Here is a 72,089-nt window from a genome sequence, read left to right on the forward strand (position 1 = left end):
AATTAATTATATCATTTAGATGTTTAAAATAAACATTTATCTGAAGCTCTGCTCTTCCATGTTTCCCTTCAATTTATTTTCTTCTATTTTTCGTTTTCATAAAAATAAATGCATTACCTTGCAATTCTAAAAAAGCATATATAGGGACACCAGGTTGATTCAGTCCATTAAGCATCCAACTCTTAGCTTCAGCTCAAGTCACGATCTCACAGTTCATGGGTTCAAGTCCCATGTTGGGCTCTGTGCTGACAACGTGAAGCCTGCTTAGGATTCTCTTTCTCCCTCTCTCTTTGTGCCTCCCCTACTCACGCTCTCTCTCTCTCTCAAAATAAATAAACTTAAGAAAAAAAAAGAGCACATATAGAGTACTGAGTAATATACAGATCTATTGAATCACGATATTATACACCTGAAACTAAAATAACACTTCATGTTAATTATACTGAAATTAAAAAATAAATATTTTAAAAAGAATACATGTAGTATGATTCTATTTTTCTAAAATTGTCAGAACTTGGGGCGCCTGGGTGTCTCAGTTGGTTAAGCGTCCGACTTGGGCTCAGGACATGATCTCATGGCTCGTGAGTTCAAGCCCCGTGTTGGGCTCTGTGCTGACAGCTCAGAGCCTGGGGCCTGCTTCAGATTCTGTGTCTCCCTCTCTTTCTCTCTGCCCCTCCCCCACTCACACTCTGTGTCTCTCTCTCTCTCAAAAATAAAATAAAAACATTAAAAAATTTTTGAATTGTCAGAACTTTTTAGTATAATTTACCATTGAACAATGCAGATTTAAAACACTTGGGTGCACTTATATGTAAATTGTTTTCAATATATACAATATAGTACCTTAAGTTTCTCTTATGATTTTCTTAACGACATTTTCTTTAGTTTATTATAAGAATATAGTACATAATATGTAACGCATAAAAAATGTGTTAATTTGGGGCACCTGAGTGGCTCAATAGGTTAAGCGTCTGACTTCAGCTCAGGTCATGATCTCAAAGTTCATGAGTATGAGTCTTGCATTGGGATCTGTGTTGACAGCTCAGCTCAGAGCCTGGAGCCTGCTAAGGATTCTGTGTCTCCCTCTCTCTCTGGCCCTCCCCTGTTCATGCTCATGTTTGCACACTCTCTCTCTTTCTCTTTCTCTCTCAAAAATCAATAAAAACATTAAAAAAATAATTTAAAAAACTACATGTGTTAATCGACTGATTATGTTATCAGTAAAGTTTCCAGTCATAAGTAGGCTATTAGCAGTCAAGTTTTTGTGGAGTCAAAAGTTACACATGAATTTTTGACCACGCAGGGGGTCTGTGCCCCTAACTCTTTTGTTGTTCAAGGATCAACTGCAGTTGAACTTTTATAAATGAGTGTGTTTCAATTTTTAACAAACAATAATATCATTACCTTTTGTTAAAAATAACTAAAACACTTGCATTTGGAGGTGTCTTATATGTACCATACACCAACACACAAATAAAAGCAACAGGGTTGGACATAGCTAATCATTGTGAATCATTTTTTTTATTAAAATTTTTTTTTGTTTTGTTTTTTTCTTTTAATTTTATTTTTGAGAGAGAGACAGAGTGCGAGTGAGGGAGGGACAGAGAGAGAGGGAGACAGAATCCAAAGCCAGCTCTAGGCTCTGAACTGTCAGCGCAGATCCTGACATGGGACTTGAACTCACGAGCCATGAGATCATGTCCTGAGCCGAAGTCGGACACCCAACCTACTGAGCCAGCCGGGCACCCCCATTGTGCATCATTTGTACTCTAGAAGCCTGCACTAGAAATCACACTGCATTTGCAGAGACATCTCCCATCTTCCTCATTCTTTCATGCTGTATTCATAGAGATCAGACCTAAGCGATTCTTAAGGAACAAGTGAGCAGTTGTGCTCTGCAACTGACAAACTTCCCATTAAGGAAGTCCAATTAAAAGCTCATTTCTGTAATTGAGCAGAGATGTAATCAAGCTTAAAGAGAAGCAGAAGAACAAGATACATGCAGTTTGTTTAGGGGAACAGGCATAGCAATTCTGAACATTAATAATTTTAAAATAATGTCTGTGGTTCCATAAAGTACTTTAAATTTCTCCTCTATTCTCTTCAAGATCAGTGGCTAGAATAGAGCCACCATGTCAATATATTGAGAACAACTAAAATCCTAAATATGAATGAGGTTTGAAAGCATGCAGGTTTACAGCCAAAGGCAATCCTTTAAGTTCCTTGTTTTAAAAATGGTTATAAAGCATTCACGCACAGGAAAGGTATATGCTATCTTCATGCTTCACAGATTAAGAAATCTAAGCCTTGAGCAATTGTAGAATTTTCTAGAACTCTATAGTGAAATTATATCAAAGTGAAATCACTGTTATTGTTTAATTTCAGTGAATTTTACATCTATGACTAAACTTAACTTTCAATTTTTTTCAAAAAACTGGTCTGAAGTTGATAGAAATTATACATTGCTGAATTTACTGAAAAGGCTGTACTTCATAATAACACAAATGAAATCAATATCATGGGGTCAGTAATATTCACTTAGTCACAAAAGCTTTGAGAACTAAACTAAGCTAAAAATATCTAGCATATTTATATACCAAGTAATATTCTGCATATTATTCTGCTTCTCATAAACTTTTCAATGCAAATATTTCATATCGACTTTCTAGTAAGAATTCCAACATTTATCCAAACTAAAATAATCAACAAATAGACTCTATTAAGTTTATTTTGCTTTACAATATTATTGTACTACCTTATACAACTAAGAATAAAAAATAAAAATTACATATTATAACTTTTTTTAAAAGTTTATTTATTTATTTTGGGAGAGAGAGAGAGAGGGAGAAAGTGCAAGCAGAGCAGGGGCAGAGAGAGAGAAGGAGAGAGAGAGAATCCCAAGCAGGTACCTTGCCCAGCATGGAGCCCGATACGGGGCTTGATCTCACAAATGTGAGATCATGACCATGAGACCACGACCTGAACCAAACCAAGAGTAAGACACTTAAGTGACTGACCCACTCAGGCATCCCAATATTATAACTCATAAATGCAAACTGACTCCTTAAGGAAGTATTTTAAGTTATTGCACGTTAATTTACAAAAGGGCATTTTTCAAAAGCTGATGTATATAATTAATCAAAATACTTCAATCCTTTTTTTCTTGGGGAAAGGAGTTCAAAAACTGGGGGGAAAATATATTCATTCTTTCTTTTCCCTAAATCCTAAAGGTAGCTATTTGCATATCCAGTTCACTTAGAAAAATCAGTAGTGCTGGTTTAGAACTTCATAAAAAGTCTCAAAGTACAAGTCACATTCTCTGTCATCTAACATCATGTCGTTACAATTAATCTTCAACTTTGTGGTGCCTGGGTGGCTCACTGGGTTGAGCATCTGACTTCGACTCAGGTCATGATCTTACAGTGTCTGAGTCTGGGCCCGCATCGGGCTCTGTGCTGACAGCCTGGAGCCTGCTTCAGATTCTGTGTCTCCCTCTCTCTCTGCCCCTCCCCAACTTGTGCTCTGTCTCTCTCTGTCTCTCAAAAATAAATACGTGTAAAAAAAATATTTTTAATTTAATCTTCACCTTCAACCCAAGGCATGAGAAGATTATATACACATTTGTTCTATTTTCTTTCTCTAGTGCTATAAAATATTTTTAAATTACATCTCTTATTTGTCATATTTCCATTGTGAAACACTTAATTACATTTCCACAGATGAACTTAAATTACTTCACTGACATTATAGACTAATGAGAATTAGTAAAGTGCAACACAGAAATAGTTTTGCTGCTCTTTCACTAAAACCTCTAGGGTTTGGTGTTGAAAGCTTTATGAATGGAGCACCTGGGTGGCTCAGTTGGTTAAGCATCCAGCTTTGGCTCAGGTCATGATCTCCTAGTTCCTAAGTTTGAGTCCCGTATTGGGGTCTTTGCTGACAGCTCAGAGCCTGGAGCCTGCTTCAGGTTCTGTGTCTTCTCTCTTGGCCCCTCCCCTGCTCATTCTCTCTCTCTCTCTCTCTCTCTCTCTCTCTCTAAAATAAATAAACATTAAAAAGCTTTATAAATTTATCCTCTTGAAAAGAGAAAATTCAGAAAAGATATTGTGGAATTGTAAATAATTTCTATTCTTAATTGCTTGTTACATCATCAAACAGTAAAGACATGATACAATATAACATAACACAATATGTAATCAAATGGTTGATGAAAGATCATTTTTTGAACATTCAGATAGCACTCATCTCATTTTGATTATAAAAGCAATAGCACATATAATACATTTTAGCAAGACGTCATTAAATAAAAATTATAGTAATTTTCAATTTTACTAAAATAAAGAGTACCACTCTAAAAGAACAGGTTTCCCAGGGCTACTATGCTCCATATTTGGTTTTTAATTTTTGATATATTTGCTTGTTTGTAATGCATTCCTTGGAACAGGAATATCTGCTTTGTATGTTAGCTATTCTTACATAAATGTGAATAGCTGTTTAGTTAAGAAAGTAAAGGTCTCTCAATTCCTTGACTGTTGTTTAATTACAAATGATAGTTAAAGTAGCTAATAAAATGTGTTTTTTATCCAACTATCATGTTGTGATGAACAGAGAGAAGAACTATACAGTTTCACTTCCAGGAAGGACCTGTTGCCCCAGTTCATCCCAGACTGTTCAGATATTGTTTTGATGCAGTTTTGGAGTGGTGGGGGTCCAGAGCCGAAGGCCGAGAAAGAATTCTTGATACAAAATGCATTTGGTGCAAAAGGGTGATTTTATCAAACCACAGGGACAGGACCTGTGGTCAGAAAGAGCTGCACTGGGGTTGTGAGGAGTGACAGATTATATATTATAGAGTTGGGAGAGGTGAAGTGAGTTTTCCAAAAGGACTTTCATATGCTAAAGAGGACTCATAAGATACTGGAGGCCTAGCCATTGTCTTGCTATGGTTGTTTTTCCTCTACTAAGGCATTAACATTAAGACAGTAGGGAGTTGCTGGAGAAATGTTATACTCTATCTCAAGTATTTGTCAATGGGATTCAGGTTATAAGAAAATTTACTCTTACCTACCATTTCCTTCTTGCCTTTGTTCCCCACATCACTATGGTGAGGAGAGTGATGTTGGGGCTCCAGGAAACTGCATCTATAGACTTCTGGAGATTAGGCTTTTGATGAGATTGCCTTTTTCTTGTAATATACTAAGACATTTATAAACTGATGGAGACTCATGTCTTGTGTGACTGCGATCTCTATCAGTTAACCATTGGAAACCCTTTCCTTTGTTCTTGGGAAGCCAGGAGTGCCTAAGACATGTCACATAAACCCAATTTGGCAGGGGGTGGGGTGGGGGTTGCTAGCTTGGGCTTTGCCCTCAGCTTGCCTTATGTTCCCTCATCAGACCTAATTCAAGAACATCCCCCATGGGATGGGCTGAGACTCTTGATGAGCTTACCTCAAGATTGTGGACTTCTTCTTCTTTCCACTTCTGCTTTCTTCTCCTCCCTTTCACAAGTTTGATCCCAAGGGTACTCTAGCATAAAAGTCCTGCAAACTAAATGTTGTCTCAGAGTTGGCTTCCCAGGAAACCCAACCTATGATCCATCTCTTCACAAATTGCTATTGCAGGTGGGCAAATCTTGCCACCCCAAGATATGGCTTCCTGGCAGGTTGATTATTTTAGGCTGATTATTAAATATAAAACTGCAGACACAAGAGAAGCTCTGAAAACCAAGTAGGAGTTACCCTTTGGGGAGACATTTACAAGGATAAGGGAAATCTCCATTTGTAAAGGTTTCTCCTTACACCTCTCAGGAAGAAGGGGTTGACTCTAAATCTCTGCAAACTGTTATCAATGGAGAAGGTAAGGACTTAAATCTGCATAATAACCTTACTCCTACTTACTAGGCTTTCCCTAATAACCTCCAAATAACTGAATCCCCAGCCTCAACATTCTCTTTTATTTCTAGTTGAAGACTATATTTAAGGTGATAGCTTCAGCCACTTCAAGAAGTTAACTCAGTTTTCCTGTGTATCTCCCATGTTTATAGGAGGTATACATGTTTTCCAGATTTTTATTTTCTCCTATTAATCTGCCTCAGGTCAATTTAATTCTTAGACAAGTCAAAAGAATCTTCAAGAGTAAAGAAAAATTTTTCCTCCTCAATACTGTACAAGTAAATAACTTTAAAAATCCATCACACTATAGTGGAGTACCTGTAAATAATTGTATAGGGATTTTTAAAAGTCATAGAAGTTCTCTACACTCAACAGGGCACATATTTCCTAAAACTATCATGAGCAAAGACCTCAACTAATGTATTATATGCAAAGTTGTCAGAGTGCTCTGATTAGGGTACTATGTAATAATGTAGTAGAAATGTTTTTAAAAAACTAGTACACTAACCTATAATAAATGAAGAATTAAGGAATATCTGATCTGTAGTCCACACAAGTGACTCAGAGATAAAAATGGAGGGATTTTAGGTTATGTGAATTGAAATGAAGATTTTGAAATACATGACGCAAGCAACTATCATGTATTTAATTATTGTTGTGTTTACTCTTTACAAAGTTGGTTATTAAGAAATTTTACATAGGGCACCTCATTGGCTCAGTCTGTTAAGTGTTTGACTTTAGCTCAGGTCATGATCTCATGGTTCATGAGTTCAAGCCCCACATCAGGCTGGCTGCTGTCAGCACGGAGCCCACTTCGGATACTCTGTCCCCCTCTCTTTCTGGCCCTCCCCTTCTCTCTCTCTCTCTCAAAATAAATACATGAACTAAAGAAAAAAAAGAAATTATATATATTTATTTTTTTCAAGACAAATTTCTTGCAAAAATATTTAGAAATCCTTGCTACACAGTAGAAAACTTTTAAAGGAAATAGACTTTTACAGTAAGATCTTCCCATAAACTAAGGTAACTTCTGGTTACCAGTCTGACATATAAAGAACTTGAAGTCAGAAACTGCTATTCCAACAAAGAGATGAACAAACTAAAAGTCAACAACTTATCTGAGATCCATTACAGAAATGAGGGCACAAGGCAATCCGCTGGTCCAAAAACTAGAGAGAGAGAGATGAACAAAAAGAATCAGTGCTGACCATGAGCAGAAGCTACAGCTAGAGATTGGTACAAACACATAAAAGCAAATGATTGTTGTAGACTGAGTGTGAACTAATTTGAGATAAAATGTCCTGCAGCCCATCCTTAGGGAGGCTCCACACTTTTACCACCAGGTATTAAATTTTACCACCAGATTTTCTGGATGAAAATCAGAGAAAAATCTCCTGTATTCGTCAGTGGGAAGGGAAGAGTTACCATATTGTAATACACCTAGAGGACCTTTCTCATTAACAAGAGTGCCCGTGATGGAAATTATTCTACCAGAACCTGACCAATGTGGATTTTAACAGAGCCTAACTGAGATGGGCAAAGAGCAATATCCAACTCTAGGCCTCTCTAGCCTTCCATGTGAGGGAAGGGAAATACCCAAATCCAGCCCATTCTAGCCATCTTGTATCATATGGAAATGCCAAGAAGCACTTGTGAAGGTCACAGCCCAGTGCCACAGAACTACTAACATACTGAGACCTAATCACAGGAATACAGAACACTTCCCCTCTTCTCCCTACTTAGCACCACTTCAGTAGGGCTCCTGAATAACAGCAGAGCATTGCAGCAGAAAAGAATTCCAAGGCTCAGATTTTATTAAAGGAGTCTCTAGGAAAACCCAAACACACCAAGAGTGACAGAAACAAGAACACTAGAAGAAATTTTAGCCTCTGACACCAACACTACAGGAAACGGTAAATACAGCTTAACATATATTTAGATTAACCTAAAGCCTCACACAAAAGACCTATTTACCTTGATCCCTCTTACCTACCGCACCATAAAAGGTACTAAGCAGGGCAAAAGGCAAAAAACAGTCTGAAGAAACAAACCAAGCACCAGAACCTGACTCAGATATACCAGACATGTTGGAATTATCAGACTGGGAATTTAAAATAACTAAGATAAATATACTAAGGGCTCTAATGAAAAATTGGACAACATGTAAGAACAGACAGGTAATGTAAACAGAGAGTTGGAAACTCTAAGAAAGAATCAAAAGGAAATACTGGAAATGCAACTGGACATGGTGAAGAAAGAAACAATGAACTTGAGGATATGTCAATAAAATCATCCAAAACTGAAAAGCAAAGAGAAAAAGAATGAAAAAAAACAACAACAAAAAAGAAGGGATATCCAAGAACTGCAGGACAGCTACAAAAAGGTGAAATATATCTGGAATGGGAATACCAAAGGAGGTGAAAGAGAAAAGAACAGAGCATCTGTTTGGGATGATGAAAAAAAAAAATTGAAATAGATAAGAGTAATGTCATTAATGTCATCAAATTACACACATAATATGGTTAAAATAGCCAATTTTACATTTTTCATGTTTTTCCACAATTATGAAAAAGAGTGAAGGAGAAATAAAGGCTTTCGCACACAAGCATAAATTGAGACAGATTTTTTTGCCAGTAGACCTGCATTGCAAGAAATGTTTAAAGAAGTACATCAGAGGGACTGAAAATCATATAGGTCAGAGACTTACACCTATATGATGATGGGACGAGCAGTAGAGAATGATTAAATGGAAATAAACTTTTTTTGCTTTTCTTATTCTTAATTGACCTAACAGATAACAGTTGACTCAAAACAAAGAATAGCAACAATGTACCCAATGCCTATATATTACAGATAAGTGGAATAAATGATAACAATTTTATAAGGTTGACAGAAGAAATGGAAATATTTTAATATAACAGTTATAATATATAATATTAGAATAGTCCCCACACTATCTGTGAAGTATTATAGTTATTCGTAAATAGATTAGTAGTCATAAGTATAGTAATCATAAATATGTACCGCCAAACACTAAATTTAAAAATATATGCTAAAGAGAGAAATCGAAATCCGACAAAATGCTCAATTAAAGCCAGAGAAGGCAGAAAAAGAGAGGAAAGCAAATAAACAAACAAAAAACAAACAAACCCACAAAGAAAAACAGAAAAAAAAAAGGCAACAAATATAAACCAGTTAAAATGTGGTCAATGTTAATCAAAGTATATCCATAATTAGTTTAAAATATGAATGGTCTGATTACACCAATTAAATGACAGAGATTGTCCGAACAGTTAAAAATACAAGACTCAACTATATATTGTTCACAAGAAAACTAATTTAATTGTAAAGAGATTAAAAGTAAAAGGGTGGAGAAATACATACCAGGATGACACTAATCAAAAGACAGTTGGAGTGGGGCGCCTGGGTGGCTCACTCTGTTAAGTGTCCAACTCTTGATTTTGGCTCGGGTCATGACCTCATGGGTCCTGGGAATGAGTCCCACTTTGGGCTCTGTGCTGAAAAGCAATGGAGCCTGCTTAGGATTCTCTCTCCCTTTCTTTCTCTGTCTCTCCCCCAATCTCTCTCTCTCTCTCTCTCTCTCTCAAAATAAATAAACATTAAAAAAAAAAGGTGGAGTAGCTATGTCATTTTCAAATAAAGCAGACTTTACAACAAGGAAAGTTATATGGAATAAAGAGGGGTATCACATAACAATAAAACAGGATAATTCTCTAAGAACACATAACAATCCCACAAACTCTCATTAGGACACTAGTCTTATACCTCTGTGTTACTTCACCATTAACTCTCAGAATCTGCTTAATGATACAGAGTGTGTCATTAATCAGGCTATATTAAAAATATATTCTTTTAGGTATAGACATAAGATTATTAATGATGAACTTTCAGAATTCTCATGACCCTGAGATCAAGAGTCACATGCTCTACTGACTGAGCCAGCCAGGAGCTCCTGGCGTAATACTTTTACCAAACATTTTTGACCCACACCTCCATGACTGACAGAATACCTTATATTAACAACTAGGCAGGTAGCCAGGGTTATGTAACACTATTCGGCCTACTTCAGGAAATGCAGTTAATTTAAAGTCAGTGCCACTGAGAGGCCCCTGGCGGGGCTCAGTCAGTTAAGTATCCGACTTCAGCTCAGGTCACGATCTTGTGGTTCATGCGTTTAAGTCCTGCATCTGGTTCTGTGCCGACAGCTAAGAGCTTGGAGCCTGCTTCAGACTCTGTGTCTCCCTCCCTCTCTCTCTGCCCCTCCTCTGCTCGTGCTCTGTCTCTCTCCCTCAAAAATAAATAAACATTAAAATAAAAATTTAAAACAATGCAATGCCGCTGTTTGCTTTTGTACCTACATTTAGAATACATTGCAATTAATCAAGCTGCTTCAAATCTCTTTTCCTATGTTAACATCTTCTTAATCTAAGAAAATAAAAATTAAATAGGTTCTGGTACTAGTTCCGGTGGTGGGAGCTTCCACAGCAAGAAGCAATTCTTGGGACACCAGGGGAACGTTCTGCACTTCACCTCAATTCCAGCACTACACAGAGATAGCATCAGATTCCATAGCTTAAGGGTTCAGTCCTACATGACTGCCTCCCAACCTGCACCACCACCATCCCCCCCTCAACTTCAGACACACGTCCTGTTGCAAACCCAGGTTATTACTTGTGCTTCTGATTGACTGACTATAAATCAGAGGTTCCCATGGGTTCGATTCATTTCCCAGTGCAGCTCACAGAACTCAGAGAAGCATTTTACTTATTACATTAGTGGTGTAGTAGAAAAGGAGATAACTCAAAAATAGCCAGACAAGACAGATGCATAGAAGAAAGCCTAAGGAAAGGGTGCCAAACTTATGCTCTCTGAACATGCCACTTCCTCCACGCCTCTACATGTTTACCAATCTGTACATTCTCCAAACCCAGTCCTTTTGAGTGTTTGTGGAGGCATCATTACATAGCCATGATTGATTAGATCACTGGCCATTGATGATTGGTTCAATGTTCAGCCTCTCTCCCTTCCCTTCCATAGAGGTAGGGGATGGGAGGGAAAGTTCCAACCTTCTACCCACGTGGTTGGGTCCCCTGGCAACCAACTCTCCAGGCTTAGTCACCTTATTAACATAACAAAAGACACCTTTATCACTCTCACAGCTCAGGAAAGAGACTTTAGGAGCTCAGGACCAGAAAGAAACAGGTGAAAACCAAATATACATTGCTTACTGTAAATCAGAATTTCACAAAGCTCTCTTGTCTAAGTTTATTGTGATCGACATTTCACACCTAAGAATGATATTCACAAGCTAAAAATAATCAAAAACACCACCACGTAACAAAGCTCAGTGGAATCAGATTGCCTACCTTATGTGATCTGGGGCAAGGGATGTAATCTTGAGGATCCTTGTTTTCCTAGTGGGAAAAATGGGGGAAAAAATGGTTTGTTATAAGGATTAAGAATAAAGGGCATCCAGGTGCTTGGAGTATATACAATTAGTTTTGAAAAAAGATTAACTCTATGCAATGCAAATCTAAAGCAGATACATTGTGTGGCTATCAAAGTATATTAATTTTGTTCAAGTTTTTTTTTTAATTTTATGTAAACGTTTTCTGATTTAAAAAAAATTAATTCTAATATAGTTATATACAGTGTTGACATAGTGTTACATTAGTGTCAAGTGTACGATATAGCGATTCAACACTTCCATATATTACTCAGGGCTCCTCAAGATAAGTTTACTCTTGGGGTACCTTGGGTGGCTTATTTGGTTAAGCGTCAAACTCTTACCTCATGGTTCGTGAGTTCAAGCCCCGCATCTGGCTCTGTGCTGACAGCTCAGAGCCTGGAGCCTGCTTCAGATTCTGTGTCTCCCTCTCTCTCTTCCTCTCCCTCTCTCACGCTCTGGTCATGATGTCTGGGTTCATGAGATTGAGCCCCGCACTGGGCTCTGCGCTGACAGTGCACAGAGCCTGCCGGGGATTGTCTCTCTCCGTCTCTTTCTGACCAGCACACTCATTCTCTCAAAATAAATTAACTTTAAAAAAAAAAAAAGATAAGTGTATTCTTAATTCCCTTCACCTATTTCACCCACCCACTCCAGCCCCCACACTGGTAACCATCTGTTTGTTCTGTATAATTAAAAGTCTGCTTTGGCACCTGGCTGGCTTAGTCAGTAGAGCATGCAACTCTTGGGCTTGGGGTCATGAGTTGCAGCCCCACGTTGGAGGTAGAATTTACTTAAAAAAATAAAGGGGGGCATTTATTTTTATTTATTTATTTAAATCCAAGTTAGTTAAGATACAGTGTAATAATGATTTCAGGAGTAGAATTCAGTGATTCATCACTTACCTATAACACCCAGTGTTCATCCCAACAAGTGCCCTTTTTTTTTAATGTTTTATTATATTTTTGAGAGAGAGAGAGAGAGACAGAGACAGAGACAGAGACAGACAGAGTGTGAGGGGGGAGAGGAAGAGAGAGAAGGAGACACAAAATCTGAAGCAGGCTCCAGGCTATGAGCTGTCAGCACAGAGTCAGATGTGGGGTTTGAACTCATGAACCGTGAGGCAATGACCTGAGCTGAAGTCGGATGCTTAACCGACTGAGCCACCCAGGTACCACCACCAAGTGCCCTCCTTAATACTCATCACCCATTTAGCCCATCCCCCCACCATCACCCCTCCAGCAACCCTCAATATGTTCTCTGTATTTAAGAGTCTCTCATGGTTTCCCTCCCTCTCAGTTTTTATCTTAAAAAATGAAGGGGTTATTTAAAAAATAATTAAAAACTATCACAACAAAAGAATACATATGTTTACAAAAAAAGTCTTTTGGGGGGTATTATCTCTTTTCTTCTTTTTCCCTTTTTCTCCTTTTTTTTTAATGTTTATTTAGTTTTGAGAGAGAGACAATGAGAGAGCGTGCAAGTGGGGAAGAGGGAGAGTGAGAGAGTGAGACAGAGAATCCCAAGCAGGCTCCACACTGTCAGCACAGAGCCCGACGTGGGGTTTCAAACCCACAAATCATCAGATCATGACTTGAGCCGAAATCAAGAGTTGGATGCTCAACCAACTAAGCCACCCAGGCACCCCTGTTTTGTTTCTTAAATTCCACAAATGAGTGAGATCGTATGTTATTGTCTTTTGCTTACTGGCTAATTTCACTTAACATTATACTCTCTAGAGCCATCAGTGTTGTTGTAAATGGCAAGATTTCATTATTTTCCATGGCTGAATAAAATTCCTATATATATATATATATATATATATATATATATATATATATATATATATATATACACACACACACACACCACAAGAACACTAATTCAAAGGGCTATATGCACCCCTATGTTTATTGCAGCATTATTTACAACAGCCAAAATACGGAAGCAGCCCAAGGGTCCACTGATAGATGAATGGATAAAGAAGATGTGGGATATGTCTGATATATGAATACATATCTGAAAGTATATGAATATTATTCAGCCATTAAAAAAAGAATGAGATCAAGTTCTTTTTTTAAATATGAAATTTATTGTCAAGTTGGTTTCCATTCAACACCCAGTGCTCATCCCAAAAGGTGCCCTCCTCAATACCCATCACCCACCCCCCATCAACCCTCAGTTTGTTCTCAGTTGATCAAGTTCTATTTAATGCAGACTGAAAGTTCAGCACACATCTATTAATGGCAAGTATCTGTCAGACATTAGGCTGGGTTGGAAAAAAAAAATATGTGGCAGAGTTTGGCACGTTGTTCAACAATAACTATGTTCTCTTTTTCCACAAACCCCTGTAGTAAAGTTTGGGTCACATGATGAAGTTCTGGCCTATAGCATGTAGGCAGAATTTATAAATGGCACTTCCAATCTCACTGAACTCCCAGACTACTAAACACACTTGCTAAGCCCATGTCTGTTATCTTTCCATTGTCTCTATGCTTGCTGCAGAAGGTTCAGAAGAGATCCCTGAGGCCCTAAAAGTGGTGGATCCACTGAATTAAAGGAATATCTCATTCTGAATCCTTTGAAAAGCTTCGCACCAAATAGCCAAATTATCTATAACATAAAAGGAGATATATCTCCATTTTGTTAAGCCGCTAAGATCTACTGCAAATAAGACACAAAAATAAGACATGACCCCTTTACTTGAGGTCCTTACTTTTTTAATAGCAGAGAGCACATATACATATATTTTATCATTGCCTAATATTGTCTTCCTCCGCCATACGACAATTTCTTACTTCCGGAGGCAAACTCTTCTGCTTGGCTTTTTAAAAACGAAATTATCTGTTGGTTTCCTCCTCGGAATATTGTAACAGATTTAAGCCATATCTTGTATCCCCAGTAACCTAGTAAAAGTCTTGGTGCCTAAGAGGCACTTAATAAATACTTGATGAATAAATGAATTTCATGTGGACTCTAAATCCATCAAACAAATAAGCACTTAATAAATTGTCTTTAGAATGACAGTAATGCAGTAACACATAAGATATTTCATCTTGTAAAATTTCTAAATTCTTTTTTTTTAATTGCTTTAACTTTTTTAATGTTTATTTATTTATTTTGAGAGAGAGCAAGTGAGCAGGGGACGGGAAGAGAGGGAGACAGAATCCTAAGCAGGCTCTGTGCTGTCAGCATATAGCCTGATGCGGGGCTCGAGCTCATGAACTGTGAGATTATGACCTGAGCTGAGATCGAGTGCTTAACTGACTGAGCCACCCAGGGGCCCCAAAATTCCTAAATACTTATGTGTTGTAAGTATGCTTATTTCCTTAAAAGTTAACACGCACAACGATATATAATTCAGTTCTATTTCCTGTTGCCATTGCTACTTTCATCTCATTAAAACATAATATTCGAAAATATGCCTTTTAAATTCTACACACAGGGGAAGGTAATAAAAAAATAATGAGTTATTTTAGAAGGAACAAAATATATATTTAAATACAGAACATATAACTATTCCTTGATTATTCCTAGAGGTACAAATTAAATAACTAATTTTATATTCTAGGTATACATCCCAACAATTTATCAAAAGGCAAAATAAATAGCTCAATACACAATGATATTTCTAAATGTATGTTTCTGCCATTACTTATTCTAAAACTTTATTTTAGTCACTAACACCAAATTATGTGCAATCACCTTTTTTTAAAAAGTAAACTAATGGTGGAATTATTTACTTAGGTATTGTAGGAAATTTCCCTCTATTTCCTTCTAATATTTACTAAATATTAGCAAGCATAAAAGAAAAAAATTTATATACTTGTGTTCTTCGTAATTTGATCCATTCCTAAGAAATAGAAATCTGAGAGAAAAACTTAACAGGACTTAATATGAAGTGTAAAAGTGCTGACCACGCTGAATCCATGTCTGGCCCTTCATTTTGTTCACATCTGCATGATGACCTCCCTTGGGGCTACATGTTGCAGGCCCATTGGGAGTATATGTATGCCCTTGACTGGAACATGGAAAGGTTTATTGGGGTATTCCGTAAAGTTGTTTAGATAACTAGCAAAGATCACAGTTTCCCTTTCCACTTCTGGCACACAGGTGGCACAAGGCCTGTTAAGTGTTAGAACCTCACCACAATGCCCTCTACACATCACCTCACTCCATAAAATCTGTGGACTAAGGTCTGGACTTTGTAGAGAAGAGCTGCACAGCTCTGGGTCATCAATTGCCCCATCCCTGGTATGAGTTACCCTGAGTAAAACACTGTGTAAACCGTATAGAGTCACTTGCTTTGTTCTCTGGTCTAAAAGTGCCTTCTCAGTTTAGAGGATACTTTACTGTCTCTTCCTCACCTTCTAATAATCAAGTATCTTATCTGTTCACATAATAAACTTGATTGTTTAGAGAGCAACTAATGGAACATGGATTTATAGAGGAAAATATAAAAAATGCCATTACAAACCAAGGACAGAAGTGATGCGTCATGATCACAACCCAAGGTCAAGTGATTTTACTAATGTCTGAAAATCTATAATGTACATAAAGGACTATTTTTCATTATAAATAGTTTCCTGTAATTCATATGAGGAATTAAATTATTAATGAAGCTATTTTAGTTATCTCTTACTCTTGATTTCATATTGGGCTTGGGGTTGCATAGGTTTATTTAAGAGGAGTTTCCATGCAATTCATTTACTGTGTTTCTATATATTTTCACATTTTTGTTGAATTTAACTTTGCAATTTCTAAACAGGGTCTTTTAAAAGATGTTTTAAAGTGTATTTATTTTGAGAGAGAGAGAGACAGAAAGAATCCCAAGCAGGCTCCACACTGTCAGTGCAGAGCCCAATGCAGGGCTTGAACTCATGAATCATGAACTGCAAGATCAAGACCTGAGCTGAAATCAAGAGTCAGATGTTTAGCTGATGGAGCCACTCAGGCACCCCTCTGACTAGTGTTCTTAAATATTATGTGTATATCTTCTCAGTTTTACTTTGAGTTAAATGCATGAAATTGAATAAACACAAAATAATACATTTTCTTATAAGTAGATATAAGTGTATGAAAGTCTTTATATGCCTCAGTTTCCTTATATGTGAAATGGGGACATTATTGATTCATAAATTGATTGTGGGAAGTCAATAAAAATGTAAAAAGAAATTAATGCAATATCTGACATATGTAAGTGTTTAATAAAACTTTAGTAATTATAATTTAGTTTGGGTTCCAACTACAAATTAAGGAAAATTGAAATAAAGTACTGTAAGATTAAAACAAAAACAATGCTATATAATGAGTTAAAGGAGATTCACATGCTAGATGCTTTAAGCTCTAAATGGTACTGTCTCCAGGAGGAGCCAAGATGGCAGAACAGCATGGGAGTTTTTTGCGTGTCTCTCGTCCCTGAAATACAGCCAGACCAACACTAAACCATCCTGCACACCTAGAAAATCAATCTGAGGATTAACACAACAATCTGCACAACCTGAACCACAGAACTCAGCAGGTACATAGCGCGGAGAGCTGAACTGGGGGAGAGAGAAGCCACAAAGGGCAGGGAGGTGTTTTGTGTGCGGAGAGAGGATGGAGACGAGGGGGGTGGGTGGGGGGAGAAAAGCACCCCCCCCCAAAGCAGCTGGAGAGAAAGTGGAAAAGTGGAAACAGCTGCAGGGACTGAACTAAACTGTATCGTCTCTCATTCCTCAAGTTTGGAATAGAGTTATCACTAGTTTCAAACTAAGGATCATCAAAAATTGACTATCCTACTCTCATGTGAATGTAAATCTTTGAAAACCTTAATTTTGCTCTGTAACTGTTTAAGAAATTGATATAGGGGCACCTGGGTGACTCAGTCGGTTAAGTGTCCAACGCTTGATATCACCTCAGTTCATGATCTCATGGTTCTTGAGATTGAGTCCCATGTTGGGATCTGCGCTGACAGTGCAGAGCCTGCCTGGGATTCTCCCTCTCCTTCTCTCTCTCTGTCCCTCCCCCGCCCTCTCTCAAAATAAATAAACATTAAAAACAAAAAAGAATTTGATTTAAACTGTAGATGATACAAAGGAGGGACTTTTCAAATTACATGTGGAATTGTTATACAAAATATTACTGTTAGAGTTTGTACAGAGTTTTAGAGAGGATTTTCCCTGCAACAATATGAGAGAAGGGTAAAGTAGTTGGGGCCAAGAAAAGCTTCCCTGCACATATATGCATTTCCCACTGGGAGGAAGCTAAATTGGTAGAATACTGTAGCTCAGGTGCTGCCTCCGATTTGAAGAGGGTGTTGTCAAAGCGAATGTGAAACCCAATTTAGAGTTTGATTGTTTTTCCTTTTCCATTACATATTTACAAATACAGCACTCTGGGCAACAAATCAGACTGCTAGTGTGCAGATCTTTTGAGGTTGATTTCTGGTGGTGGATTGGGAACTACCAATAATGCAATATGTATAAATCTATTCCACCATAATTGTGGAGAAATAACTTTTTATCTCTACTTTAAAACCCAACTGTGTTGTTTAATTGTGTTTTTTAGAGTTACGTCCTGCAGAAAGAGACTAAGTTACAGAGGAACAGAAGTCAGAGTTACAGAAAATACTGAATTGTATCAAAGGACAAAGAGGCAAGCAGAGAGAAAAATTAATCTTCTAATCTAAAAGAGGATAACCAGGAGGTGAATATGCTGGCATGGGAAATAAATAAGTAGGTTTGAAATTTCTTTTTGCTTTTGGTTATGAATTCTTTTCAAAAGAAGGAGGAGAAACAGAACTTCCAAACGGCCAAATTTGAAGTCCATAAAAGATGAATTTTAACGATTTCTGGTTTGTCTCCTACATTCTGAACCATTATTCTCCAAGCTGTATAAATAATTTAAAAATATATATTTATGTTATTTCATCTCAAGTGCTAAATTGAGACAATCTACATACTGACAGTTTGCAAAACTGTCAAAGGAAGCACATCTCCATTACTATGTTTTAAGTTCAATGAAACTCAAGGAAGTAGGTAGTATTGTACAAAAAGTTTACTGATGACTTCTGATAAACAATTTTGAGATAGGGAAACTGATGTGACTCCGCTTTTACAAAGGATCCATCTCTGCTGTTTTTCTGCTAGGCCCCATTTACTCATGTTCTGTGTTTTGTATCTGAGTAAACCAAAGAAGCGACGTTCCCTCTCCAAGGGGTGAGCAATAAATAAAGTGAATCATTCTCTGAGTTTCACCCTAGGCCCTCAAACAGCTGGTGACATCTGAGAAGAACTAGATCCCAAACATGTTCAAGGACATTAGCTTCAAATGAGCCTCTGCTGATGCTGGCATCAACATCGCCTACCTTTTGCGACTGATGAAATAGCACATTTTATTCACCTAACACTCACCTTTGATCTGACCCTACCCTGGATTCCTGAAGGAACACATGCCCTGCACCCCTTTCCAATATAAATCCCTAACCCTGAATGACAGATACTCCTTCTCCTTTCATTTCTGAGTCTCCCAGACACTACATCTGCTATACTCTGTCACTTTCACTATCCAATAAAACTGTTTTCACTTCTTTCTGCTACATGTTTGATTTCTATCCTGTTTTAAGCCAAGGATCTTCCTGGCTGGTCAGGAGGCTGCCTGTGTCGGTTTGATCATTTCTAACAAAAGCAAGACTGTGCATACCCTACAACCCACCATTTTTACTCCTTGGTGCATTAGACAGGGGAATATTTTTTACTAAATTTTTTTAACATTTATTTATTTTTGAGACAGAGAGAGAGCATGAACAGGGAGGGTCAGAGAAAGAGGGAGACACAGAATCTGAAACAGGCTCCAGGCTCTGAGCTGTCAGCACAGAGCCCTACGCGGGGCTCGAACCCACGGACCATGGTGAGATCATGACCTGAGCCGAAGTCAGACGCTTAACCGACTGGGCCACCCAGGTGCCCCAAGACAGGGGAATATTTATAGCAACATTGCTTGTACTACAAACAACAGGAAACAAACTCCGAATAAATCAAGTGATTCAAAGAGAGTAAACTGTATCAATATAGAGGGATCTCTAAATCTGATGTTGCACAAAGAGACAATTTGCTGATGGACAATTGTAGTAAAATGTCATTTGTATGAAGATTAAATTTGCATAAGAATAATCTATAATACTTGACATATATGTAGAAAACATATAGGACATTATTAAGAATAATAAGCAGCATTGCAAGATAGTGGTTATTTCATAAGAGGAGGTTGCACCAAGAGTTGTTATTACCTTTTGTAATTTTCATTTCTTAAACCGGGTAATTAACATATGAGTGCTATTTTAATCTTTATAAATGTTCTGTATGTCTTAAAGTTAATTAAAAAAAAAGTCTGTAGAATACTAAACCATTAAAAATGTTTGTGCTTAGGAGGGAAAAAGTAGCTGCTAATAAATATCCTCCTATTGTTTTAGTTATCTATTGTTGCATATCTAACTACCTCAAAAACTTAGAGGTTTAAACCACCACTTTATTTGCTCATGAAACCATACTCAGGAATTCAAAGCTCAGGTAGGTTGTTGTTCTGTGCGAGTAACTCAGCTGCAATCACCTGGTGACTGGGCTAGGCTCAAAGTCTATGCCTGCTTCCCTCAGAGGTCTGGCACCTTCGTTCTCTTCCCTGTGGCCTTCCTCTCTCCTCATGGTGCTTACTTGAGCTTTTTCACAGCAAGGTTGCCTTAGGGTAGTTGTTATGTCTTATCTGTTGATTTTTTCCTAGGAGGAAGCATTTCAAGGGGTACAGTGTGTAGTCACAGATTTCTTAATGTCTACTATGAATATGACAAGTTACCCTCTGTCTCTTATTCCACATTCTATTGCAGAGTCCAGATTCAACCGGAAGGAAAACAGACCCCACTTCTAGATGGGACATGGCAGGATCATATTGCAAAAGACCATAATGTGGTTTCTAACCTTCTAAACAATAAAATACGAAAATCAAAACATACAAACATACAAACCAAACCTCTCCTTTGGCTCCTTATCCTGTCAAACTATTGTGCCACCCCCCCCCCCCCCAGGTTTTTTTTTTTTTCCTCTAGCTTTTAAAGACAATCTTCTAAAATGATTGGATCTCCAATCATTGGATCTCTCTAAAATCATTGCATCTCCATTCTCTGACCTTTCATTCAATTTTTAACCCATTCTAATTTGCTTTCCACCTCATCACTATAAAAAATTGTCCTGTTTGAAGGTCACCAAACATTTAAGTAAAGCCAATACTGGGAATGACAAAATAGCAACTCAAGAAATAGAAGGTACACGCAGAGAAAAAATTTTAATGTAACTACAAGCGCAGGAAATTAAAATCAGTTTAGTTAGTGTCAAAATTACATGCATGGAGCAGGGAAAGGAAGTTATTTTAAAACATGGCATTATTATGTATAAGATATAACTAGAGATGATGACTCAGTGGCAGAATGGACAGAAGACAAACAGATTAGAGAACTGGAAATTATGCCCAATTAATGAGGTTTTTTTCCCAAATGGCAATATAAAGCAAACTGAAAATTTTTTTCAAAGAGAACTTGAAAGGTAAAGAAGATTTAGTTAGAAGTCCCAACATCTATTTAAAAGATGATTCAGCAGGAGAAAATAGTGAGACTAGAAAAAAGACAATAGCTTAATTTATCATGTTCCAAAGGTAATCAGTCATCACTGTCAGCTTGTACATGTCATACATTTATGCTAAGTGTCTAAATAAATAAATATATTTTCCATGCATTTATAAATTATAAAAATATCTGTGTATTAGGGGCACATTTCAGGCCGCACCAACATAGGCCACTTTGGCATGAACACTGTTTTCAGTTAAAAGCACTCAAAACCTAGCAGATTCAGGAAAACTCTTCACCTCCCCCTGAACTGCCTGCTGGGACCAGGAAGAGAGCTATTTACAGAAATTCCTCTCTACCTAAGAAATTTATTTACATAATAGAGCAACCTTTGATTTCCAAACATCTCTTTTCACCTTTCTAATAATGGTCTATACTCAGACCTTCAGACCCCCTACCCCTCTCCTGAGCTCATAGAAGCAACTTGTTGCCTCACTTTCTTTGCAATTTCCGTGTCTGTGTGGATTCCCTGTTTGTACAATGTTAAATTTCATTTTCTCTTGTTGGTCTTTTTCAAGTCAATTGGGTTCTTCGTTCAGGTAGAAGTACCTTGAAGGATAGAGGAAATTCTTCCTCTTCAACATACACATTGTGCAAACATAAATATAAACACATTTTATTTATTTACATTTTAAATATTGATACCAAAGCTTATGTAGTTTTATCTACATATTAACCATTTTATTTTCATTCTAATTCTTCTTTCATCTTTGTCCTTACATTCAGGATTATTTCCTTCTCTCTGAAGGACATTCTTTGTAATTTCCTTCACTGTGGGTCCTCTGACTGCCAAACACTCAGTATTGGTTTAGGGGCCAAGGGCAGGCCACCCCAAGATGGGCCACTTTGGCATGAATGTTGAGTTAAAAGCAATCAAAACCCAGCACATTCAGGAAAAGCTCTTCGCTTCTCCCTCAATAGCCTGCCTGTATCAGGAAGAGAGCTATTAACAGAGCTTCCTCTTTACTTAAGAAACTTATCGGGACAACTTTTGTTTTCCAGACATCGCTCACCTTCCTGCTAATGGTCTTCCTCACCTTTGTAATCTTAGACCATGGACTCCCACTTTCGTCCATTTAAACTTGCAAGGCTGCCAAAAAGAATATATCCAGCTCTCAGCCATTTCTTTTTAAATTTTTTTTAATGTTTATTTATTTTTGAGAGAGAGAGAGAGAGAGAGAGAGAGAGCGAGAGCGCGTGCATGAGTGGGGTAGGGGCAGAGAGAGAGAGGGAGACACAGAATCCGAAGCAGGTTCCAGGCTCTGAGCTGTCAGCACAGAGTTCAATGCGGGGCTCGAACCCACGAACCGCGAGATCATGACCTGAACCGAAGTCAGGTGCTCAACTGACTGGGCCACCCGGGTGCCCCTCAGCCATTTCTTTTTGATTGGTATATACGCTCAGTACCACTAGTTGCATCTCTCAGTGTCTCCATCCTCTCCTAGATCTTAATTTTTCACAATTGTTACCCCTTTGATCCCTTTAAGATAAAAAAAATTAAAAGGAATCCAACTTGTCTTAGGTTGAATAATCATATATGAATTATGTAGTGTACTATAGGTGTGTGAAACTGACTGGGTGGGTTGTAGAGGTATGGCTATACAATAGTAACCCTTGATATAATTCACTCCTACTAATTTTGCCCAGAGAGTATATTCAACCAAGATGAGGCAAAGAGTAACAATATCAAAACTCAGATCTCCTAACTGCCTCTCTGAATGTTTTTTCCAAACTGTCAGAGTAATGTGTATCATATTTTAGATGTTCAATAAATATTTATTGAAGAATCAATATATTTATGTAATGTGCATTCATATAAAATTCCATAATGTGAATAATGCTGAAGTGCATTTGCAGTTACTGCTTATACACTGCTTAAAAAAGTAATGTGAAATCCTCTTCTGAGTGGCATTCACTGGTTTCATACTTAGGGAAAACAGTCAGCAGGATTGATTTACGTAACTTCATATTCTAATGTGCTTTTCATTTACTCTGCCAAAAATCCTACAATTATCCCTTGGCTTCTTAATTTTCAACCTAGAGGGAGAGTTTCCTTAAATGCAAATATAATTATTATCCAAGTCCTAGGTTCTAACATGGGACTAGATGCTCTACAGAGCAGAATTTAAAATTTGCCTTGCCTATGCTGAATCTGAGCCCAAAGTGACACCATAGTTACATTTTGCCATTCAAGCAAAAGTTATATTTAAAGTTTTCCGGGGAAAGAACATTCCCATATCATTTTATTGATAGAGGTAAGTCGTTTTCTTTCTTTTTTTTTTTTTTAAATCAAAAGGAGTACCATCTTCTCCCTAGAATTTAGACAGCTGGAAAGGCTGTCATTTCCACACTAACAATGAGTAAAAAGCAGTGCAAACTATAAAATCATGCATTTTGTTTAACCCATCAGCCTTTTTGTATGATCAACAACAAGGCTGAAATCTTTGAAAAGATAGGCACTTCCAAGATGAGATGTGGCACAACCATGGACTCACCTCTGGCAGAACACAGGAGGAAGAAGGGGCTAGCATAGAAGTGGCTAAAAAGGTTTCAACTAAAATATTTGACCATTTGCAAAAGGCTGAGTATTGCATAGCATGAGATGGTAGAGTTCGCGAGAGCTACAAACACAAAGTGAGACTGTGTACACTTGAGGGCTCTTCTCCAGAGATTTCACCAGGTGGTGAAGAGAAAGACTGTGAGCAGGAATATTGGAGAAAGCATCCCTTGGTAGTTTAGAATGATCAATGCGATACACCATCTCAACAGACTGAAGAAGCAAAACAATACAATTGTTTCAATAAACGCAGAAAAAGATTACACACCAAATTCAATATACATTTATGATAAAAATTCTCAGAAAACTAGAGAAATGAACTTTCTCTATCTGATAAAGGGTATCTACAAAGAAAAACCTCTACAAACAGTATAGTACTTTTTGATGAAAGACAGAATACTTTGCTCACAGTTACAGGAGAAAGGCAAGGATGTCTATTCTCATTAGTCCTATTGAACATGGTATCTTAAGTCCTAGCCAATGCAATGAGACAATACATACAAATATACATACATACATATGTTCATGCATATATAAATGACATACGGATTGGATATGAAAAAATAAAACAGTAACTATTTGCAGATGACATGATTTTCTACATTGGATATCCAATATAATCTACAAAAAGCTAAAAGAACTAACAAGTGAGTTTAGCGAGATCACAGGATAAAAGGTCAATACAGAAAAATCAATTGTATTTCTATGTACTAACAGTGAAAAACAGGAAACAACTTTGAAAATACCATTTAAAAATCAGCTTTGCAGTGGAGAACTGTGGCAAACTTAATTATGCCAAATGATCAAAGTTAACATCAACAGTCATAAGTCATGCCAATAGCATGTACTCCTAATATGATGTGATGAGAAAGGCACTTGATCTCTGTAGCCTTCTTCCCAAACTCCCAACTCCAGTCTAAACATAAGAAAAAGATCAGATGAATCTCAACTGAAAAGAATTCTACAAGATATCTGACTAATACTCCTCAAAATTGTTAAGATCACCACCAACAAGGAAAGTTTGAGAAAGTGTAGCAGATCAGAGGACCTAAGGAGACATGACAACTAAATACACGTAAGGTGGTATTTGGAATAGGATCTAGGAACAGAAAAAGGACAATAAGGAAGTACTAACAAAGAGTGAAGTTTTATTAATAACAAACGAACAGTGTTGGTTTCTTAGTTGTTAACAATGGGTGAGGGCTATACTGGAACTCTGTACTTTGAAAATTTTGTTAACCTAACTCTATTCTAAAATTTTTAAAGGTTTACAAAAAAAATTTAAATTTGCACCTAAACATGAAACACTTAGCTATGAATCTGACAAAATATAGGCAAGATCTGTGTGCTGGAAAGTATAAATTACTGATAATGGTAATCAAAAAAAGAAATAAGTAGAGTTCATACATTGGAAGACTCAATAGTGTTAACATGGCAAGTCTAACAAAACTGATCTAAAGATTCAACTAATACAGCAAGAATCAAAATCCCAGCAAGAATTTTCCTCAAAATAAACAAGTTGATTCTAAAAATTTATATGAAAATACTAAGGTACTAGAAGAGCAAAAGGGCATTTTTGAAAAAGAATGAAATTGAAAGATACACTTTACTCGATGTTAGTAATTGTTATAAAGTTAGATTAGTTAAGAAAATGTGGTATTGGAGAAAGGATAGAAACATAAATCCATGGTGCAAAATAAACATCTTAATATAAACCTATACATTTGGTTAATTAATGTTTTTAAAGACTTAATTATTTAGAGAAGTTTTCCGTTCACAAAACTGAGAAGAAAGCACAGACATTTCCCACATGTTCCTTTCCCCATCATCATCATCACTCACTGGAAGGGTACATTTATTGCAAAAGAGGAACCTACAGTGACACATCATAATCACTCCAAGTTCATAGTTCACCTTAGGGTTCACCCTTGGTGTTATACATTCCATGGGGCTGGAAAAATACATAATGATATCCATCATTAGGGTATTATAGAGAGTATATTCACTGTCCTAGAAATCCTGGAAAGTATAAATTACTGATAATGGTAATCAAAAAAAGAACTTAATAAGTTCTATTTTATGCTCTGCCTATGCTCTGCCTATTCATCCTTTTCTTTCTCCCTCCAACCCTGGCAATCACTGATCTTTTTCTTTTTCTTATCCCCATAGTTCTGTCTTTTCCAGAATATCATTCACTTATTAATGTACATTGAAGTATCCTCCATGTCTTTTTATGGCTTGCTATTTCACTTCTTTTTAGCACTGAATAATATTCCATTGTCTGGATGTACCACCATTTATCCATTCACCTACTGAAGGACACCTTGGTTGCTTCCAAGTTTTGGCGATTAAGAATGGAGCTATTATAAACACCTGTACCTAGGGTTTTGTGTGAACCTAAGTTTCCAGCTCCTTTGGGTGAATACCAGGGAGCACAATTGCTGGACTCTATGGTAAGAGGCGGTCTAGTTTTGTAAGAAATTGCCAAATTGTCTTCCAAAGTGTGCCATTTTGCATTTTCACCAGAAATGATAAGAGTTTCTCTTGCTCTGCATCCTCACCAGCACTTGATGTCAGTATTCTGGGTGATGGTCATTCTAATAGACACACAGTGGTCTCTCATTGCTGTTTTAATTTGCATTTCTCTGATGACATATGATATGGAGCACTTCTTCATATGTTTATTTGCCAGCTCTATATCTTTGGTGTGGTATTTGCTAATGCCTTTGACCCATTTTTAGTTGTTTTTCTTTTCCTTATTAAGAGTTTTTTGTTTTCTATATTCTGAATAGTAGTCCTTTATCAGATGTGTCCTTTGTAAATTTTTTCCTCAGTTTTAAGATTGTCTTCTCATTCTCTTGACACTGTCTTAGAGCAGAAGTTTTTAATTTTAATAAAGTCCAGTTGATTAATAATTTTTTTCATGGATCATGTCTTTGGTGTTGTATCTAAAAAGTTATCCCCATCTTCAAGGCCATCTCGAATTTCTCTTATGTTACCTTCCAATTTTGTAATATTGCATTTTACTTTTAGGTCTACAGTTCATTTTGAGTTAATTTTTGTCAAGGGTATATGATATTTGTCTAGCTTATTAATATCATTTTTTTTGCATGCTGATTTCTACTTGTTCCACCACCACTTGTTGAAAAGGTGATCTTGGCCTTTGCTGCTCTTATCAAAATTCAGTTGACTATATTCATGGGAATCTATTTCCAGATTCTCTTCTGTTCCATCGATCTATTTATCTACTCTTTTGCCAATAACACACTGTCTTGATTGCTATAACTTTACAATAAGTCTTGAAGTAGAATGGGAGTCAGTCTTCCAACTTTGTTCTTCTCCTGTAATATTGTGTCACCGATTCTATGTCTTTTGCCTCTCCATGTAAATATTAGAATCAGTTTGTGTATATCCATAAAATAACTTTAGGAAATTTGACCAGTATTATGTGGAATCTATAGATCAAGTTGGGAAGCATTGACATCTAGACAATATTAATGAACATTACCTCATATAGATCTTGTACATATTTTGCTAGATTTATACTTCAGTATTTCATTTTGGGCAATGCTAATATGAATGGTATTATGTTTTTTATTTCAAGTTGCACTTGATCTTTATATAGGAAAGCAATGGACTTTTTTTGTCAATTTTTTCAGATTTTCTGGATAGATTATCAGGTCATCTGCAAAGACAGTTTTATTAGTCCTTTCCAATCTGTACACCTTCTACTTCCTTTTCTAAACTTATTGCATTAGCAAGGATTTCTAACACCATGTTGAAAAGGAGTGGTGAGAGGGTCGTCAATTGATTTTAAGAAAAGTGCAAAGGTAATACATTGGAGAAAGAATAGCATTTTCAACAAATGATCCTGCAAGTGTTAGATATCCATAAGGAAATATGAATATAAATACTGACAACAAACTGAGGGGTGATGGGAGGTGGGGGAGAGGGGAAAGTGGGTGATGGGCATGAAGGAGGGCACCTGTTGGGATGAGCACTGGGTGTTGTATGGAAACCAATTTGACAATAAATTATATTTAATATAAAAAATAACTTGTATTTTAAATAACATAAAAAAATGAAATCAACTTGAATCATAGACCTACATGTAAACCTGAAACCATAAAACTCATTGAAGAAACATAGAAAAGCATCTTTGTAAATCTGAGGTAGTAACATCTCTTTTACTTTTTTTTTAAATGTTTATTTATTTTTGAGAAAGAGAAAGCAAGAGTGGGGGAGGCAGACAGAGGATCCGAAGTGGGCTCCACATTGACAGCAGAGAGCTTGATGCGGGGCTTGAAGTCAAGACACCACGAGATCATGACCTGAGCCAAGATCAGATGTTTAACTGACTGAGCCGCCCAGGGGCCTGAGGTAGTAACATTTCCTAAACACAACGTCAAAACTGATTTGTAATAAATTTATAATGGATATTATATATGTGTAAAATTTCTGCTCTTCTAAAGATGTTAAAAGAATGAAAGGAAACACCACAGACTGTGGTAAACATTTACAAACATAGCTGGTAAGGGACTTGCATCTAAGATACATAGAGGAATCTCAAAACTCAATTACTAATAAGAAAACAAACATCCGAAGTACAAATGGATAAAGGATTTAAACAAACACATCAATGAGGAAAAGATGTCTGACATTAACCACAAGAAAGAGAGATCCTCAATATCATTATGCCACTATGAGATACCACTACCCACCAATTAGAAATGCCAAAACACAAATAAAATAAAAAGCAAAGTAGAAGGCTCAGATAAACAATCTGACAATCTCAAAGGCTAGAAAGGATGTTGAGCAACTGGAATGCTCACACATGGCTGCTTAAAATTCACAATATTATAGCAAGTCTGGAAAACAGTCTGGCCCTTGTGTTCAGGTTAAATATTTATTTTACCTGAGGGGGAAGAAATTTATCTTCACACAAGAAACGTATACATGAATATTTATGCATATGAGTATTTATGGTGGCTTTATTCATAATTGCCCCAAACTAGAAGCAAACCAAATGGCCTTCAGGGGGAGAATGGATAATCTGTGATATATCCTACAGTGGAGTATTGCTCAGCAATAAAAGATAATCTAATAAATACTTACCTGATAGGGGTGATAACATGATGATGAAGTTGGTTTTCCCAGAGCAAGGCTTGCCTGTCGCACTCTGGATGTGCAGACCCCCGTGATTTTCCCACATATGTGGAAAGTTTAACTGCAGAATTTGTGATAGTGGAGTTAAAAACTAAAACAAATGTAAAACTTATAAAAACATGAATGAATCATAAGTGCATTATGCTAGTGATAGGAAGCCAGGCTCAAAAGGTCACACAATTTATTATTCCTTTTATATCAAATTGTGGAAAAGTCACATCTATAGGGATTAGAAAATAGATCATTGGTTGCCAGAAACTGGAGGTGAGGGTTTGGGATTAAATACAAAGGGGCACAAAGGGCTGGAGTCATGGAATTGATCTATCAGGTAACTGTGGTGTTGCTTAGACCGCATACATTCGTCAAAACTCACAGAACCGCACTCTGAAAAAGATGGATTTTCCTACGCATTAATTATATTTTAATAAAGCTGACCAAATAAAAGAAAATGTTTTTAAGGCAAATGCCAAATGTTACTCTATTCTCTCAAGTTCGATTAAATATCACCTTTTGCCTTGAAAATAAGAGCACAAAACAGTTTCTGTCTAAAGCTGAGGTTTACTTCAATTCTACCTGCTACTATATTCTTGGTCCTCTCTTTGCCATCAAATGACCCATTTCTCCAATCCTGCTGCCCAGGCTGTTGCATGACATAACTATCCTCCTGCCCAAATTGCTGGTCTGAATTCCTGAACTGTTTGCAGCTGACCTTTTGTCTTGGTTTCTATGTCCTTGCCTACTATTATTAGTTTCTGATTCCTCTGAGTTATTTAGGCTCTATAATAAGCAGCTGATGAAAGCTTAATGAATAACCTCCTTTCTTCAGCCTTCCATTTTGATTTAAATCAATAGATGCACTTACTATATGAAACACGCACTGTGCTAGGAATTAGACATGTAATAATGAACAAGAGGGATACTGGTACTGGAATTATCTCCTGCCTTTACAGAACTTAAGAGGCTTATGGTAGAGAGCATAACTTGAGTTACAATCCAATGTGACCAACTCTGGGTTGAGATATGAGAACATGGAAAGGATACATAGGTCTGATGGAGTCAGCCAAGCCTTTGCAAAGTGATTTCCCAGTTGGGTTACAGAGGGTGAACAAGAATTACCCAAGGAAGTGAGAACGAGGGAGGGAAGAAGTCTTCCAGACAGGAAGAGCACAGTCTGAAAAGATCCAAAATTGAGAGACAACGAGGAAGTTAAATAATCTGAAAGGAGTTACTTTTTACAAAAACACATACAGTGAATTGGGTGCTGACTGAAACAGACATGGGTTAAGTCATGTAGAGCCTAATACACTACATTAAAGGCTTTTTATCCTTCCCGTTTCTGCACAGATACAATTATATTACAAATTGTTATTAATTATACACTAGTTTTGTGTGCATGATGATAATTTGAAAATGTTACACAGCTTTCAATCTGGATAGACCTTGGAATTAATCTTTTAGGGGCTCCCAAAGGCCTAGTCCTTTTATACTTTCTGCTCTGCTCTCCCAAACATGCCTTATATTTTAGAGAATTCATTATCCCTCCTCCTCATCCTTGACTCACACCAGACTGTCTCACAAACAAGTGGCTAATCCTAGAACTCATACTGGTGAAGGCTCATACTTTAATCCTAAAACGCCATTGTCATTTATCCTATTCTGATAATTGTTTTGACACTTTGTTTCTTTCTTTCCCATTGAGAAGCACGAGTTACTGTTATAATTGTGTTTATTTAACTTCTGAAATTCAGAGAATAAAATAAATAGCTATAAAGTTAGAATACTGCAGAGCTCAAAATAAAAACTCATTTTTATGTAGTAATTTTTTTTTAAGTATTCCAAGTGCTACATTTTTTTGATAAAGCTTTTCTCTGAGAGTCATAATCATCAGAGACCTTGACATTTCAGTCAATGTGATAAACAAAAGCTTTGGGGATATTTTTGCAAAAAAGAATCAGATGATAGACAATAGACAGAGAAGGTCAGTCTTAATTATGATGTCTGAATTTTCTATCATGATGTACATAGGTTTTGCTTCACAACCAATATTGAGTCAGAGAACAATTAAATTGGGTGGATAGCTGGGATTTTCAAAGCAACGGCTTTTACTCTTCTATTTATATTCCAATATTCCACTTGAGCAGATACTAGTCACGGTGCTTTTATTAACTACTAATAACAACATTGGGAATCTTACTAAAAGTGTTGTTATTCACAGTGAAATGAAATTAATGAGTTAGCAGTATTCATAGAATAATTTACTCATTCATTATCATCATCACTCGGTTGATATTTATTTAGTGAATACTTACCCTGTGCTAAGTACTGAGGATTTGAAAGTAAGGAAGAGAAAATTCTTTAATTCATGGTCTCAATCCACAACAAGGTTAAGAGACAATCATAGTAGCTAAACAATAAATGTAAAAAAAAAGAGGAATGTGATAAAAAAAAAAAAGCTTTTTCAAATTTTCAGGAAGTGATTCAATTAGTATTAGGACTGTGTACCGCTCCACATTCTGGTAGTCAGTCTAGAGTGGAAACAAAGACAATAAATGCACAATGATTGCTACCTACCTGGTGAGTCATCTAAACTACAGCTGGCATCTTGTTGAACCACTGAGAGCATTGCAACTCTGCTAAACACACAACACATCTTCGACATTTAACAGATACTATTGTTACAAGAAAGAATTTTTAGTTTTGTGGCAGAAAGAAGAAAAATCATTTCCCAAGTCAAAAAGATTTTACGAGTCGGTTCCAGGGGCTTAAAATGCTGCTGAAGAGGACAGCCAAAATGGGATTCTGGAATGACCCTGTATTATCAACAAACTTCTCAATGCTTTTCTCTTGTACCACCTTGTAGGGGTGTTGACCGAACCAAATCCGAGAGCATCCATGCCAAAAATTGGCATTTCTGCCTTTATATAGGTGCCTTACACGAAAAGGGAATATTCTACCTGTTCAATTCTGGCAATAAACACTTTCCTCTTGTAAAACGTATATGGTTTAAGTAAATTTTGATATTTCTGTTATTTTTAAGCACTTACTCACATCATAAATATTTTCTGTGATTTTTTAAATTATTTAGACCAGTATCATTTTCTATAATTTTGGTTAAATCCTAATGTCACAGATTGATTCAGTTGTGTGTATAGTTGCCTTATAGACCCAGCATATTAAACAGTCTCAAAAAGGGTTTTAATTCTACAAAGGAAAAGGCATTTAATTGCGATGCAGCTGTACTTTGCATTTGTCATCTGTTATACAAATGGGAGGGGAGACAGAACTACAAAATATCCAGGACGTATCATTTATTCCTAATCATCATAATCACAATTAATCATTATTCATCAGCTCCTCACACATATTCTCCATCCCTTTGGACATATGATTTGGCATCACCAAATATGTCATGTTTGTTCTCAAGTACTGGCTAAAAATGTATTGGTTTACAAAATAAAAAAAAAAAAAACTTAAAGGGGAACAGATCAGAGGGCACACGAATGCATTTATTTCCTTTAGTATAATTAAATATTTATGTTTAGATTTGTACATATGGAAAGTCATTATCCTCAAAAATAAAAATAATTTTTCTGGGAAAGTGATAATATACTGCAAAATTTTAGGATTTTGTGTACACGGAATTCTGGAAAGGGCATAGGTAATTTGTGACTGTTAGAAATGAATTTTTTTGACACATAATAAAACCCATAAAACTCGTAGACTCCCGGAAGATTTTTTTCACAAACTACAGAGGGAACTGTAAAGCTCCAAATTCTTCCCGAAGAATACTGGACGAGACAACTAAGCAAGTAAGCCATGTCTGACAGTAGATACATTTCATCACTGCTTGGTTTGCTTTCAGGGCCTAGTATGAATTCATACTGATTGTCCCTTACCTTTCCTCTTGATAGGATTGAAGACATCACACTGCAACTGTTTCAAGGACTAGCGAGATGAGAATTAGAGGAAAGAGCACCAGTCGCCTAAATTAACCCAAAATACACCTGCAAGTAATTGGATCCATGCTTAACTCTTTACTAGATAATTGGAGAAAGGTTTTTTTTTTTTTTTTCCCCTCCACAATGCTAAATTATTCCCTAAAGAAGGCATCAGGCTCTTCTTAGCTTTGGTAGGCCATAATTTAATCATTTGAAGCAGATCAGTGAATCAAATCATCACTGAAGTCTCTGGCAGCTCTAAAATGTTATGATATTACATAGAAGGAGAGATTTCTCCCTGGAGCTTTTTACTCTATTTTTTGCCATGGAGCCAGGTTTATAACAATGAAGTATTTTAGCTTGTATTAAATATGATAAATCTCCCACAGGGAACTCGGAGCATTTCCACATATATAGTGTTCAATATTAGTGCTGAAGCAAACAACGCTTGCAAGGATCGAGAAACTCAACAATTAAAGTATTTAGGTCTCTAATAACTTTAGAGTTTATTTTGAAGCAAAAGTATATTTTGAAAGAAAGGATAAAGGAGGTTATATAAGCTGTATATATTATGGACAGGTTTAATATCAAATCAGAGCAGTTGAACTGGAATAACAGAACTGGTCCTTGGTCGTTATCTTAGATGGACAAGCTTGACTCTCTCCTGTTTGTTCTCTGACCCTCTAGCTCCGTAATTTCCAGTGTATTCCTTAACGTCCCCTGATCTCTACATGCCTCAAAGAGACTAGAAGTAAAACAAACACAAAAACAGGTAATGTCTTACCATTATTATGAAAATATTTTTGAGTCTGTAAACCCTTGAAAGGGTCTCAGTGAGGCCAAGCATTTCCTGGAACACATTTTTAAAACTCTTGTAATGAAATCCTTGACTTACTTATCATTTAATAATTCAGTTATTCAGTAAGCATTTACTGAGCGTCTTCTGTGTGATGGAGACCATGATAGTTACTAGGAATGTAATGCTCAAAAGATAAAATCCTTGGCTGGTAAGGCTATATAGATTAGTGGAGAATACTGAGGAGTAAATAGGTGAGCACAGTGCTATCTAGCTAGAATGTCTGCAGGATGCTACTAGAGAATATAAAGCTAAAACCAAAATCATAAGAAATCAGAAAATAATAAAATCTTAGGTATGGGTGGGTGACTTAGATATCATCATGTCCAAACCTGTAGCCATTAGATGAACTAAATGACTCTTTCAGAAGACTTTATGTTTTATTGATTAGGATCCTGTATGCAGATCTTCTGACTTCTTGAGAAATACTCTGATATATCTATTCTTCTGGATTCTGGAACATACCCGGCATAAAAATTAATAGTGAGAAAAAAAAGATGTCTTTACCTCTAATAGTAGCTATAGTAACTTTTTCAAGCAATATTATTCCATTATCTAAAAATCTCTTGACCCTTCGTTTATGGCAGTATTCCAAACCTAGCTAAGATCAACCAATAACTTTCTTGGCACCTGATTCTAGATTATAGAATCAGCTGTAGAAACATATGCAACTGAGTTTTAGCCCATGGTCATGCTAAGAAAGGGCATACATTCACTGATTGTCGAGTGCAGGATTTTATACAAAGAAATTGTTGAGATCAACTTAGTATGTTGTACAAATATTCTATATTCTTAGTGTTATATCTGTTCAACATATAAATTTCTAAGGGAGATAAGTTAAAATCCTTCAGTATGATTGTGAAGTTGACCATTTCTTTCACTCACTCACTCTCTCACTCATTCATTCAGCTTTTATATGTTTTGATTCCATGTTATTAGGCACACAAAGTTTCAGGAATGTTTTTCTTTCTGGAATTAAACAGGAAGTAAATACAAATACATTTTAATGTGTTGTCCCTCTATTTGCTGAATCATAACTTTTTAAAAAAAATTTTTTTTAACGTTTATTTATTTTTGAGACAGAGAGAGACAGAGCATGAACAGGGGAGGGGCAAGAGAGAGAGGGAGACACAGAATCTGAAACAGGCTCCAGGCTCTGAGCTGTCAGCACAGAGCCTGACGCGGGGCTCGAACTCACGGACCGTGAGATCATGACCTGAGCTGAAGTTGGACGCTTAACCGACCAAGCCACCCAGGCGCCCCAGCTGAATCATAACTTTAAAAGCCACTTTTACTTTCAGTTTTAGCAATCAACTTGATCTTTTTTAGATTTGTTTTTAGCTAAGTCTTTTATTAAATTTTGCATTAGTAACTTTTCATGCTTCTTGAATTAGAAACAATTTATTTTCAATCTTAACTTGTTTTTTAATCCATGCATTTAAAACCAAAGCCTTTGCAATTTAATAAGTGCTTTTTATTTCTTTCCTGATTATGACTATACCATCTCACTTTTGCCTCCTCTTTTTTCCTTCTCCTTGGAGTAAATTCTCTAATAATTCTTTCAGAAAGGATCTGTGAGTGGGGCACCTGGGTGGCTCAGTCAGTTAAGCCTGTGACTTCGACTCAGGTCATGATCTTGTGGTTCGTGAGTTTGATCCCTGCATCAGGCTCAGTGCTGACAGCTAAGATCCTGGAGCCTGCTTCGGATTCTGTGTCTCCCTCCCTCTCTCTCTGCCTTTCCCTCTCTCTCTCTCTTTCTCAAAAACAAACATCAAAAAAATAAAATAAAAAAAAAGAATGGATCTGTGAGACACTTTCTGAAACCTTGTATAATTCAAATTGTTTTTATCTTTCTCAGTTGGTGATAGTTTACCTAAGCGTAAGATTCTAAGGCAAAGGTTACTCTCCTTCAGACCTTTGAAAACTAATGTATGTTATTTTAACATTCAGTATTAATAAGATGTTTTGCTGGTTATGTGACATGTACTCCCGTACGGATGGATATAAGCTACTCATTTCCCTTTCTAAAAGTTCTTAGGAATTCTCTCTTTATTCTTGCTTTTCTGAATTTATGTTATATCTAGGTTTGAGAACTAGTTGTTATTTTTCATATATTTATTATAGTTATTTAGTCTGTTCTGCATTCAGGGGATCTTTTCAATTTTGAGATACCTACCAGTTTTGTTTTTGTTTTTTTCCTGCTAATTTGAGACCTGTACTATCATTGCTTTATCATTTCTCTTTTTAAAATCCACTTTGGGTTGTCTGAGTGGCTCAGTCAGTTAAGCTTCTGACTCTTTGGTTTTGGTTGAGGTCATGATTTCACAGTTCGTGGGTTCGAGCCCCACAATGGGCTCCGTGCAGACAGCACAGAACCTGCTTGGGATTCTCTGTCTTCTTCTCTCTCTGCCCCTTCCCCGCTCGCAGGCTCTCTCTCTCAAAAATAAATGAATAAACATTAACAATATCATAAAAAATAACATAAAATCCACTTTGATTGGGCTGTCTGGCTGGCTCAGTCAGTAGATTATCTGACTCCTGGCCTCAGGGTTGTGAGTTCAAGCCCCATGTTGGGTGTGGAGCTTACTTACAAAAAATTTAAATCTACTTTATTAATTTTTCTTAAAATCTTTCTGCTTCATGCAATCATGTGAAACATTCAGTTTACCACCTATAATCAATAATTCCACCATCTGAATAACTCATAGCTCTCATTCTGCTGTTTGCTAATTCTGTTGACGTTTGCTTACAGTGATGAGTCCTACTGTTTTTTCTAATTTTAGACGGTGAGCTTCTGTTCAGCAGGAGTTTAATAGGGAGAATCCTTTGAGGTTTGGTTCGAAAGTACATTTTCCTGAGGATTTTTATATTTGCTACTCTTAGACGCACCCAGGGTCATTAGCAGTTCTGTACCAGTTTTTCTTACATTTTTAGCTTCCAGGTATTTAGTCAACGCAAGCAGTATAAATTAAATTTCCAAACCTTCATCAAGGCAAGTATGTGATTCAAATATTAATGTATGCTTTCTTCCCCAAAGTCCAGGTTAGTAAATACAAATTTTGGTTTCATCTCCCTTTGTTTTCCAACCGTTTAATCTCCTCCTTTCCCCCTTATATTCCATTGGAGGTACAGTCTTCCTGGACAACCTTATCAGAGGCTTCATGAATGCCTTTATTCTGAATTATATATCTGTGTGGCCATCGTGGCCCGAGACTTTGGTTAATGAAGCCAGCAAATTATTTTGGAAGACTCAAAGATTCTGCACCCATCGACCACTGTTCAAGTATTTAAGCAAGGACTCAATTAGACTGAGTGGCCCTACTGTGTTGGTAGCCTAAGTAAGCAAACCAACACCTAGCTCAGAGTCAACACATTTGAATCGTAGAAAATGAAACTTAAGAACAACCAATCACACACAGGCAACTAGGCTTTCCCAAATAAGGCAACTGCTTAAACTAAGGCCAAAGATTTTTCTTGTTTAGCTTACATGTTCTCTCTATGAAAAACCTGTCCCCTAGCTCTTGTCGGTGGAGCACGCCTAACCACTTTCGATGTGGTGCTGCTCCAGTCAAATCAATGAAGACTCAAACACATTCTTGTAAATTTTTAAAATGCCTCAGTTTATCTTTAACACCACCGAGGCTCTCATTACCTATGCCTTTTTTTTTTAAATCTGTGGGGATGCCCTCTTAATTTATTGTAAATTCTGTTCTATACTTAAGACTTGGTTGAATATTTTACTCAAAACTGCTAGATATTTTTCAGCAGAAGTTCCTTCAGGTTAATCTAGTCTTCATGGTATGTGAAATATTCCTTTCTGCTTTTCATTGTTATTTTCATTTGCTTTTCATTTGTTGTATCTTTTTCATATTTTGTCTTGGCTATGATTTATAAAATACATAACTTTTCCGTTATTCCTGTGAGTTTGAAGTAGGAGAGAGCAGTATATTCTTATATGACATCTTAAATTAGAGCTTCTAATTAGTACTTTATAGTAGAGTTAGAATTATATTTTATTGTAGGGCAAAATCAATCATGTCATGCCTATATTTAAAATTCTTCAAAGACTACCTATTGAGGTTGTAGAACAAGATACAAAGCCTTCAAAGTGCTTACCAGCTTTTTCGAAATTTGGTACCCAGCCAGAGGGATCATTAGTTAAAACTCTCCTGAATGTAATGATGATCAAGGGCTTCTCTTTGCCATAACTTTCTCCCACTAAAAAAAGTTTGCTAAGTAATTATATTCTTGGAGGTAGTTGTAAACTTTGGTGGTGGGAGACCCATGGGTTTTGGAAGAGGAAAAGTCCCTGGAGTTCAAATTCAGAGCAGTGGGAATATCTCCCAGGGAGTGAAGCCTCTACTTACCTTGCTTTTTTGGTACAGGGAGGACTTTATGACATCTAGCAGCCCCTGAGTACCAGAGAAGGCATAACTTGAGTACATGATGCTGCTTGACCCCTCTCCATGCAGTCCTGCTGACCTGTGGTAGGCAGGAGAGGAAGCATGCTCCTACCAAGAGTGCATGCCACCAAGAGTGGCCTCCTATAAAGAGGGGTCATGGTGCGACTTGAATGTATTGGAAGCCCCTCCTTCGAATAGCCAACTTAGGCATCAAGGTTTCGTCAGTGAAAACATCACCGTGCAAGGTCCTCAGGCAGCCCTGATGTAATATGTAATCTGTTTTGGCTTAGCTTTACCACTCTCCTGCCTACCTCTTCAGCCTCATCGTGGGCACCTCGCCTACATTGGGCAATCTGTTTGATATCTTCTAACCTCTATCTGGATACCTTTTAGTATCCTAAAGGCAACACACCTGCCATGCTCTGGTAGAAACACACACTTAACCATGCTGTACTGCCTCCCTCCCTCCCTCCTTCCCTCCCTCTTCCTCCCTCCTCTGGATCTGTGTCACAAATATTGTACAGTAGTTTCACTTGGCCTTAGTATTCCCAGGCTCTAGCATAGGTTGGGGTTAGTTCCTCCTGGAAAATATTCTTCTAGTGTGTGCTCTTCACACACTTGCACTATATCAAGTTTCAATGAACACACTTATATGATAATTGTGTTCCTACACATGCGCACATACACACAGACACTCATCAGTAAAGTCTATGAAGACGTTGGTCATTTTATTTTGTTGATGTAAGTAAGCTCAAAGCCGACACAAGCCGTAACCATAGGGTAATTGAATTAAAATTGTTACCTGCTATCCATTTTTCTGTGTGAGTATATTCCTATGTGAGCATATTTAATGTTTTGCATATTTCTTTGTTCTCATGCATATCATATGTTGACTCTTAAAATATTTGAATACCCTTTAGAACAAGACCAATGGTATTTTTTCATATAGGCCCCAGCATGACCATAATATTGAGATATGGTTTATTATCAAAAACATTTGCTGAATAGAATAGACACAATTAACAAATTAAGTACACAATTTAAGTTATGAATATAATTTTATGAATTCTGAAATGTTATGAATTAGAAACCACATGAAAAAATATCACTCTAAAAAATTTATTCTGATGCCTCAGGAAATCATGCAAAATCTCCTAAGAATATTATGATTGTGTAGAATAATAACGTACAACATCCTGAGTCACAGATATTAAAGGAACATCTAAAAGTATAATGTACAATTAATGAAGGAAAATTAAACATGCAATTGAGTTACTCTTTCTGCTGGAAGGAGAAATCAAATATACAGGAAGCATTAGTTTCCATTTATCTTCAAATTCTAATCTGTATTCACATACATGTATTTGCATTCGCAAGTTCAGATTTAATAAGCAGAAATGATTATTTTAGGCTGTAATTGATTATAGAAAGCCTGTGAGGATCAGACTTAAAATGTAACTCTCACAATTCCATGAAGTCAATCAAAACACAAATCACGGAGCTTGTGATTTAGCACTTCTCTGTCTTCATTAATTGTACTATTGCCCTGGGCAAATCCCAACTTTAGCTGAAGCTACTTGTAAGATGCCAACCTTTCCTGAATAAATACCATTTACCAACACCCTCTCAGGCTGTGTGCCTAAATGAAGATCCAGAATTACATTTTAATAGGCGAACCTTCTGTTTAGTTTCTGTTCTACATTTAAAATGATAACTTTCTTCAAAAAGGAAAAAAAAACCACAGATATTTCCATTTGCTTTGCATGCCACAGTTTGCAGAGATATAGTAGCTTTTATGAAAGAATTCTCATCTCTTGTTATGAGGGCAAGTCACGTGACTTCCCTTAAATTAGCGATTCTCAAACTTGCTGCACATACGAATCAACCTGGGGAGTATTTGTAAGGACTGATGCCTGGGTCGCACCCCCAGAGATTCTGAGGTAATTGGTTTGGAGTTCAGCTTCCTGGGCATGAGATTTTTAAAAGCTCCCCAAGTGATTCTAATGTGCAGCCAAGGTTAAAAATCACTACACTAATTAATAGAATAATAATGAATTGCCTAATCACAGAGAAGACCACACTGATAAAACTATGGTTATAATTGGGAACCTATTATTTTTCTGAAAGAATATTCTTGAAAGATTGAAAAAAATAATAACTTTGAGGTTTGTACAATTGTATGCAGCCTTTATTTCATAAAAGACTTGATAAATATCATGGTGGAGTATAATCAGGTGACTCACTACTAATTTTGTGTTTATTTTTTTATATAAGCAAAAAGTGAACCAATCAAGATTCATGTATTGATTAATTAAACAGATATGTATTAAGCCCTTAGACTATGTTACTCTTTCTGATTTGCTGGCTCTTGCTATAAAATAATTAGGAGGAACTTTGTTATTTCCAACATGGATCAACCCTAAATTGAGGAGAAGGGAAGAAGTCTTAAAGGAAAGAACTTTGCAAACACTGAGCTCACCATCAGCTTCCACAACTCAGATTGTTCTTTCTGTCAAAGGCATTACACTACTTGCTACACATAAAAATTAAGTGAAAAAATAAGATGCTATATGTAAAAGTCAAGCACAGGAGGTAGTGGGAACTCAATGAATATTGATTTCCCTTTATCTTCCTTGAAGCTTGGACCAGTATGGGATAATAACAATCTAAGTCACTGAAACATTCTTTCTACTCCTGTTACTATATTACTGCCAGATTAGTTTACAAAATTACTCTTGTGCAAATAACACAGAGATAGATAAAATAAAAAAGTTATAAATCTTACTTCCACAATCAAATCTCACTTTTCTTACTAGGAGTAATTATTGTTAAAAATGTGGTATATAACTCCTATAAATTTCAAGCGCAAATGCATAAAACCTTAAACGTGTGTACAAACGGAAGCATGTGGGGGGTGGTGTGAATTTCCATTTCAGCACTCATAGAACTATTTCATTTTAAGTATCTTACAAGTAACTTATGTATAAATTTATTTTATTTTCCCATATAACATATATATTTTAAATGGTTATTTTTTTTTGAGAGAGAGAGAGAGAGAGAGAGAGAGAGAGAGAGAGAGAGAGAACCAGCAGGGGAGGGGCAGAGAGAGAGGGAGACACAGAATCCGAAGCAGGCTCCAGGCTCTGAGCTATCAGCACAGAGCCCAACGCGGGGCTTGAACTCACAAACCGCAAGATCATGCCTGAGCTGAAGTCAGATGCTTAATTGACTTAGCCACCCAGGTGCCCCTTATTTTCTCATTTAAAAACTAAACTTGTTTTAAATTTTTAGCTAATTGAGAAATGTTTCTTTGAGAAGAATGTATTTGTATGCTAATGAGAATGATCCAGTAGAGTGAGATAAATTGATGATATCAGAGAGAATGTGATAACATAGAAATGAAGTCTTTAAGATGCTGAGAGAGGGCAGGACCCAGAGGAACTGGCTTTGATGCATGCATTTTATTTCATTTACAACATGAGAAGAGGCAGTGAATACATACAGATACAAATAATTTGGTCATATTGTTGAGACATGAGGACATTACTGGCCTACTTTTTTCTATATATTTTTTTCTTACAATACAGTTTTAGGAGGAAGACATACACAGAGTCTGGAAGATAAGTACACTGTGTGAAATAATCTGGAAGAATGAAAATGCATATATAGCAGAGACATGTTGAGGAAATTCTGACCAGCAGAGGGCGCCGTTTTAATATTAATAGTCATTCATTTAATGGTAAATAGATCCACTTATAATGTGCACTAATCTCCAATCAGCCTTCATCTGTTTAGGTAAACCCACTGGGCAGAAAAATACCTAGTTATAGCCGATATTGATCCTTTGCCAGTTGTGTACTATGCTGGGAGAGAAGGACGATGGTATTGAAATGAGCCACGCCAGTTTTGGAACACAAAGTCCAAGCTGGATAACAAAGGAAGGAGCTGTGTGTGAAGCTGTGGGGTTAATATGTAATAGTAATAAATAATACAACAAACTGGAAGTCTCAGTGAGCTTGAAAAATTACGGAAGACAAAATTCCAGACTAGATAAACTGAAAGGATAGGGAATCTTAGAGTGTAGGATGACGGCAGTGGAGATTTTAGAGCTGCGCAACTATTGGTAATAATAGCGGCACGAGAGCCAGAGATTGAGGTTGACGGAGGAAATGAAAATCGCAGCAGGTTGTTCAGGAACTGTGAAGACAAAGTATGAGAGAGATCATTCTTACAGATGCTGAGCTGTCCAAGTACATTATGACATGAGAAATGGTAGACAGCATAGCTACTGAACACAATGGTAAATGGGAAATGACGTAGCTAGCTGGCAGATCAAAGCATTAAGAGGAGCATCGGCTAATGAAGACTCACAGCACAAATTTCAGAAGACTTGGGGTTTTGAAGGAGAAGGAAGAAAAACAGTTTAAAAACCAGGAGTGAGAGCAAAGACGACACTTCTCCAATCCCTCAATATTTGTGTGGTTTAGACGGTTTCCATATATTTACAGGCCATTGGGGTTTTACCTTGTGTGAAATGCTTGTTCCAATCCGGTATCCAATTTTCTCTTGAATTGTTTGCTTGTGTCTTATTTGCAACAGTTTGTTATATATCCTGAGCTCTGATACTGTGTTTGATATATGTTCAAATAACTTTCCCCAGGCTTTGTCTTTTAACTTTTTATGTCATCTTTTTCTTTAACAGCATATTTAATTTTGAGGTAGTTACATTTGTCAATTTTCCCATTATAGTTTTTTTTCCCCTTTGTCACAAGCAATATACTGGTTTCTGGGATTCACACAGGGAGACGGGCTTCTTTACATTCCACTGTTCAGTCTTTTGGATCCCAACTCACCAAAAGTAGTTTAATACCCATCCTCACTACCAATTTCTGGTCTTTAAAAACCTGGGCTTCAAGAGTTTAGCTTCCATTCACTATTAGGGTTCCTATATGATACCGGATGGAGATATATATATATATATATATATATATATACACACATATAGTGGATATATATATGGATATATACATATATATGGATATATATATATATATAGTGGATATATATATAATGTGGATATACATATATGTATATATAATGTGGATATATATAATGTGTATATACATATATGTATATATAATGTGTATATACATATATGTATATATAGGTTTATATACATATATGTATATATAATGTGTATATACATGTATGTACATATGTACATATCTCCATATTCCTAGGCACACCTACATACATTTTTATATAAGTATTTTCTCAATAATTTCTACATGTTTAGATCAGAAGGTATACAAGTACAGTTGCTCTATAATGATGAGAAGTTAAGAACTTTTAATCCAAAGAAAAATACCTCAACCTTTGTAGATGCCAGACTCTCTCTCTAAAGAGACCATGTCAAATTTCCGTATAAGTACACTTGATTTAATAGCCCAGTTAACTGAACAGGCCAAAAGAAAAAAACAAAACAAAACAAAACAAAACCAGACACATACTTCATACACTATTCAAAATGCCTAAATGACCAATAATCATATATAAACATCCAATGAATGCATATTGAATTAAGAATGAAATACAATACGTCAACTATGAAAATGGTCACTAAAACCAATACTATTATCCTTAGAGAGTCCAGTTTATTGGCACATGGTTCCTTTTGGACACAACTCTAAGAGAGCACATTGATACAAATTTGCTTGAGACAAATAGTCAAAAATTTTAAAGTGTACAGACCCCTGGATTATTACTAATATTTTGAAGAAAATTATCATGCTTGTGTGCAAAGATTCATACAGAAGGAATTTCATGACTAAGGTATTTAAAATGATAAATGTTGGGAAAATATTAATAATCAAAAGGTGACTGGTAATCTAATGCAGTAATATATGACCATTAAAACTAAGATGTAGAGAATGATGCTAATGATAATGTGAAATGACTGCACTATTAAGAGGCAGGGGACAAAGAAGAAAGCTGCAGGGCAGTGAGGTCTCACGGTAAACTTACATGCCTATGTGTGTGTATGTTTATGTTTGTTTATGTGACTATGGATAAAAGAGCATACCTCCACACGTTAAGGACCTTAAATGTAATTCAGATAGTTTATTTTTTAGGTGGGGGGCGGGGGGAGATGATGCTATTTTCCATATAGATTACATGTGAAATAAACTTCTTCTTGTAAATAGATTTAAAAGGCTTTTTATAATTTCTTTTCTTTTTTATTTCAAGTTTTAATTTAAATTCTAGTTAGTCAGCATCTATGAGGGGCACCTGATTGGGTCAGTCTCTTAAGTGTCCGACTCTTGATTTCAGCTCCAGTCCTGATCTCACAAGCTGTGAGCTCGAGCCCTGCATCGGGCTGACAGCATGGAGACTGCTTGGGATTCTCTCTCTTTCCCTCTCTCTGCACCTCCTCACTCATGCACGCACTCTCTCTCTCTAAAAATAAATAAAACCTTAAAAAAATATATATGAAAAAGGGTGTTATCATTTCTTTAAAATTCTGTTGTTGTTGACAAACCTACACAGACATATCATAATCACCCAAAGTCCTCAGTTTACTTTAGGATTCACTCCTGGTGTTATATATTCTACAGGTTTCGATAAATGTAAAATGACATGTATCCAGCATTATAATGCTTTAGAGTATTTTCACTACCTTAAAAATCAACTGCACTCCACTTACTCATCCCTTTCCCAGCCACACTGTTAACAACTCATCTTTTTACTGTCTCCATAGTTTTGCCTTTTCCAGAATGTCATATACTTGGAATCATACAATATACAGATTGGCCTCTTTTATTTTGTAAAATGCATTTAAATTTCCTCCATATATTTTCATGGCTTGCAAGCTCATTTCTTTTTAACATTGAATATAATATTTCATCATTGAATGTACCATGGTTTATTTATCCATTCACTTACTGAAGGACATCTTGGTTGCTTCCAAGTTTTGGTGATCATAAATTAAGCTGTTATAGGGGCGCCTGGCTGGCTCAGTCGGTAGAGTATGCAACTCTTGATCTCAGGGTCGTGAGTTCGAGCCCCACGTTGGGTATAGAGATTACTTACAAAGAAAATCTTAAAAAAAAATAATTAAGCTGCTATAGACATCTGTGTGCAGGTTTTTGCATGAACAGAGTTTTCAGGTCCTTTGGGCAAATACCAAGGAAGGTGATTGCTGGATCATGTGGTAAGAGTATGTATAGTCTTTTAGGACACTAACAAACTTGTTGTTAGGATGGACTGGTGACTTCGAAGTTTCTTACATGCCAAACTAAAAACTAGCGGTCTTATCACCCTTTAATACTCATATAAGCAAAGGAGCTGATAAAGATCATACACTCCAACAGCTGTTTACTAGAATTCTGAAGAAAATGCTTCAGTTCTTATAACCTTACTTTCCTTCAATAACTTTAGGGCTATCGTCTCATTTGGATGTAATGTTTAAAATTATTTAAAAGTCAATTGCTTATTGTATTCGGAATATAGGCCCATATAATTCTTGCACATTCCTTCCAAACTCTATGTACAATTTCCTCAGGGAAGCCTGGGTTTATTTGATGCATATTCTACATGAAGGACAGAAAAAGTTTAGGCATTTCTCCTCCTCACCGTTTCCTAACAACTTAGAGGAAAATTTCAGAAGCAATAGGAAGTTGTTTATACCTTCTGCTGAATTTCCTTTGATCCTGAGCGGACACTAGGATGGGTTAAAGAGAGGTCAACATCAGTACCTGGATAATGCTGTGTGAGGACGTCCTAAGGAACAGATTTGAGTTTCTCTCCTCTTGGGAAATGGGAGAGCAATACTAAATTGATTGTAGATATTCATGTATTTAAGGTAGATATTTAAGTATCGAAAATGATGAGTCCAGCAATTACTTTTTATGAGTAAGCGTGTGTGTGTGTGTGTGTGTGTGTGTGTGTGTCCGTCTACAACACAAGTTTTACGTTATAGCAAATTTTGTATTTTCCTTCTCACTGCCCGCCGTAATATGTGAGCTTTTGTATGGTCTTGATTTTCACGTTGAGGTTGCAAAATCTTCCATGTAACATTTGCTATTTCACTGTGCAAGAAGCTCAAGACTGTGCATTTAATTTTGGTACATGGAAGGGAACTATTTAGTTTCAGGTTGTTGCAATTTTGTACTTAACTCCAAAATGAAACAGACCAATAACTTTTATAAGAAAAAAAAAGTATTGTTCTGAGTAAATGGATTAGATATTCTTTTGTTCACTATAATTGCAGAATATTTCTTTTAGTGTTTTGTAAATTAGATTTACTAAGAAAGTAATATAATTGGGCAAATTAGAAATAAGCCCTAACTGTAATGAGCGCTGACCATTAAGAATAACAAAGCTATTAGGAATGAACCCAAAGAGGGTTCTGGGAATATGGCAGAGTAGGATGTGTGAGGAATCTGTCTCCCCATCTAGATAACAACCACAGGGCAGAATCTGTTTGATACAACTATAATCTGTTGCAGGCTTGCAACTTCCAGGGGAAGACTTGAATGATAAATTGCTAATTTCCATTTCCGCCCTTAGCTCATGAGCAGGCACCCAGCCCCAGCCCTTAGCCACGTGGCAGGCAGCTATGCACATGTTCACCGAGCAGCTTTCACACAGCTTGCAGGAGCCAGGGTGGGAAAAAAGGACCCGGTTTTTTAAATCAAAAGGCACTATCCACAGAGTAAAAATACAACCCGCAGAATGGGAGAAAATATATGCAAATCAAATATTCGATAATGGACTCATATCCAGAAAAAATAGAGAATTCTTAAAACCCAACAACAAAATCTACAAACTACCCAGTTCAAAAATGGGCAAAGGACTTGAATAGATGTTTCTCCAAAGATATATGAATGGCCAGTACACACATGAAAACATGTTCAACATCACTTATCATTAGGGAAAGGCAAATCAAAATCGCAATGAGATACGACCTCACACACATTAGAAAAACCGCTATCAAACACAAACACAAACAAAAAACAAACAGAAAAGAACAGGTGATGAGAATGTGGAGAAATTAGAATCCTTGTGCACTGTTGGTGGCAATGTAAAATGGTGTGGCCACTGTGGTAAACAGTACGGCACTTCTTCAAAACATTAAAAATCGAATTACCATACAATCTAGCAATTCCACCTCCAAATATATACCTACAAGAATTGAAGGCAGGGACTCAAAGAGTTATTTGTACACCCTTGTTCATAGTAGCATTATTCATAACAGCTAAAACCTAGAAACAACCCGAATGTCCATCGACGGATGAATGGATAAACATATTATGGAGTATACATACAATGGGATATTATTTAGCCTTAAAAAGGATGAAAATTCAAAATATGTTATGACATGGATGAACCTTGAGGACCTCAAACTAAGTGAAATAAGCCAGTCACAAAAGGACAAAAAAAGGTACGATTCCCCTTACAGGAGATAGTGGTCAAAATCATAAAGACAGAAAGTATAATGGTGGTTTCCAGGGGTAGTAGGGAAGGGAGCATGAGGAGTTACTCTTTCATCAGTATAGAGTTTTGGTTTTACAAGCTGAGAAGAGTTCATGGGGATGGATGGTAATGATAGTTGCACAACAACGTGGATGTATTTAATACCACTGGACTGTATACTTAAAAACTGTTACATGTATTTCACCACCATTTTTTGAAAGTGGAAAAAAAACATGAACCCAAACTTCTAACATGGCAAGGATGAGCAAGATATATCACTATGAATCAGGTGCTAACTTCCAGTGACGGAAACTAATTATGACAAGCAACTTCACAGCTAACATTTGCATAGCTCTTTGCACCAAGCACTATTCTAAGTGTTTTCTATGTGGTAATTCTTATAACAACTCTATGCAATAGGTATTGTTATTATTATACTCGGAGATAAGCAAATTGAAGGATAGAGAGGTTAAGTAACTTGTCCAAGGGCACACTGGTAGGGTACATCATCAAGTATTAAAGCAGTTTGAGTTCCAGAGATTTTTTTTTTTTTAAGTAAGCTCTAGGCCCAACATGGGGCTTGAACTGACAACTCTGAGATCAATAGTCCCATGCTCTACCAACTGAGCCAGCCAGGTGCCCCCAAAGATCATATTTGAAGACAATACCGGTTGCTGTATCGAATCCCATTTATTCAGATAATGACTCGTAAGACCTAATGCTTATGTACTGGCATTTTCGCCAACAAAAAGTTCTAGCAGAGACTTGAAGAAAACAGAAGTTGAAAGGAGTCTACCCTGGAAGAGGACGTCTAAGCCATGAGAGTAACCTGCTCTGAGGCTAAGAATACTAAAAAGGCAATAGAGTCAGGTTCTGCTTCCTATTTTGACTATTAAATATGTCCAAAACTACCCTCAGCTCTTATTAGAACCTGGGTATAGAAGGCATTGCTTGGTTAGTCCATAATGATAGTGCGGACTATCACATGCAATTTTTCTCTCTGTATCAAGTATTTGTATTTTTATCTTTTTCACAAACGCTAATCACACAACACAGAGATACAGTCTCCCTGTAAAATAGTTTTTAAATTGCACATAAAAATAAGCTGCCTTTGGAAGAATAAGCCTGTATGAATTATTTTCTCACTATTCTGTGGGTCGGTAATTTCAGCTGGACTCAATTGTTCAGTGTGGTTTCTGCACTACTTGGTATCAGTTGGGTGCACTCACATGCATGTACCTCAGGTGGGGATGGCGGGGATGGAGGGGAAGGAAAAGAGGGCTGGGCCCCTCTCTGCAGATGACCTTTCAGTTGTCAGGTAGATAGTCTCAGGGTTCCAAGAGAGCGAGAACAGAAGGGCAAGGCCTTTTGAAACCTAGCCTTAGAATTTGAATGATTTGAGAACACAGGTGCCAAGGCCAATCCAGATTCCATGAGTAAAGAAATATACTCTACTTCTTAATCAGAGAAGTTGCAAAGAATTTGTGGCCATTTGCAATCTATCGCATTCCTGAATCCACCGATGTTCCCTTTCTGGACGTTATGCTCACAGAAACTGTCTATACATTGATGCGCATCCAAATAGAAAAGCATAGTGATATTTCGCAATTTATTTGCATAAACTGTAGCATAATATATGTGCCATTTTGCGGCTTGCTTTTTTTCCTTAACCGCCTATTGAACTGCACACTGGAGATTTTTTTCCAAATCAGCATGTATGCATCTTTATCATCAACTTTAATTGATGCATAGCATTCAAAATGAGGATACATTATGAGTTTGTATCTTGTTTAATTTTCTTAGTGGTGAACATTAGATCATAACCATTTTCTTTTTCACTGCTACAGATTTTACTGCAACGAAAAGACTTAGCCCTGCTATCATACGCACATATTTAAGTTTCTCTAATGTTGATATAAAGAAGGACCAATATAACAAGTGAGTAAAGTTGATTTAATATGCCTTCTACTTTGTGTTTTATCTCTTGATTGGTGGAGATCTTGGAAAAGAGCAGTGTGAATTACTGGGTGACTCTTCCAGCTCCAGGAGGGGATAAGTTACAAAGACTGTTTTTAGGATGGGAGTTACTAGGTTATCATTGAATGCATATGGAAATGATGTAGTTTTTTACCACAAGGTGTTTTCTAGAAGCACGCTGAAGATACAGGACAGAGAAGAGGTCATTGTAAGACCAGAGTTCCGGCAAGGCAAGGGTCACAGGGGACAAATGGAGGGCTTTACCTTTCTCCTATATAGATACCTATTTTCCATTATAAAATGAAAGAAAATGAGTCCCATGGGTAAGGATGCAAGTAGGTTTGTAGATTTTGTGATGGAAAGAGGATGTTATTTGGACTTCATATAAAGTGAATTTTCAGAATTACCTCATATATTAGACCATTAAAGTTTATAATAAGCTATCAAAATGGAACTGCTGGTTGAGGTATATTACAGAAAGAAATGCGAGGTCACTGACACTGAAGGTACAAAATTGTTGGGAGTAGGTGATTAGGAAAGACTTCTGTGAACAGGACCAAGTGTGTGCTGTAACAGAATATTGTGTTGTCAAAAGAAGGTGTTTGCTCCTTAGTCTCAATTCAAGAGAGAGGAGCTTTTAAAGAGTCCACTTAGAGGACCGAGTATGTGTCTTTCTTTTTGTTTTAGGATGGAAAAGGGAGCAATATCTGGGGTCTGGCCCATTGCATAGAAACATAAAAGACAAGAGGCAGGCTGAAGTGGTCTTCCATAACAGAACTGAGGATTGTGTTTTAGTACATAATTGCACTTCTCAAAGTGCTTCTGAGAGATTTGAACATGTGAACGTTCCCCTTGGGGCTATGTGTAAAAGAACACTTGTGGGCTTAGATACATCCCATCTAAAGGTTCTCTTAGAGAAGCAAGTAAGACTCCATGAATAATAAGCTAGAAAGTGCCAGATGCCTAGGTTATAAGGAAGTGATAGTAATTAGCTGGACTAGAAAAGAATTTTTCTTTGTCAAGGAAAAGATGGGCGAGGAAACCCTGGGGCTATTCCCAGGTTGGGAATGAAGGAAAGAATCTGAAGAACCTCTGGAAGCACTCCCTGAAAGAAATGGCCAACTCTAAACACTTTTCACCTGCACCGAAGCACCCCCAGAAGCACTAATGAAATAAGAACATCCCTGCGCTCTCTCTTTAAGTCATCTCACTTTCTCTAATACTTACCACTTCATCTGCTCCACCTGGAAAAGGACATAAAACATAGTAAGAAAGATGTAGAAGGACGGGTTGAAGTGAAAGTCTGGGAAAAAAATAAATAAATAAAGACCTTACATTGTCATTTTAAGACTGAGTTAAAAAAAAAACTTTTTTGATCGTTACATTGGAATAAATATCTTACCGACTAGCTAGATAAAACCAACATTATGATACTTTCCATAAATTTCATCCAGAGGCATGGGAAATGTAATCCTAGCAAGGAGTATTTAGGAGCATTAGGAGACAAAAATAAATTTTTCTGATTAAATCATTTAAGATCTGTATGTTCAGTGTAATATTGATTATTTACATGAAGCATGCCATAAAAAAACTGGCCATTTACTTTTTAACCTACCGTTGAACAGCTATTGAAGATATCATGTAATTGCAGTAAAACCTTGGCTTGCGAGCATAATTTGTTCTGGAAACATGCCTGCCATCGAAAGCACTTGTATATCAAAGGGTATTTCAAGAACCATTGTCTCAGTTGTGATCATGAGACATTCGATGTCACATACTACTCGTGCTGCAAGACATGGCTCATTCATCAAGTTAAAATTTATTAGCAATGTTTGCTCGTCTTACAGAACACACAATAAGTTACTCACAATCCAAGGCTTTACTGTATTGTACAAACCTGACTCTATGTGTACCTATGATAATGCATTTGCTATAAACTTCTCTTTAGAAAGAAAGATTTATGCATTTACTAAAATAGATTTTTAAATTGTTATTGTTTTGAATCTGATAAACATTGCATACCTTGATTTTTCTCTAGATTATTCCTTCCTTTTGGAAGCCGAGGTTGTATCAACTGACGTCTCAAAGGAAAATAAATGTCATGCTCAGTATAGAAAATGTCAAAGTCTAATGAAGAGACTATTTGCAAACGGATAACCAGTCTGTAGTGATGCCTTTAGGAATTGTACAGGGATCCTGTGATTGTAACAGCAAAGATTTTACCAGTTGTAGGCATGGAGTTATGAGGAACAAAATGGTGATCAGAACTCAAAATCTATTGTACATAGAGAGGAGGGCTTCCTTCAAAGAAACGGTAACTTACATGTGAGGAACACAGCCAGGCTGAGGTGATCCCACAGGTAAGAGCAAAAGAAATGAATACCCTGACCTCATTCCCTTGCTTCTCTACAACCTCCTACTGGGTACACCCATTGTGGAACTCAAGGAAACTGGAGGGCTAAGAAGCTTGTGGAAGTAGTCCATGGAAGAGGTAGATTCCAGAGTATAAAAGGATACAGAATTGCACTGCATGACTGAATAGAAGTTATTCAGCAAAGGGTTCTTAGCAACACATCTGGAATCTTCCATAAAATCTATGGTCATCTGCATTTATAGATTTCCTAGTATCCTAATTTTACTTTTGACTCTATTCTTTCTCTGTAGTTCTTTTTCCTTTAACCTAATATCTGAAATATACATTTTTAAAACTTTTCTCAACATAGGTATTTTTATCAGGCATCATTCTTGGAACAAAGCAAAATATAAACAAATATTTGAAAACATAAAGATATTATCAATTATTAATTACTTGATGCATTTATTGTATATTTTGTGCTTCCTATGAACTAAAAGCACTCAAGTACCCCAATACAGTCCTAATACATTTATTTATCCAAACATTTTACAAAAAGCATAATTACATAGACACTGAAAAAAATATTTTAAGAGAAGGAATATAAAAACCTATCTTCCATACTAAACAATAAAATATCAGTTTTCAGTTATACTTCAAGTGGTTTAAGATATAGTTACCTACAATTTCTATAAATGAACGAAGACTCATTTTTATACCACAAGGATACATTAAAAAACTGCATTTTCTGTCCCTGAAGAAAATGTCTCAAATCTGCCTTACCACTAACCCCCCAAAATGGCAGTATTTGCTCCAATAAGTTCTCTTCTTTTACTCTAATCATTTCTATATAGTTTGATATGTCAAGTATTGATAAAAGAAAGTTATGTGCTTGTGATTGACATTAGTTCTTTTTTTTAAATTTTTTAAAAGTTTATTTATTTATTTTGAGAGAGAGAGAGAGCACGTGCGCACACAAGCACGGGAGGGGCAGAGAGGAGAGACAGAATCCCAAGCAGGCTCTGTGCCCTCAGCGCACAGTCCTATGTGGGGCTCAAACTCTCAAACCGTGAGATCACGATCTGTGCCGAGATCAAGAATTGGACGTTTAACCAACTGTACCACCCGGTCACCCCTCATTAGTTCTATTCTAAATAATAATCTAGTAAAGTACATGCTTATCATTCCATTACGTATGCTTTTGATTGTAAGAATTAGGTCTTGAAATTTGATATCTTTAATTTTCACTTTCCATGGAAATTTCTACATAAGGATTCAAACATCAAGTTACTTATATGGCTGAATAAATGTGGCTTGCCCAGGAATAATGGCAAGATTCTTGCCTTTCAGCACTTAAATTAATATTTCAATTTCAATTATGTAGCTGAGAAATTATTTTTCAGATAATTAGAAATGCTTTCATACGACGTGGTATTTGCTCCCATGAGATCAACTGGCTGACTGGGAAGAGGCTTTCACGATTTTATAGAAATATCAGTGGTCTTAGATTCCGAAAAACTGTATTTTAATTACAGTTTTGGTAGTGAAATTTAATGGCCTTCATTTCTTTCATCTTAGGGGGTTAAGTAAGAGATATCATACAGATTGACTAGCACTCAAGAGTCAAGAATTTTTCAGGAAACCTCTGTAGGTTTTGGGGTATGGATATAATAGGTTGGGTACCTCCTAGAGCAAACCCTGACACAAGGATTCAAATGCAAGCAGTTTATTTGGAAAGTGACCCTGGAAACACCTGTTCGGGAGGGGAGACGAGGCATAGGTAGGGAAAAGAAGCCAACAAAGGGTGTGTTATTGATCAGGTTACTCTTGTGGGCACCGAAGGCATAATCCCACTGAGGAACTCTGGGATACCGTGCAAAATGTATGTCAGGGATCTCCTACCTGAGGGCCGAGGAAGCTTAGATATTTATTTTCAAATCCCATCTGTTATTGGTTGAGGGCTGCTCTTAGCAGAATCATTTCACATGGAATTCTGGCCTGTCTCACACACCAAGGGAGTTGCAGGCACTTTTGGTTGCATGCCGTAGATTTTTACCAGAATTGTGAGTAACGAGGGAATATAGGTCGAGCATCAACACATGTGCTAGAGGAGAAAGAAAAAAAAGCCAATGAATGTGACCTAAGTATTCAGTGTTTGCCCAAGCTGCCTGTGCTCTGGTAATGGACTGCCTTATCACTTAATGTTTCCCTTATCACAGGACATCTTACACTTTATTTTTTGCCTGTTTAATTTTATATCTACTCCTCTAGACATAAGAAAGTATACATCATGTCAATCATATAATCCATCGATGACTAGCAACATACCTTAGGATAGTGAGTTCTTTATACATATTGGAGGAATGAGTTAAGGCATGAATGAATGAAGCCTTAATGATGCGGGAATGGACTACACATTAGACAGTAGAGCCTCATATTAACTCATATTCCATTAGAAACAAATGAAAGGACCAAGACTGCATTTACTTACATGTGTGTTGTTGTTGTTGTTGTTGTTTTAGAGTTTCTAGAGAATTATAGTTACTCACTAAGTGCTTCTTCAGTTGAATTGGGAAAAGATTGTTTAGATCCCATTATGGCATTACCTAGGAATGTTAACTAGCAAACAAATGAAATGCTGAGCTTCTTTTGTTTTATATCTATAGGTATGGATGTTTGATATGTAGAAAAAAATGTAAAGTAGGGTAATATTTGGTGGCATTTTTGTTAATCGTGAATGGAAAAATCTGACATTTTGTTTAGAAATGTCAATTTCTAATTATGCAAAAATCTCATAATTTTACAAATAATCAGTGTATGTGTCCTTATCACTACACAAACGGGCATGACTTTAATGGTTATGAAACTTAATCTCATTGAAAGTGGTATAAATATTGGAGCCTTCTCCGAATTAAAATCAAATTTTAGGAGGCTTCCTGTAATCCATGATTTTTCTTCCTTTATTTTGGACAGCATCATTACACAGCACTGCAATCTTTAAGAACTTTCATTAACTGAGCCAAATTATGCCATTTCAATATTGATCTATTGAAAAAGATCCATTTTTTCTACATGATAATGACAGAAATGAGCCTTTTATTTGATAACTCAGGGGGCCCAAGTAAGAATTAATATCCCTTGTCTATTTAAATACAAAATTAAAAAAAAATACCTAATGAGGTCACAATATGACTAAAACTCTAAACAAATGATCTCATCTGCAAAGTGGAGACAGAGATAACATGCCATATAGTACCATTATAAGAGCTGAATAACTATCAAAAACAAACCCTTTCACATAGGGCTGAGCATGTGTAGTGAAGAATTAATATTAAAAGGAAATTTTCCTTTAGTAGCTTCATAATCATTAAATAAATATATGATTAGGACGTAGAAGTAGTTACCATTCTTAACCATAATTCTGGAGATGTAAGAAAGAAAATAAGTCAATAGCAAGGACAAACAAAAGGGAAATGTGCTAAATTAGCTAATTCCAGAAATACATATGGAACTGAATGGCAGTGAGAAATTACTACAGATTTCTTACAAAAAATTGGCATTAGGAAACAGCATGCATGCCTGTGCTGAGGGATGATTCTGAATGCCATGACTGTATTAGTAATGCAGAGGGAACAGCGGTACCCCTGTTTCACACCAAACTCTCAATTTGCATTGGTTGAGTAGTACCCCAAGTGGAGGAAACCAGAACACTGGAATTCACCGGCTGGGATTCAGTTATTTTTCAGACAGTTAAAGAAATATCCAGGCAACTATGTCTGGGAAAATCATGGCAAGTGGAAAAAATAACGGCAAAGAAGTATGAATATTTAACTAAGGTTCAGCCATATTTTTAAATTGAAGAGGATAAGGATATTATATTTAACTTCTTTGTTGGCTCCCGGCCCCCTACCCTGAGGGTTTTATCCTACCTTCCCTGTCGGACACTCAGAATGAACAGGCTCTAACCCCGTGTTCCTCCAGGCTCTGGGTTTTCCACTGCTAGACTGGAAGGGAGTTCAAGATCTAAGAAGCTACTCTTTTACCTGTTTTTTAAACACAGTTTTGTAGAAGATCTCATCTGAAAAAAATGCATTCCTTTCAAGTTTGAAAAACATGATTCTAGCTCTCTTGAAATCCATCCTAAAGAAAGATTACTTGTTACAGATTTACCAGTGTGATTTCTAGATCACATTAGAACTCTCTCATTTGCTATATAAAAGGAGGGGGAATTTCAAAGTATTTTTGCTTTTTAAAGTGTTTCAACCCTAGAAAAGAAAAATATGAGGAATGTTTTATAAAGAAAGGAGGATCTTAGTTTTAAGGTTAATATAGAAACACCATGAAATTTGCTCTAGACATGCTTAAAACTATTTCCATAGAACTCAAAGACTTTATGAGCCTTGGTTTCCTCATCTGCAAAATAGGAAGAGTGCCTATTTTGAGGTGTTTTGGAGAAGGTTAAATTATATTAAAAAGCCCTAATGCAAAAGGCCTAGTCCACAACTTCAACACTGTTATTTACCACCAGGAAATCAAACTACACTGAAGGCTCCCAACTTTATCAATATTTTATGAATTTACCTAACATTTCTTTGAATATCTTCTTTATACTCTTGATTTCTTAAAAGAACATATCAGATAGTAAACTGTAAAATGGTACAAAACATGAAAAAACATGGAAGAACAAATAGGAAAACATACAGTTATTTAAAAATGTAGTCTGTTGGGGGCTCCTGGGTGGCTCAGTCAGTTTAGTGTCTGACACCAGCTCAGGTCAGGGTCTCACGGCTTGTGAGTTCAAGCCCCGCATTGGGCTCTGTGCTGACAGCTCAGAGCCTGGAGCCTGCTTCAGATTCTCTGTCTCCCTCTCTCTCTGCCGCTCTCTTGCTCATGCTCTCTCTCTCAAAATAAACAAACATTAAAACAGTTCTTTTAAATGTAGTATACTGAAATTAGAGATTCCTGCTCTCATGCAGCCAACCACAATGACAATATCAGAGATGACAAAGCAGAACCACGAGCCATTATCTGGAAGTATTATAACAACTCTGATCGTTGATGGATTCTAAGAGTTCTTGCTCTTAGAATTTACTTTGACGTTTGCACTCAGTTTCTCTAGCTCTGACCTTTTTTTGGCCACTGGCCTTATTCAATCTTCCTGCCTGGGTCCCATATTTCCTACAACAATACTTCCATACTTCCACTTCTGCAGTCTTCCAGGGCTGGCGGTACAGTGAGCTCATGGTTTATTCCTCTTGAGGCTTTGGATATGTATCCAGGTACCTTCCTTGAAAGATTAATGTATATCTCAGTTTCGTGTTCCTGATAATTGCAGGATTGTCCACAAAAAGTAGAACTTATTGGGAGGAGCCAAGATGGCAGAACAGCATGGAAGCTTTTTGTGTGTCTCATGTCCATGAAATACAGCCAGACCAACACTAAACCATCCTACACACCTAGAAAACCGACTGGAAGATTAACACAACAATCGTTACAACCTGAACCACAGAATTCAGCAGGTATGTGACATGAAGAGCTGAACTTGGGGAGCAAGAAGCCCCAAAAGGCAGGGAACCATTTTTGCAGGTGGAGAGGATGGAGACTGGGGAGAGGGGGAGCATAGGGGAAAAGCACCCCTCCCCAAAAGCAGCTGGAGAGAAAGTGGAAAATTGGAAACAGCTGCAGGGACTAAACTAAAAAGGGAGAAAGGAGAGGGTTTAAATTCCATTAAGACTGGAAACAAGGGAAGTGCAAAAGCTGCAACTCTGCAGCTCGATACCTGACAGTGCTCTGGTGAGAAAGATGAATCCCCAGGAACAGAGTGGGGTCCGGGAGGTTCTCGGGCCACACGGGGAAAAGCGGTTCCACTGATGGAAGGACATTTGGTAGAGACTGTTGAAGCCACCTGGTCCCAGCAGACCCCGGAAGGCAGCCACATTCGCTGGTGCTGGGGCAAGGTTGCTGAGGGTGAAGCCTGGTGTCAGATGTGTGTTGCGATTTTCCATGGTCCCTGAAATGCTGAGGCTACACTGTCTCGTGATTCTTTGGGGGGGGCAGGCTGGCACCTGGCTGCAGTCTCGGGGCACCAGCAACAGCAGGATCCAGCAGGCATTCCTGGGTGCAGCCGACATTCGGCCATTGGTCGGTGAGACCCTCCCACAGAGGGGCAGAGTGGGTCAAAGCTGCAGTCCTTCGGAAGTAAGGGGCCAGGGAAAACAGCCGCATCTGAGACAAAACTCGGGAGAGAGGTACTGCCTGGGGCCTGATCACAGGGAGTGGAAAAGCAGGCAGTGGACGAGAGCTGAAGATGGAGGACCAGTTCACGACTGCTGATCCGGGAGAAAAGACTCGGTGGCTGGGTGGTGCCATTTTTCACCGCTCCTGCGCATGCGGACCGACGAGCACCGCAACAATCCACCCCAGCAGGCTAGCAGCGCCATCTAGGGGAGAGCGGAGCCGTTACACTGAGCCCTGCCCAACTGGGCCAACTTCACTCTTCAAGAACACAAACCTCACCGCTGGCATAATTTATGGACTATAAAGAGCTACATGCACTGACCTCTAGGGGAAAATGAAGCAATTTCAGTCCCACTTCAGTCTGTTAGCAGGTTCATCTATTCAGTTTTTTTTTTCTCTCTTTCTCCTTTTTCTCTTTTACAATTCTTTTTCTTGAATACAGAAAGAGAAAAAACTCATTTTTATTTTCAATTTTTATTGAAAATATCGGTCTTTAAGTTTTATTACTATACTTTTTACTTTTGTGTAATTTTTTTCAAATTCTACTTTACTTCCATCATTTGATTTTAGTCTACTTCAGTGTACTCACCTTTTCAAATGTTTGAACAATTTCCTTTTTTCTTTTTCTTTTTTTGTCTTTTTCATTTCTTTTCTTTTTCTTGAATGCAGAAAGAGAAAAACTTCATTTTTACTTTCAATTTCTTTTAAAAATAATTTTATTTAATTTTTATTACTATATTTTTTGCTTTTATGTACATTTTTTCAAATTCTATCTTACTCCCATCATTTTATTTCAGTCTACTACAGCGTATTCACTTTTCAAATTTTCAAACAATTTCTTTTTTTGTCTTTTCCTTTTTCTTTTTTATCTTATTTTTTGTTTCTTTTCTTTTTTCTTAAATACAGAAAAAAATTCATATTTCTTTTTAATTTTTATTAAAAAATATTTTTCTATACTTTTTTTCTACTATATTCTCTACTTTTGTGTATTTTAGTCTACTTTAGTGTATTCATTTTCTCAAATTCTCAAACGATTTCCTTTTTTTTTCTCTCCCCCCACCTTTTTTTTTCTTTCTTTGTTTCTCTAATCTGTCAAACCACTTTCTGCACCCAGACCAAAACACACCTAGGATCTAGCATCATCTATTCGATTTTTGTGTGGGTGTGTTTTTAATTTTTAATTTTAATATTTTTTAATTTTAATTTTTTTAATTTCAATGTTTCTACCTCATTAATTCCTTTTCTCCCTTCAAAATGACAAAACGAAGGAATTCACCCCAAAAGAAAGAGCACGAAGAAATGACAGCCAGGGATTTAACCAACACAGACACAAGCAAGATGTCTAAACCAGAATTTAGAATCACGATAATAAGAATACTAGCTGGAGTTGAAAATAGATTAGAATCCCTTTCTGCAGAGATAAAAGAAGTAAAAAATAGCCAGAATGAAATTAAAAATGCTATAACTGAGCAGCAATCATGGATGGATGCAGCGTCGGCAAGGATGGACGAGGCAGAACAGAGAATCAGCGATATAGAGGACAAACTTATAGAGAATAACGAAGCAGAGAAAAAGAGGCAGATTAAGGCAAAAGAGCACGATTTAAGAATTAGAGAAATCAGTGACTCATTAAAAAGGAACAACATCAGAATCATAGGGGTCCCAGAGGAGGAAGAGAGAGAAATAGGGGTAGAAGGATTGTGTGAGCAAATCGTAGCGGAAAACTTTCCTAACCTGGGGAAAGACACAGACATCAAAATCCAGGAAGCACAGAGGACCCCCATTAGATTCAACCAAAACCAACCTTCAACAAGGCATATCATAGTCAAATTCACAAAATACTCAGGCTAGGAGAGAAACATGAAAGCAGCAAGGGGAAAAAAGTCCCTAACCTACAAGGGAAGACAGATCAGGTTTGCAGCAGACCTATCCACAGAAATCTGGCAGGCCAGAAAGGAGTGACGGAATATATTCAGTGTGCTGAATCAGAAAAATATGGAGCCAAGAATTCTTTATCCAGCAAGGCTGTCATTCAAAATAGAAGTAGAAGTAAAAAGTTTCCCAGACAAACAAAAACTAAAGGAGTTTGTGACCACTAAACCAGCCATGCAAGAAATATTAAGGGGGACTCTCTGAGGGGACAAAAGATGAAAATATATCTATATCTATATCTATATCTATATCTATATCTATATCTATATCTATCTATCTATATATATATAGATATATATACAGATATATATTTTTGTGTATATATATGTATATATATGTGTGTGTATATGTGTATATATGTGTATATATGTGTATACATATATATGTGTGTGTGTGTATTTGTTGTTTTTGGTATATATACACACACACACACACACACACACACACACACACACACACACATATATATATATATATATATATATATATATATATATATATATACCAAAAGCAACAAAAGATTATAAAGGACCAGAGAACACCACCAGAAACTCCAGAAACTCCAACCCTACAAGCATCATAATGGCAATAAATTCATATCTTTCAGTACTCACTCTAAACGTCAATGGACTCAAGGCTCCAATCAAAAGACACAGGGTATCAGAATGGATAAGAAAACAAGACCCATCTATATGCTGTTTACAAGAGACCCACTTTAGACCTAAAGACACCTACAGATTGAAAAGAAGGGGATGGAGAACCATCTATCATGCTAATGGTCAACAAAAGAAAGCCAGAGTAGCCATACTTATATCCAACAATCTAGACTTTAAAATAAAGACTGTATTAAGAGATGCAGAAGGGCATTATATCATAATCAAGGGGTCTATCCACCAAGAAGACCTATCAATTGTAAACATTTATGAGCCAAATGTGGCAGCACCCAAATATATAAATCAGTTAATCAACAACATAAATGCATCAATAGTAATACCATAATAGGAAACTTCAACACCCCACTCACAGCAATAGACACATCATCTAATCAAAAGATCAACAAGGAAACAATGGCTTTGAATGACACATTGGACCAGATGGACTTAACAGATATATTCAGAATATTCCATCCTAAAGCAGAATATATATTCTTCTCCAGTGCTCATGGAACGTTCTCCAGAGTAGACCATATACTGGGACACAAATCAGCCCTAAGTAAGTACAAAAAGATCGAGATCATACCGTGCCTATTTTCAGACCACAACGCTATGGAACTCGAAATCAACCACAAGAAAAAATTTGGAAAAGGAACAAATACTTGGAGACTGAAGAACATTCTACTAAAGAATGAACGGGCTAACCAAGCAGTTAAAGAAGAAATTAAAAAGTATATGGAAGTCAACGAAAATGATAGCACCACAACCCAAAACCTCTGGGATGCAGCAAAGGCAGTCATAAGAGGAAAGTATATAGCAATCCAGGCCTTCCTAAAGAAGGAAGAAAGATCTCAGATATACAACCAAACATAATGCCTTAAGGAGCTGGAAAAAGAACAGCAAATAAAACCCAAAACTAGCAGAAGACAGGAAATAATAAAGATTAAAGCAGAAATTAATGCTATTGAAACCAAAAAAACCCAGTAGAACAGATCAATGAAACCAGAAGCTGGTTCTTTGAAAGAATTAACAAAATTGATAAACCACTAGCCAGTTCGATCAAGAAGAAAAAGTAAAGGACCCAAATAAGTAAAATCAAGAATGAAAGAGGAGAAATCACAACCAACACAACAGAAATGAAACAATAATAAGAGAATATTATGAGCAATTCTATGCCAACAAAATGGGCAGTCTGGAAGAAATGGACGAATTGCTAGACACATATACACTACCAAAACTGAAACAGGAAGAAATAGAAAATTTGAACAGACCCATAACCAGTAAGGAAATCGAATTAGTAATCAAAAAGCAGCCAAAAAACAAGAGTCCAGGGTCAGATGGCTTTCCAGGGGAATTCTACCAAACATTTAAGGAAGAGTTAACATCTATTCTCTTGAAACTGTTCCAAAAAATAGAAATGGAAGGAAAACTTCCAAACTCTTTCTAAGAAGCCAGCATTACCCTGATTCCAAAACCAGACAGAGACCCCACTAAAAAGGAGAACTATAGACCAATTTCCCTGATGAACATGGATGCAAAAATCCTTAACAAGATATTAGCCAACCGGATCCAACAATACATTAAAAAAATTATTCACCACGACCAAGTGGGATTTATACCTGGGATGCAGGGCTGGTTCAAAACAATTAATGTGATTTATCACATCAATAAAAGAAAGGACAAGGACCATGTGATCCTCTCAATAGATGCAGAGAAAGCATTTGACAAAATACAGCATCCTTTCTTGATAAAAACCCTCAAGAAAGTAGGGATAGAAGAATCATACCTTGAGATGATAAAAGCCATATACGAGCGACCCAATGCTAATATCATCCTCAATGGGGAAAAACTGAGAGCTTACCTCCTAAGGTCAGGAACAAGACAGGGATGCTCACTCTCACCACTGTTATTCAACATAGTACTGGAAGTCTTAGCCTCTCCCATCAGACAACACAAAGAAATAAAAGGCATCCAAATCGGCCAGGAGGAGGTCAAACTTTCACTCTTCACAGATGACGTGATACTCTATATGGAAAACCCAAAAGAGTCCATCAAAAAACTCCTAGAACTGATTCATGAATTCAGCAAAGTTGCAGGATATAAAATCAATGCACAGAAATTGGTTGCATTCTCATACACCAACAATGAAGCGACAGAAAGAGAAATCAAGGAATCGATCCCATTTACAAATGCACCAAAAACCACAAAATACCTAGGAATAAATCTAAGTAAAGAGGTGAAAAATCTATACACTGAAAACCATAGAAAGCTGATGAAAGAAATGGAAGAAGGCACAAAAATGGAAAAAAGATTCCATGCTCCTGGATAGGAAGAACAAATATTGTTAAAATCCCGATACTACCCAAAGCAATCTACATAGTCAATGCAATCTGTATCAAAATAACACCAACATTCTTCACAGAGCTAGCACAAATAATCCTAAAATTTGTATGGAACCAGAAAAGACCCCAAATAGCCAAATAAATCTTGAAAAAGAACACCAAAGCAGGAGGCATCACAATCCCAGACTTCAAGCTATACTACAAAGCTGTAATCACCAAGACAGTATGGTACTGGCAAAAGAACAGACACTCAGATCAATGGAACAGAATAGAGAACCCAGAAATGGACCCACAAACGTATGGCCAACTCATCTTTGACAAAGCAGGAAAGAATGTCCAATGGAATAAAGACAGTCTCTTCAGCAAGTGGTGCTGGGAAAACTGGACAGCGACATGCAGAAGAATGAACCTGGACCACTTTCTTACACCATACACAAAAATAAACTCAAAGTGGATGAAAGACCTCAATGTAAGACAGGAAGCCATCAAAATCCTCGAGGAGAAAGCAGGCAAAAACCTCTTTGATCCTGCCCGCAGCAGTTTCTTACTCAACACGTCTCCAGAGGCAAGGGAAACAAAAGCAAAAATGAACTACTGGGACCTCATCAAAATAAAAAGCTTCTGCACTGCAAAGGAAACAATCAGCAAAACCAAAAGGCAACTGACAGAATGGGAGAAGATATTTGTAAATGACATATCAGATAAAGGGTTAGTATCCAAAATCTATAAAGAACTCACCAAACTCCACACCTGAAAAACAAATAATCCAGTGAAGAAATGGGCAAAAGACATGACTAGATACTTCTCCAAAGAAGACATCCAGATGGCCAACAGACACATGAAAAAATGCTCAACACCACTCATCATCAGGGAAATACAAATCAAAACCACCATGCGATACCACCTCCCACCGGTAAGAATGGCTAACATCAACAACTCAGGCAACAACAGATGTTGGTGAGGATGCAGAGAAAGAGGATCTCTTTTGCATTGTTGGTGGGAATGCAAGCTGGTGCAGCCACTCTGGAAAACAGTATGGAGGTTTCTCAAAAAACTAAAAATAGAACTACCCTATGACCCAGCAATTGCACTACTAGGCATTTATCCAAGGGATACAGGTGTGCTGTTTCAAAGGGACACATGCACCCCCATGTTTATAGCAGCACTATGCACAACAGCCAAAGTATGGAAAGAGCCCAAATGTCCATCGATGGATGAATGGATAAAGAAAAGGTGGTATATGTGTATACAATGGAGTATTACTCAGCAATCAAAAAGAATGAAATCTTGCCATTTGCAATTATGTGGATAGAACTGGAAGGTCTTATGCTAAGTGAAATTAGTCAGTCAGAGAAAGACAAAAATCATATGACTTCACTCATAGGAGGACTTTAAGAGACAAAACAGACGAACATAAGGGAAGGGAAACAAAAGTAATATAAAAACAGGGAGGGGGACAAAACAAAAGAGACTCATAAATATTGAGAACAAACAGGGTTGCTGGAGGGGTTGTGGGAGGGGGGAAGTGCTAAATGGGTAAGGGGCACTAAGGAATCTACTGAAATCATTGTGTCATATATACTAACTAATCTGGATGTAAATTTTAAAAAATAAAAAATAAAGTGAAATAAAAAATAAATAAATAAATAAATAAATAAATAAATAAATAAATAAATATAAAAATATAAAAAAAATAGAACTTATTTCCTTTCTTCCATCCTTCTTTCTTTCTTTTTTCCTAACTGTAAACCAAAGTAACTTGAGAGCCTACTATGTGTCTGGCTCTTTGGAGGGTCTTGGAGCTGCCACAGAAAAGAAAATCAGATATGACCTCTGCTCACATGGAGTATGTGGCTGGTGCAGGAAATGAACAACAAACATTAAACAAATACCCACACAAAGAATTTCAAAATGTTAAAACTACGCAGGTACTGTAGGAGTAGACAGTGTGGTAAGATTCTTTAACAGAAATATTTGTCTTCATGAGGAGTCACTGAAAAGGTCACACTAAAATTGAGATTAGAAAGACATGTAGGAGTTCCTTCTGTGAAGAGGAGGAGACATAAAATACATTGACTGGAAGAGATGTCATGAATAAAGACCTTATGGTGGGCAGGAGTAAGTAATCAAATGAATACGTTGAAAAGGACATTGTGGCTGTGATATAGATAATGGGAAAGGAACAAAATGGACGAAGTCAGAACATTTAGGAAGCCAATGAGGATCCAGATAAGACACATTTTTGTATGTGCTCCAGGATCAAAACTCACACTTTGTTCAAACCCTGATGCACACGAAAGTGAAAATCATAATGGATTTAGTTTCAAGTCATTTTTTAAGGGTTTTAGAAACCTTGTGTAAGGTTCAGGGTTTTTGACACCCTCAAATGCAGGGACAGCAGAACTAGAAGTTGCAGAGTCACACAAAATGAGGGCCAGCCAATGATTTTATTAAAGGAAGTTCATTACCTAGGAAAAGAAGAGACATGTCAATTTAAAGAGCAGGAAACCGGGGCCTAAAGAAGTTGAGAAATTTATACCAGAGGTACATGTTGGAGAAACATTGGACATCAGATTGTCTGTATTCTGCCCAAATAATTCATGTTATTTATTTATTAACACTTGATGTATGCTTATTATGTGGCAGTCATAATTTCAAATACTGGATATTCAATATGGGGCAAAGTAAAAAGGATGGCTTTGCTCATAAAACTCATAGTATTGTGAACAACCCTGAAAAATGCAATGTGAAAAGTTTATAACATGAGAAGTACACTTTGTAATGCAGGTGCATTTATGAAATAAACACCAAAAATAACCTTGCTGAGTTCAGGAATACTTCCATGAGGAAGTGGCATTCACTTTGAGGCAAGGCAGAGAGAGAAATATAAGACAGGCAAGAGGGGTCTGGGATGAGAACCTTCCTTAAAAAATTTTGTTTAACATTTATTCATTTTTGAGAGACAAATAGAGAGTGTGAGTGGGGGAGGGGTAGAGAGAGAGAGGGAGACACAGAATCGAAGCAGGCTCCAGGCTGTGAGCTGTCAGCACATGAGTCTGATGCAGGGCTTGAACTCACAAACTGTGAGATCATGCCCTGAGCTGAAGTTGGACACTTAACCAACTGAGCCACCCAGGCGTCCCAAGAACATTTCAATCAGAGACAACAGGACATGCAAAAGGGAAGAGCTGAGAAGAGATAAGTCGGTACTGAGAAATACGAATGAAGAGATGAAGAGGTAAATCATTTAGGAGTTTGTTAGCCATTATATTTATCCTAAGAGTGATGAGAATTCAGTACAGGAGCAATTAAGATCAGATTTGCATTTTAGAAGGACCCTTGTGGCAGTAGTGGCAGGGATGGACAGTAGAGGGGCAAAAGGGGGCAGGGACATGTGTTAAGAAGTTGCTTTAATCATACAGGCAAGTAGCAGGGTGTCTGTATTAGGATGGGAACAGTGAAGAGGAGGAGATAAGGATCAATTCTAGAAATGCACAGGAAGTGGAATCAACCAGCCTGGATGGTTAAATGTATCAGGGTAGGGGTGCCTGTGTGGCTCATTCCGTTAAGCGCGTCTAGCTCTTGACTTCGGCTCAGGTCACGATCTCACGGTTCTTGAGTTCCAGCCCCGTCTTGGACTCTGTTCTGACACTCTGGAGCCTGCCTGGGATTCTTTCTCTCTCCCCTTCTCTCTTCCCCTCCCCTGCTCATGTTTTCTTTTTCTCTCAAAATAAATAAATAAACAAAATTAAATAAAAAAATAGAATAAATGTATCAGGGTAGAAGATGGCAAAATAGGGAGAGAAGGAGGTATGAGAATAACGCCGAGGTTTTACCATAAATTCTACCTAAGGGGTATTTTTAAAAATGGGGAGTTGTAATGATCATAAACTTGTGTTTCTTTATAGTGGTTTCACACATTCTTAATGCATTGTTGAAATTTGCCAGTTTCTGAACTTTATATAAATGGAATGTTCTTCTGTGACTTGCTTCTTTCTCTCAGGATTATATGCTTGACATTCAGCTGTGCGGTTGTGTTTAGCATTTGCTCATTCAACTACATGGCTGTATAGTATGTTGAATGAATATACCAAAGTCAATTGATCTTTTAAATGAAATGATTTGCGTTTGAGAGTCTCCCAATTCTTTTCTGCTATAAACAGTGTGTCTAAGAACATCATTTTACACGTGTCTCCTGGAGCACACATACAACAATTTCTCTAGGATAATCATCTAGGAGTAGAACTTCTAGGTTGTATGTACTTTAGTGTCTACAGCAATTTATGCTTCACCTAGACTTGTAAATTTCAGTTGTGCCCGTTTCATGCTCATTCACGTCTGATAGTATCTGGCTTTTCTTTTCCTCCCTCCTCAATTCCTTTCTTCTTCCTTTCCCTCATTTCCTTTTTCTTTACTTTGATTTTTAAAGTAATCTCCACATGGAATGAGGGGCTCAAACCCACAACCCTGAGATCAAGAGTCGCATGCTTCACTGACTGATCCAGCCAGGCGCCCCCTCTCTCATTTCCTTTTGAATCTATTAGGTGTTAAGCTATAACTCAGTGTGTTTTTAAGTTCCATTTCCTTGACTTTTAATGAAGTTAAACATTTTTTTTCATATATCTGGTGTTCATTTATACTTCTCTACTGGAATTGTCTGTTCAAAAAGCTCCCACCTATGTTTTTCCATTGTGTTGCTTATGTTTTTCTTATTTTAGGAGTTTCATTTCTATGTTGTGAATACTAATGATATATCAGTTACATGTGTTGCAACTTTCCTCATTTGAAACTTATTTTCCACTTGCTACAAACAAAACAAATGAACAAAAGGGAAAAAAAGAGACACACAAACAAGAAACAAGACTCTTAACTATAGAGAACAAACTTATGGTTACCAGACGCCAGGTAGATGGGGGGATGGGGGAGACAGGTGAAGGGGATTAGGAGTGTACTTGTGATGAAAAAGAAAAATATCAGGGGCGCCTGGGTGGCGCAGTCGGTTAAGCGCCGACTTCAGCCAGGTCACGATCTCGAGGTCCGGGAGTTCGAGCGTCAGGCTCTGGGCTGATGGCTCGGAGCCTGGAGCCTGTTTCCGATTCTGTGTCTCCCTCTCTCTCTGCCCCTCCCCCGTTCATGCTCTGTCTCTCTCTGTCCCAAAAAAAATAAATAAAAACGTTGGAAAAAAGAATTAAAAAAAAAAAAAAGAAAAAGAAAAATATCCTGAGATAAAAGATAATTTAAAATGTTAAAGTATTAAGCATTATCAATCCTTCTTTAAATGTTTTTTTTACACTTTCTGTGTTAACTTTAAAAAAATTTTTTTTAACATTTATTTATTATTGAGAGACAGAGAGACACAGAGTATGAGCAGGGGAGGGGCCGAGAGATGGAGACAGAATCTGAAGCAGGCTCCAGGCTCTGAGCTGTCAGCACAAAGCCCTATGGGGGCTCAATCTCACAAACTGAGAGATCATGACCTGAGCCGAAGCTGGACGCTTAACCGACTGAGCCACCCAGGCAGCCCCTGTGTTAATTTTTAAAACCCTTCCCTTTTTCCACAGTCATGAAGATGATCTCCTACGTTATTTTCTGAAACATTATAGCTATGGCTTTCATATTTAAGACTGTAATTCAACAGAAAATGATTGTATCCATTATGGTTACAGTTTTCCCTGTAGATACTTTTCTCACTTCGTGTATAGCATGGGTTAATCTCAGCAGGACAGGATTGACCACATACTAAAGCCAGACAGACAACTCTGCAGCCTGGTACTCTTAGCCAAAGCTGTGAAATACAGTTAACTAGAGAAAAATGATATTCTGAAACCATGAGTATATGATTTGTTTCAGAGTAGGACTGTCTGTCCATGTTGTTTACTAATGATTGGATTTAAAATTTTTATCTAGTTTCAGTGGAGCCTAGGGTTTTTTGATGGTTAAGGCTGGTCTACACCTGCATGCATGTCAGGGGTTTGAGATCTGGACACAGAGTGTGTCCTCTGAGCCCCGGTGGTGGGCAGACAAGCAAGCTTGCTCCTGATATCTCAAGGCCCTTTAGTGCAGATACTTCACCTGCTGTTGGGAGAATGTATCTCTTCTCTCTAATAAAGCTGTTAAGTATAACTGAGTCCTGTGAGCTCTTCTGCAATTGAAACCTTAAAGCAATCAATGTCTAATTATGGCACTCCATTTCATTTATTAAGGTCTCTTAGTTCTAACATAAATTAAGTGTTCAATATACGGTGGTTCTTATTCTGGGGCATTTTTTGTACTTCCATTTGGCTATCTCTGCACGAACATCCTGTTATCCTAATTAATGATTGCTTTAAAATAATAATTAACATTTGATAAAATAACCCCCTACCACGTTCTTCTTAAGGAGCATCTTATGTATTCTTGGCACTTGGTTCTTCTACATAAATTTGAGAGTCTGGTTGGCAAGTTTATTAAAAACCACAACAAAAATAGTATGAAACTACCTGGCCCAGTGATTCCTTTGTAGGAACTTTTTTAAATGGCAGATTGAATTAGCCGGTTTGGAAATTATTCACATAAATAGTATATTCTTAAGTCTGTTTGCTGACCTCATGAAATGATTTTGGAAGTGTTCCTTTTTTTTCCCTCAATTTTCTGGAAGGGTTTGTGTAGTATTGATGTTAATTTTTCTTTAAATATTTGCTAGAATTCACCAGTGACACCATCTAATCCTGGGGTTTTTTTATTGGGAGGTTTTGATTACTGATTCTATCTTACTAGTTCTAGATCTGTTCAGGTTTTTTATTTCTTAATGATTCAGTCTTAGTAGATTGTGTGTTTCTAGGAATTTGCCCATTTCTTCTATCCAATTATTGCCCAGTTCTTCTATCCATTATCCAATTTATTGACATACAATTTTTTTTTATTTTTTTAACCATTTATTTTTTTTGAGAGAGACAGAGACAGAGTGTGAGCAGGGGAGGGGCAGAGAGAGAGGGAGACACAGAATCCGAAGTAGGCTCCAGGCTCTGAGCTGTCAGCACAGAACCCAACAAGGGGCTTGAACCCATCTAAACCACGAGATCATGACCTGAGCCAAAGTCATTGCTCAACTGGCTGAGCCGCCAGGCACCCGGACATACAATTATTTACAGTATTGTCTTATAATCCTTTTTATTTCTGTGTCATTGGTTGCAATGTCTCTTCTTTCTTTTCTGGTATTAGTTATTTGGGTCTTTTTTTTTTCTTTATTTTGTTGATCTTTTCAAAAAAAAACAACAACTCCTAGTTTAGTTGATATTATCTATTGTTTTTGTATTCTCTATTCCATTATTCTTTGCTCTCATCTTTATTTTTTCCTTCCTTCTGCTAGTTTTTGGTTTAGTTTGTTCTTTTTCTAGTTCTTTGAGGTGCAAAGTTAGGTTGCTAATTTGAGATCTTTCTTCTTTCAAATGTACACATTTTCAGCTATAAACTTTCCTCTTAGTATTTCTTTTGTTGCATCCCATAAATTTTGGTATGTTGTATTTTGGTTTTTATTTGTCTCAGGATAGTTTCTAATTTCCATTGTGACTCATTCTTTGACTCAGTAGTTGTTGATGAGTATATGGTTTACTTTCCACATACATGTGGGTTTTCCAAGTTTTCTTTTGCTATTGTTTTCTAGTTTCATGCCATTGTGATCAGAAAAGATACTTTGTATAATTCCAATCTCTTTAAATTTGTTGAGACTGGTTTTGTTGTCTGACACATCATCTATCCTGTAAAATATTCCGTGTACTCTTAAGAAGTATGTATATTCTACCGCTGTTGGAGGAAGTGTTCTGTATATTTTATGTCCACTTAGTCTAAAGTGTTGTTCGAGTCCTCTGTTACCTTACTGATCTTCTGTCTGGTTGTTCTATCCATTACCGAAGGTGGGGTATTGAGGTCTCCTACTATTACTGTATTTCAATTTCAATTGTATTTCAATAGTCTCCTACTATTATTATTTCAATTCTGTCAAATTTTGCCTCATTCATTTCAGAACTCTTATGTTTGGCATATCATATTTATAATTGTTAAGTCTTCTTGGCCAATTGACCCTTTAATCCTTAAATAATGTCCTTTTTTGCTTCTTGTAATAATTTTTGTCTGAAAGTCTATGTTTGTCTAATATTAATATAGTTATCCTTGCCTTTTGCTGGTTCCTCTTTGTATGGAGAATTTTTTTCCCCATCCTTTCAAGTGTAGCCTATGTGTTTGATCTGTAATTTTCCTTTCTTATAATATCTTCATATATTTTGGTATCAAAATTATGCTCACTTGAAATTTTTCTATTTTTTAGAAGAATTTGCCTTTATTTGCACTACATTTTTTATGAAATTCACGGCAAAGACATTGGGGGAAATTTTTTGGTGGGAAGAATTGCAAATTACAGATATAAATTCTGTAATTATCTTCTGGCTTTCTTATTTTTTTCCCCCCATGTAAAGTCAATTGTGTGTATTATTACTAATCATAGGGGTAATTTTTTTCCTCTAGTGTTCTAGAATTTTCTCTTCATGATTGACTTTTGGTAGTTTCAACTTTGGTGTACGAGGTGTGGATTTTTGTATTTATTTTTCTGGAATTGTTAGAGCTTTGTGACTTGATGCCTTTTATGACCCCTAAAAATTTCTCATCTGTTTTCCTTTTAAAATGTTGTTTGTTTCCCATTCTCTTCCCACTTTATGGGACTTTAATTAGAAGGATATTTAACTTTTCCACTGTATGCCAAATGACCATTATAAGGTCTCTTGTATTTTCATTATTTATCAACATACTTCTTTTTGAATATTCTCCTATGATTTCTTTAGCTCTAATCTGCCATTAACCACACACACTGCTTTTTAAATTTTTATTGTTTTCTTTGGTTCAAGGATTTTTATCTTGTCCTTTTTATAATTTTCATTTCACTTCCCAAGTTGTTATTCTCATTTTTATTTCCATAACATATTGAACATGGTCATTAAAAACCATAACTTGCACAATGTTATATGTCAATTGATCTCAATAAAGCTGGGGGAAAATAATAGTAAAATTAAAAAACATATGTCAATTAATTCCATTATCTGTGTTTCCCTCTGAATTTGTTTCTGTTTCCTTGATGTGTCTTCCGATTTTAATAATATTTCTCTTATCTACTTGTACACTTGTACAATTTTTGAGCTGCAGGCATCATATATGAAAAGA

General features: G+C 36.8%; 1 non-coding gene across 1 annotated transcript; it reads left to right on the plus strand.

The window, feature by feature from the left end:
* The first annotated feature begins 28,676 nt into the window (after positions 1-28,676).
* Positions 28,677-28,848, plus strand: LOC111558879. Its single transcript, XR_002740003.1, has one exon. It is a non-coding gene; the product is annotated as a U1 spliceosomal RNA (small nuclear RNA).
* The last annotated feature ends 43,241 nt before the right edge of the window (positions 28,849-72,089 follow it).

This window comes from Felis catus, chromosome X (assembly GCF_018350175.1).
Source record: "Felis catus isolate Fca126 chromosome X, F.catus_Fca126_mat1.0, whole genome shotgun sequence".
Lineage (NCBI taxonomy): Eukaryota > Metazoa > Chordata > Mammalia > Carnivora > Felidae > Felis > Felis catus.